Consider the following 51671-nt stretch of genomic DNA (forward strand, 5'->3'; position numbering starts at 1 on the left):
TGAGGCAGGAGCACGTATATATAGTACTGAGCCAGTTTCTTAGTCCTACCCTAATTCTAATTGATTTCCAAATCGTAAACGGATTCATTTTTCTTGCTGGAGATATATAACAAAATTATAATTTGGCTCTTGGCGGTTTCCAAATTTTTTTTGGTTTTTTGGGCCAAATTATAATGTCAATGCCCGAAATTCCTTCAAGTTCATCATTAATCACATGGAATCCAAATATGATAACAACCAAGTAGGTCATATTTTTCCAAGCAGCAATACGGATTAGACAACTTGTATGTAACGGATACACCGTCATTATGGTGTTCTGAGTGAATAACACAAGACTATGTAAAAAGATACTTACACACAATTATGCATTATTGGATACTTTAAGGTACAATATCCAATTTCCTAAAACTCGTTACATCAACATGTTATTACACTTAAATAAGTAATGCAACGGAGATGATTTTTTATACCACATATGACATGATAGATGATGCTCCCAATTGACATTCAATAAAATAAATTCATTAACTTATACGATATGTACAAAATATAAATTCAACTAGTAATACACCGCAGAGTTGCCATAGTCAAAATTTTAGACTACTCACAAATGCCAGACATCAAAGAAACGTGGAAAATTCTTCAACTTGATGGATTTAAGATTGGATTTTATATTGAAAGAACAAACGTGGAAGTCAATAAAAGTGGGCCTATAGGCCCTTTTGTTTTGCAGGCCGAATTTATGATATGGGCAAAGATTAGGCCCAGTCCAGCTGTCCAAAGGAGAGTATAACTAAACGACACCGTGTCGGTCGTTGTTTCACCGCCTTCGATTGGCGTCCACAGCGAAACCAACATACAGCCCCAACCTCCACCTCCACCTCCACCTCCACCTCCACCTCCGCAAAACATCAAAATCTCCTCCTTCAGTTTCGGAGTTGCGGGCAATTTAGGGTTAGGGTTTTTTGAAAGGGGTTTTCTGCTTCAGGATTTTCTGCTGTTTCTGAGGTCCAAAGGAGGAGTCTTTATCCGGTAAGGAGATATTGGGTTCTGATAAACTTCACTTGAAAAGTAATTAAATATCGAAAATTTGGAATTATAGTTCATATTTTGAGCCTGAATTCATGAAAACAAACATAATCCGTTATTCATTAGCGATTAATGATCTGATTAATTTAGTTTTTAATCTTAATCAATTGCATGTAGCTTTAGAAGAAGTGGGGTTTGGCAAACGGTAGTGCTCAATTTTTACTTGTCATACACTACTCTCAATTTCCCGTCATTGGATCAAATAAATTGAGAAAATCAAAGGACAAAATTAACAAGGGTTTTGTGGGAGGTAAAAAGGGATGTGAATCAGAATAATTTTGAAGCTCCTGTGTTAGTAAACACGCGGAAAGTCAAGAATCATCGCTAATCATTTCAGTATGTATTCTACGTTGCAGACAGCACCGAACTTCAAGTATCGGCTCGGGCCCCAACCGTGTAGGGGGCTCCGTTGGCTCCAACCTCTCGGAGCTCGCGAACCGAAAACTACAGTCTAGTCGCCTTAATGACTCAGTCTCTGCTCAGTAACTCATGGAAATATGTTGAGTTGAGTGAATATTTAGCATGCATGCATGTAGCTTCTTCAGCATAAGAATAATACTATAAACAGAAAAACTAAGATCCTGATGGATTTTGGGTATCTGAAATTTTGATTGAACTTTTGAGGTTGTAGTACTATTTATTGATTAGTAACATATTAAGGAGCTTCATTCAAATTGCTTTTGTTAAATTACGACACAGCACATGTATTGTTTCCTTTTTTTTCTTTTTTTGGTAATAACAATGTTGACAGATGAGAATTGGGACTCTGAAACTTCGAATTCGGGGGTAAATGCTCTTACTTAGCTACGTACTGAAGTTGTAAGCCATGTTATTTTCACTGTCTGTACTCTTGATCTTCTAATAACCACTAAATAACCAGCATCAACAAAATCTTTAATCTATGATGGATCTAACATTCAGCCACAACAATTTTTGGGAAGGAGAAAAGAACTTAAACATATTTGTGATTGAAAATTCATTCTCCGGTTAAGGTGAAGCTATTTTAGTCATCTATATAAATCACAGTTTAGTACTATTTATTGTTAATTGAACGTTACTTTATGATTTATCTTTGATTAAAATTTTGTAATGGATTCTATTAGTGCATATATTTCTTCATTTTTTTATAGCTCTATTCAATAACCTTTATACGACAAAATAAAGAAAACCATCCAATTAAAAGAAGAAAGAAAGAACCAGTGGAATATACAAAAGATTAATCAAGTTCAAACATAGTTATTTAATCAGTTAATGATATGACCAAGAACCCCATAATACAAAGGAGAGTACTGAAAATCATCGGTCTTCGAAGGCTTAGCACAAAAGAAAAATACGAGAACGAGCACAAAATTGGAAGCAGCAGCCACACCTAGCACAAGAAACCAATTGTCTGCCGCCTCCTTGAGCCAAGAAACTCCACCGGAACTAACAACATCTTTCGCAATCACGTTGTACTGTGGATACCTGAGGATTTGGAAAGCCGGATCAAAGAAGTCCTCAACCCCGTGAACAATCAGCCGTCCATTGTTATAGAGATCCCACTCAGTAACTTTGACTAGGTTAAGAGAAGCATATCCATGTGTGCCGGCCGGTAGGGAAGTAACAACGAGAGGATGACCCGGCAGAAGAGTATCAACCTTGGAACCGTGACGAAAAGAGGCATCCATGGAATCTTTGTCCATCTTGAATGGCAAAGCATGGTACTTGAGGAGCGTCAGTGGAGGCTGCGGGTACTTGGATTTAAAGAACGCTTTGTCTTGTGGGCAAAGCAGGGTAAGAGTAGCGTTAGGGTTTATAGCATCAAGAACCATGTCTAGGGTAAGTGACATGGCATGATACCCTTTGTTGGAGAGCACGGCTGACACCAAACCGAAGTTGATCATCCCCGATGGTTCGTGTTTCTTTGTTTCTTCGTACGGTTTGACAGCTTCAGCTTGCATGTTGCCGGTAACAAAGAGATGTGAGTTGAGAAGAAGAACAAGAACAAAACGGAGTGCAAAATTGGGATCCATGGGAGAAGAGAGAGCGAGGTTGCTTTCAACAAGAGAGAGTTTGGTGAAACAAAATATGATGTAGGAGCACGTATATATAGTACTAAGCCAGTTTCTTAATCCTACCCTAATTCTAATTGATTTCCAAATCGTAAACGGATTCATTTTTCTTTCTGGAGACATATAACAAAATAACAGTTGGTTTCCTAATTTTTTTTGGTTTTTTGGGCAAAATTATAAGGCTTATTTTATTAACACCCTACAAATTGTTGAATAAACCCTACATACTTAATACACTCCACATTTGCTTTTTCAATTAAAAATTATTTTAATACACCCCACTTCATTTCCCATAATACTCTCACACCCACATTCTCAATATACACTATACATTTTCTACATACACCCCACATTTTTTATACACCCCATATTTCTCAAATCTTATAACACTCATTTTTAATTTTGCCGAATGATTTCAAACCATTTGAATGTTAGTTTGCCAAATAATTTCAAATTGAATGATTTGAAAAATGTTAAGGTTCATTTGAACGTCTTTCAATAACAATAATAATGACCGTGATTCCACATTGCTCAACTTTTCTTTCGAGAAATTGTGCGACTATGTGGAGTGCCTCAGTCTATTACTTCTGATCGTGATTCAACATTTCTTAGTCATTTTTGGATTACCTTGTGGAAATTATTTGGTACAGATTTGCGGCGTAGTACTATGGCTCACCCACATATGGATGGTCAAACCGAGGTTACAAACCGCACCATGAGTAACATGGTTCGTAGTGTTTGTGGGACCTTGCTCTTCCTCAAATTGAACTTGCCTACAACATTGTTGTTCATAGCGTAACTGGCAAGTCTCCTTTCTCCCTAGTGTATACTACTTTCCCCAAGCATGTAGTCGACCTCATCAAGCTTCCTAAGGGTCCAAGTGTGAGTGTTGCTGCTGAAAAGATGGCAGAAAGCATCCAAGCTATTAAGGCAAAGGTTTGTGAACGTCTAGCACAGACAAATGCAAAATACAAAGTGGCGGTTGACCAACATAGGCGTTCCCATGTGTTTCAGGTCGGTGACGCTGTGATGGTGTTTTTGAGGAAAGAAAGATTTCCAGTCGGGACTTACAGCAAGGTCAAGCCTCGCAAGTATGGACCCTATAAGATTCTACAGAAGATTAATGATAATGCTTATGTTGTGGATCTTCCTTCTTCTATGGGCATTTCTCCTACCTTCAATGTTGCTGATCTTTTTGAGTTCTAAAATTAAATAATTATGGATGTCGTCGAAATCACTAAAACAATGAAAAATATGAAGTCTTACCTCATGTGAAAATTTCGAAATACCGATTTCGTGTTCCATTCGTCAAAAATAATTTTTCTCAGTCAACATATTTGTAGTTTCATTGGCTAGGGTTTTATTCAACAATGGAGGGTGGGTGGGGTTTTGATTGTTGAAGAAGATAAATAATACGTTAAAAGTGATTTAAGGTCTATTTAGAATTTTTTTTTTTTAAAACCTAAAAAGGTCAAAATTGTCATTGCATAGTAAGGTAAATAAGTCATTAATATTAAATTTTAGGGCAAAAGACTGTTTACTACCCTTGTGTTTCGTGGTTTTCAACATTTAGTACATCAAGTTTTTTTCGTCCCAGAGTCATTGAAGGAATATTTTGTTAAAACAAGTTCATTTAAGCAACATCAATAAGCATGCAATTAACAATTAAAGGCGGAATCATGCTTGCATGCACTTAAAAACAAAACTTTAACCATGAAATTCAAAGCCTAGTAGATTGGTGAACCATGAATCAACTCAAAACAAAGTGAGTTGAAATTTATACCTTTGTAGATTCCTCTTTGCATAAGCAAAGGCTAATCACCCAAAGAGAGGGCCTTCATTCCTTGCATCTTAAATCTATGGATTTGGATGGAAGAATAGGTTTCTCCAAGTTCCCAAAATTAAGAACCTCTAAGTCTCTTCACCAAGGAGAGATTGGAGAAGAAATGAGTGACCTTGGAGTAGTGGGATTGCAAGATGCACCCCCCAAGGTGGCCGGCCTCTTTAGAGAGAAATGGAGAGACAAGTTCTCACCAATTTTCTCCAAAAGAAAAACCTAATGAATTTTGGCTATAAAGTCATATTTATAACTTTATTCATTTGAGTGGCAAACTTGTAAATAAGTCCAAGTTCACTACCCTAAACAATATGGCCGGCCATTAGGATATTTTGGACTAATTGGGCCTTTGTGAATCATTATTCATTAAGTTGTCATACAACTTAAGTTAATGGGCTTGACGTTCGAAGCCCATTGGGCCTTAAGGTCCAAAACTATCCCGAGGTCTTTAACGAACTTATTCGTTTGATTAATTAACATATTAATTAATCCTTGCCATAAATAAATGATTAAACCATTTAATCATTCTTACTCATCTCCATTGTTTCTTCAATCTCCACCTTACACGGTGTGCGATCCATTAGGTTCCTTTTAGCGAGGCAGTGGGCGATTAAAACCATTTTACATCGATTGTGAATTGAAACTTACTTTCAATTCTCCCCTTAGTGATTACACACGTTTAGGGCTTCCACAAACCATGAGTGACACCTTGCAGCATATCATGGTTACCCAAGCTAATCAGAAGAGGTAGAGAAAACCTATTCAGTTTGGGATTACAAATGCAATACGGCCTTTCTCTAATACAATACTCTTGACCACATTGTTTGGTTTGATAGTTTATTTATTCATGTCTACTATCCAATGTGATTCGTGTGCTTATATGATTACCTTGAATGTGATTTGGAACGCATTCCTAAATCTCATTCATACTCTGGCCAGAGATTCTAAATCATATCATAGAGTATTCTCCCCCAACGGTTTGAAGGTTAGAGATCCCTTGTTGCGCATTCATTTGCCTCCATGGCTAAGTGGCTTAACTCCAACGATGTCGTGGACACTCCAATGGAATGACGTTTGACATAATCAAAGATCAAGGACTTAACCACAAGACAACTGTGATGCCTCAGGTCAGATGACTACTTTGCATTATCCCAACCATGAGTTCTCATGTGACATGAGTATGAGAACTCTTCGTTGATCGCGTTCAGTGAACTCATTCTCTACTGAGCACCTACGTACTTGTCTTGATGTCACACACACCAATGACTCGAGACTAGTCACTCTCCCTGAGAGAAGACATAGCACGTACCGATCTTGACGGACTGTCAATGCCCAATTGACAATCCTATGATCAGGAACATTTAGGATTTGTCTACGAAAGAATGGTCTCATGAATCTAACTTCATTAGATTGCATTCTCCCAATCACATATTCCTTGGACTTTATCGGTTAAGCATATAACATTTATATGAGACGGCTCAAACAATAATATTTGCCCTTTATATTTAAACTAGATTAGTTTAACATGTGAAATGTCCGTAAAGTATCATCATATGATTGGCTTTAGGGCACATTTCCAACAGTCATACCTAAAGTGTAAATTTTGGGACAGTCTCATACATCCGTTAGTCAAACTGTTAAGTCTGCCGTTAACAGTGACGTGGCGCCCATGTGGACAATGACTGGATGCCACATGTCATCCACGTGAAATTTAAAAAAAAATATATAAAATATATATTATAAAATAATAAATAAATAAATTTAAAAAAAAAACGTTTTTTTTTTCTTCTTCTTCCTCCTTCATTTTCCTTCTTCTTCTTCTTCTTCCTTCTTCTTCCTCTGAATCTGGGTAGTAGATTCGTTTTTTTTTTCTTTCTTTCTTCTTCCTCCTTCCTTCTCCTTCTTCTTCTTCCTTCTTCCTTCTCCTTCTTCCGAATTTGCCCTTTTTTTTTTCTTCTTCCTTCTTCTTCCTCTTCGAATCTACCAATTTTTTTTTCTTCTTCCTCCTTCCTTCTTCTTCTTCTTCTTCTTCTTCTTCTTCTTCTTCTTCCTTCTCCTTTGAATCTGCCCAGTTTTTTTTTTTTTCTTCTTCCTCCTTCCTTCTCCTTCTTCTTCTTCCTTCTTCTTTCTCTTCGAATCTGCCCAGTTTTTTTTTTCTTCTTCTTCCTCCTTCCTTCTTCTTCTTCTTCGAATCTGCCCAGTTTTTTTTTTTCTTCTTCTTCTTCTTCGAATCTACCCAGTTTTTTTTTTTCCTTCTTCCTCCTTCTTCCTCCTTCTTCCTTCTCCTTCTTCTTCTTCTTCTTCTTCCGAATCTACTCAGATTCGGTTTTTTTTTATTTTTATTTTTATAATATATATATATATATATATTTTTTTATATATTTTTTTAAATTTCCACGTGGATGACACGTGGCGCCCAATCATTGGCCACATGGGCACTACGTCACAGTTAACGGCAGACTTAATAGTTTGATTAACGGATATATGAAACTGTCCCAAAATTTACACTTTAGGTATGATTTTGGGACGAAAAAAAATTGATGTACTAAATGTTGAAAACCACGAAACATGAGGGTAGTAAACAGTCTTTTGCCCTAAATTTTAATGTGAGGTGCATTCAACATTTTGTGGGGTGTTAATATAAAAAGCCAATTATAATGTCAACACACCCGAACAAACCGTTTCAAATGATAAAATCAATTAAGTTCAACTCAGCAATTCCGGTATTACTTGGAATCCAAATACAATAACAAGTAGGCCATACTTCTCCAAGTAGCAGGTAGACTAGATCAAGAGCTGGTTTGAAAGTGTTTTAAAATGATTAAAAATGCAGTTGGTGAAATTATTTTTGGGTTTCAAGAGAACTTGAGTTCTTCCTGCAATAAGCACATAATTTTTAAGATAACCAGTGTTTCTTGCAAAAAGCAATCAAAGTGTTTTTTTTTCAAGATTCACTTTGCATTTTTAGTAAGGATTAGTTCCTAAAAACACTTTATCAAAAGTACTTTTAGTCACTTTAAAATCACTTCTAAACGAGCCCTTACATGTAAGCGATACACTGCAAACATCCAAGTGAATAACAGATTCCTATGTAAAGAGAGACTCACACATAATTATGCGTTATTAGATACTTTAAGGTATAGTATCAAAATTCCAAAAAATCGTAACCTCAACACGTTATTACACTTGAATGAGTAAGCTTGGAAGATATATGGAAAATGACGCTTACAATCAATATTCAATAAAATATAATCATTAAACATGTACAAAAATGTAATTTCACTAACATTTCCGCACTTTAAAATAGTAATAGACCGCAGAGTGGCCTTGGTCAAAATTTTAAACTACTCACAAATGTCTATGACATCAAGGAAACTTTGGAAAGTTCCCCCTACTTGGTGGATTTAGATTGGATTTTTCAGGATAATTGAAAAAACAAATTTGGAAGTCAGTTGAAGTGGGCCTATAGGCCCTTTTGCTTTATAGGCCGAATTGAGGATATGAGAAAACATTGGGCCTAGTCCAAGGAAGAGTATAAACAAGACGACAACGTTCAGTATTTCGGTTATTTCACCGCCTTCCGTTGGCGTCCATATAAAATTTAACACACAACCCCAACGTCCACCTCCGCAAAACATCAGAACCTCCTTCAATTTCGGAGTTGCGGGCAATTTAGGGTTAGGGTTTTTGAGGGGCTTTATGCTTCTGGATTTTCGGCTGTTTCTAAGGTTCAAAAGAGGAGTCTCCATCGAGCAAGAGATATTGTGTTTTGATAAACTTTACCTGAAAAGTAATCAAGTTCCGAAAATTTGGATTTACAGTTCATATTTTTAGTTGAATTCATGTAAACAAAAATAACCCATTATTAGTAATGATCCAATTGATATAGTTTTTAATCTTAATCAATAGCCTGTAGCTTTAGCAGAAGTGGGGTTTGGCAAAGGGTAGTGTTATCCATACACTTCTTTTTACTTCTCATCACACATCCTGAATGACATGATCTTTCAGTCGCTTTATATATCTCATCTATTACATTGTTCAATGAATGACACTAGGGGGAAAGTCATGAAATGAAATAATTTTGACGCTTTTGTGTTAGTAAACACGTGGAAAGTCAAAAATCATCGCTACTTCTACTATCCTTAATAACCTTAATCGTTGACCGAATTTTAAATCTCGAGTACAGAATGAATACATGATACTCGGGATAGATTAGCCAGCATGACACGCTTATAATAACGGTTGTTATTTTTCTTTTTGGTTGAAGTTTGACAGAAAAATATGGCTGAAAAGGTGGAGAAAAATCCCCGAATCACAAGGATCAAGTGCAAGGGTCAAGGCATAACCATACGAGCTTAACCTAAAGAAGCATACTCACATGCTTGCTTAACTACGCACTGAAGTTGTAACACTAAATAACCATCAGCCACGACAATTTTTGTGAAGGAGAAAAGAACTTCAACATATTTGTGATTGAAAATTCATTCTCCGATTAAACTGAAATTATATTAATCGTGTATATATAAAAGGAATTGTTATTAGTACTCCAAAAATCTCATTCTACATTCCAAACTTTCTATATTAGAAAGAAAAATACATAGAATAAGATATTTGGAGTGTCATAACACTTCCCTATATAAATTATGGTTTAGTACTATTTATTGTCAATTGAATGTCACTCTACTATTTATCTTCGATGGTTCTACTAGTGCATATTTCTTTATTTTTTTATAGCTCTAATCAATAACCTTTATAGGCCAAAATAAAGAAAACCATCCAACTACTGTCTGCTCTTCCATCACCTTTCACAAAATACACAAAAGATTAATCAAGTTCAAACATAGTTCAACCTGATACAGAATTCACTAATACAAAAGAAAGTATGAGAATTTTTTTATTGTGACGGAAATACGGATAGTACACCTCCATGTTTTTACGTAAGTGGTGAGAAATTTTATTTTTTAAGTATTAACTTTTTAACACATATATCTCACAATTTGTATAGTGATATGTCCTCCTGTGGCAATGTCACAGAAAAATCTCCCACTGGAAAATTTCCCGGAGAATAGTGAACATCATCGGTCTTCGAATGGCCACGATAAACGACATAAAGTACAAGCACAAGAAACAAAATGAGAACAGCATACAGACCTAGCGCAAGAAGCATACCCAACGTTTCCTCCTTGAGCCAAGAAACTCCACCAGAACTAACGACATCTTTCGCAACCACGTCGTACTGTGGATACCTTAGGGTTTGGAAAGCCGGATCAAATAAGTCCTCAACCCCGTGAACAATCAGCCGTCCACTGTTATAGAGATCCCACGCACTCAGTTACTTTGACTAGGTTGAGAGAAGCATATCCATGCGTGCCGGCCGGTAGGGAAGTAAAAACGAGAGGATGACCCAGTAGAAGAGTATCAACCTTGGAACCGTGACGAAAAGAGGCCTCCACGGAATCTTTGTCCATCTTGAATGGTACAGCATGGTACTTGAGGAGCGTCAATGGAGGCTGCGGGTACTTGGAGTCAAAGAAAGCTTTGTCTTGTGGGCAAAAGAGGGTAAGAGTGGCGTTAGGGTTTATATCATCAAGAACCATGTCTAGGGTAAGTGACATGGCATGATACCCTTTGTCGGCGAGTACGGCTGACACCAAACCGACGTTGATCATCCCCGATGGCTCGTGTTTCTTTGTTTCTTCGTAGGGTTGGACAGCTTCAGCTTGCATGGTGTAGGTAATAAAGAGAGGGGAGGTGAGAAGAAGAAGAAGAACAAAACGGAGTGCAAACTTGGGATCCATGGGAGATTAGAGAGCTTTCAACAAGAGAGAGTTTGGTGAAGCAAAATATGAGGCAGGAGCATGTATATATGGTACTGAGGCAGTCTCTTAATCCTACCCTATTTCTAATTGATTTCCGAAACGTAAAGGGATTCATTTTTCTTTCTGGGTATATATAACAAACTTTATCTTGGCGGTGTCTATATTTTTTCGGTTTCTTGGGCCAAATTATAATGTCAACACCCTAACAAACGGTTTCAAATGATAAAATCCATCAAATTCAACTCAGCCATTCCGCAATCACTTGGAATCCAAATACAATAACAACTAAGTAGGTCATATTTCTCCGAGTACCAACACGGATAAAACAACTTATATGTAATTGGTGCACCATTACTATGGTGTTCCAAGTGAATATCACAATATTATGTAAAGAGACTTTATACATCATTATGACTTATTGGATACTTTAAGGTATAGTTTCCAATTTCCTAAAATCGTAATATCAACACGTTATATACACTTGAATGAGTAATGCTAGAGATATCCTTTTTTATACCATATTAGTGTAACACATAATATGGCAAATGACGCACACAACCAACATCTAATAAAATAAATTCTTAACTGATACGTCCACCTCCGCAAAATATCAAAAACTCCTCCTTCAATTTCGGAGTTGCAGGCAATTTAGGGTTATGGTTTTTGAAATGGGTTTTCGGCTTCGGGATTTTCGGTTGTCCTGAGGTCCAAAGGAGGAGTCTGTATCGAGCAAGAGATATTTGATAAACTTTACCTGAAAAGTAATAAAGTTTAAAAAATTTGGATTTACAGTTCATATTTTGAGTTGAATTCATGAACCAGCATATAACTCATTATTATCAGCTAGTAATGATCCAATTAATTTAGTTTTAAATCTTAATCAATTGCATGTATGTAGCTTTAGAAGAAGTGGGGTTTGGCAAAGGGTAGTGCTCAATTTTTACTTCTCATACACTCCTCTCAATTTCCAGTCATCGGATCAAATGAATTGAAGAAAATCAATGGACAAAATTAACAAGAGTGTGTGATAGGTAAATAGGGATGTGCGAATGACAGTATCCAATCACTTTATATATCTCATTCATCACATTGTTCGATGAATGACACTAGGGGAAGTTATGAATCAGAATAATTTTGATGCTCGTGTGTTAGTAAACACGTAGAAAGTCACGAATCATATCTAATCATTTCAATATGTATTCTACGTAAATAAACAAGCTAGAAATTTACAAATATCATTGGAAATCTAATATCCTTATGAAAACTACAAGTATCAATTGAAATCTAATATCCTTAACTTGAGAACCATTTCTCTTTAAACAATTGTCGTCGGACTCAAAACCTCAAGTGCAGGGGTGAATACATGATATTAGAGATAGATTAGCCACCATGACACTATATAATAACGGTTGTTATGTTTCTTTTTGGTTGAAGTTTGACAGAAGAATATGGCTGAAAAGGTGGAGCAAAATCCCGAAACACAGGGATCAAGTGCAAGGGTCAAAGCCTAACCATACCACAGCTTAATTAACCTAGAGGATTTCAAGAAGCATATCACATGCTTGCTTCACCAACATCACAAGATACTCCAAAATCATCAAGGTGGAAAAACTGCCTCTTCTCCCCAACCACTGATGCTGGCTCATTCCGCTGCAGACAGCACCGAACTTCAAGTATCGGCTCTGGCCTCAACCGTGTAGGGGGCTCCGTCGGCTCCAACCTCTCGGAGCTCGCGAAAGTTACAGTCTAGTCGCCTTCAACTCTCAGTCTCTGCTCAGTAACTTATGGAAAAATGTTGAGTTGAGTGAATATATGTGGCATACATGCATGTAGCTTCTTCAGCATAAGTATTATTTATTGATTATTAACATATTAAGAAGCTTCATTCAAATTGTTTTTGTTTAGTTACGACACAGCACATGCATGTATTGTTTCGTTTTTTTCCTAATAACAATGTTGAGAGATGAGGATTGGGACTCTGAAACTTTGGATTCGAGGATAAATGCTCTTACTTAACTACGTACCGAAGTTGTAAGCCATGTTATTTTCACTGTCTTGACTCTTGATCTTCTAATTAACCACCAAATGACCAGCATCAACAAAATCTTTAATCTATGATAGGCCTAACGTTCAGCCACAACAATTTTTGGGAAGGAGAAAGGAACTTAAACATATATGTGATTGAAAATTTATTCTCCATTAAGGTGAAACTATTTTAGTCGTGTATATATATATCACGGTTTAGTACCAATTTTTGTCAATTGAATAGAACTCTACGAATTTATCTTCCATTAAAATTTTGTAATCATTTAGTAGGCCCAAATAAAGAAAACCATCCAATTACTGTCTGCCCTTCCATCACCTTTCACAAAAAAAATAAAAAAATAAAAAAAAATAAATCGAAAGCAAGAACCAGGGGAATATACAAAAGATTAATCAAGTTCAAACATAGTTCAACAAAATTTAATCACTTAATGATACATGACCAAGAACCCCATAATACAAAGGAGAATACTGAAAATCATCGTTCTTCGAAGGCTTCGCACAAAAGAAAAATACGAGAACGAGCACAATAGAGGAAGCAGCAGCCAGACCTAGCACAAGAAACCAATTCTCCATTGCCGCCTTGAGCCGAGAAACTCCACCAGAATTAACATCCTTCGCAACCACGTCGTACTGTGGATACCTTAGAGTTTGGAAAGCCGGATCGAAGAAGTCCTCGACCCCGTGAACAATCAGTCGTCCATTGTTATAGAGATCCCACTCAGTAACTTTGACTAGGTTAAGAGAAGCATATCCATGCGTGCTGGCCGGCAGGGAAGTAACAACGAGAGGATGACCCAGCAGAAGAGTATCAACCTTGGAACCGTGACGAAAAGAGGCCTCCATAGAATCTTTGTCCATCTTGAATGGCACAGCATGGTACTTGAGGAGCGTCAACGGAGGCTGCGGGTACTTGGATTTAAAGAAAGCTTTGTCTTGTGGGCAAAATAGGATAAGAGTGGCGTTAGGGTTTGTAGCATCAAGAACCATGTCTAGGGTAAGTGACATGGCATGATACCCTTTGTCGGAGAGTACGGCTGACACCAAACCGACGTTGATCACCCCCGATGGTTCATGTTTCTTTGTTTCTTCGTAGGGTTGGACAGCTTCAGCTTGCATGATGTTGGTATTAAAGAGAAGGGAGGTGAGAAGAAGAAAAATAAGAAAACGGAGTGCAAACTTGGGATCCATGGGAGAAGAGAGCTAGGTTTATTTAGCTATAAAATTACTTTAAACAAGAGAGAGTTGGATGAAACAAAACATGAGGCAGGAGCACGTATATATAGTACTTAGCCAGTTTCTTAATCCTACCCTAATTCTAATTGATTTCCAAATCGTAAACGGATTCAATTTTCTTGCTGGAGATATATAACAAAATTATAATTTGGCTCTTGGCGGTTTCTAAAATTTTTTTGGTTTTTTGGGCCAAATTATAATGTTAACACCCGAATTAACCGTTTCAATTTGATAAAATCCTTCAAGTTCATCCGTAATCACATGGAATCCAAATATGATAACAACCAAGTAGGTCATATTTTTCCAAGCAGCAATACGGATTAGACAACTTATATGTAATGGATACACCGTCACTGTGGTGTTCTGAGTGAATAACACAAGACTATGTAAAGAGATACTTACACACAATTATGCATTATTAGATACTTTAAGGTACAATATCCAATTTCCTAAAACTCATTACGTCAACATGTTATTACACTTAAATAAGTAATGCAACGAAGATGATTTTTTATACCACATGATAGATGATGCTCGCAATTGGCATTCAATAAAATAAATTCATTAACTTATACGATATATACAAAATATAAATTCAACTAGTAATACACCGCATAGTTGCCATAGTCAAAATTTTAGACTACTCACAAATGCCAGACATCAAAGAAACGTGGAAAATTCTTCAACTTGATGGATTTAAGATTGGATTTTATATTGAAAGAACAAACGTGGAAGTCAATAAAAGTGGGCCTATAGGCCCTTTTGTTTTGCAGGCCGAATTTAAGATATGGGCAAAGATTAGGCCCAGTCCAGCTGTCCAAAGCAGAGTATAACTAAACGACACCGTGTCGGTCGTTATTTCACCGCCTTCGATTGGCGTCCACAGCGAAACCAACATACAGCCCCAACCTCCACCTCCACCTCCACCTCCACCTCCGCAAAACATCAAAATCTCCTCCTTCAGTTTCGGAGTTGCGGGCAATTTAGGGTTAGGGTTTTTGGAACGGGGTTTTCTGCTTCAGGATTTTCTGCAGTTTCTGAGGTCCAAAGGAGGAGTCTTTATCCGGTAAGGAGATATTGGGTTCTGATAAACATCACTTGAAAAGTAATTAAATATTGAAAATTTGGGATTATAGTTCATATTTTGAGCCTGAATTCATGAAAACAAACATAACCCGTTATTCATTAGCGATTAATGATCTGATTAATTTAGTTTTTAATCTTAATAAATAGCATGTAGCTTTAGCAGAAGTGGGGTTTGGCAAATTGGGCAGCACCCAAGTTCTAAAGCCCGTTTTCTGTAAATTAGAGTAGTTTAGAATATCGTCTTGTCAAACTAAAATAGTATAATACTTATATGTATGCATTTCTCTAGTAACATGTGCTGCTATGTATGTATGTATGTATGTATTTGTGTAGTGTGTATATTCGTAATGTGAAAAGAGTTGGTTTTTGTTTTCTCAGGTAATCTTCATCACTAATTAAGATGCCAATGTTGACTAGTGCAAGTGCAATCGTGAACTCGCCTCCATTGCCAGCAGGTACTTATGAGTATCCACTCCCAAGTTTCTGTGGTTTTGAAGGTTCACAGATTCCGTTATTTGATTTTCCCATCGATTTTGATTACCCTTTATGACTTCGGATTTTGCAAGAAAAGATTCCTGTCGAAGAACTTCCATAACTGTGTTTGTTGCAATTTTGTTTTACTGAAATTTTCAGTTTGATGATATGGATTGGGTTTCTAAGAATGGCGTGTGATTCTTATGATGTTTGGTTGTATATGGTGAAAACTCTAGGTCAGTGCCGTGGACAATTTAAGCTTTCTAGCTGTGGACCGAAAAAAGTACATGTTGATGGAAAAATGGTGCATCTTAAGATAGGGGCGGTGGGGCTTGGTGCACAGTTTCCACTCGAGAGAAGAAATCCAGTCACGGTTTCAAATCGAAGGCAGTCTGCTTCTGTGATATGTGCTAGTGCCTTGGTTAGTTTGTTATTTCGTATAAAGTTTCAGTTTTTACCTTGCCTTTACATGGTGATAAAATTTTGAATTGTTGCATGCATGCCGGATCACTATTTTATACTCTTCCCTAGCAATTCGAGATAATTGAAGCATTTATATCCTGTGAATTCATTGATTTGAACCCTGAGAATGGTGACTTTGTAGCATTAACTGATGCATTTCGTACCTTTTCGTAAAAGTTGGTGAGGCAAGATACCGGCATGGGTTTTTAAAATTCTTTCACTTGAGTTATTGAGTTCAAATATCTGGAATTAATCAATTGGGATCCTGGTTCAGTTATTTGTCCAGTTTTGCGGCTTCTAAATTTTGCATTTTTGGTGTGCATGACCCTTAGATAAGCACCTTGAAATTGTTTTTACGTAGATGTTTGAAGCGTTATTCAAATGATGGAGTCTACGTTTTGTTCTAGCTTCTTTTTTATAGTTGTTCGTTTCTTCCTTCGGAATTGATCCCTGTCTTCCTCTTTCAAGGAACAAAAAGGGAAAGAAATCTTGATTTTGCTATTTTATTTTGCAGAATGCCAGATGTGGTGCAGAGCAAACGCAGACTGTTACACGTGAGGCTCCAACAATTACACATCTCCCTGGTAAGAGCCATTATTTTGTATTAATCTCTTGTTAGTGCCGAGGGAAAAAATCGTTTTGAAACATTAGAGATGAGTGTTTGCAGGACGCAAATGTAATCTCTCGCAGCCTTTGATTCGATAGTCATTTAGAATTCACGTAGAAATGTGACTGTTTCTCTGCCTGAAATTCTGGAATAATGTCAGAAATCATCTAACAGTTGAGTGAAACTGTAGGCAAGGAGAAGTCCCCACTGCTTGATGATGGTGGGAGTGGCTTCCCTCCTCGTGACGATGGTGATGGCGGTGGCGGTGGAGGTGGCGGTGGAGGCAACTTTTCCGGAGGCTTTGCCTTTTTCGGCTTTCTTCTTTTCCTAAGCTTCTTAAAGGATAAAGAAAGTGAGGGTTCCTATCGAGAGAATAGGAGAAGGTGATGGAATTTGAGAGGATGTATTATGGAGATTTTGCATTGTATTTTTCTGTGCCAATGAATAATAATTGACTTTTATTCTTGATAAACCAAATGGTTTTCAAATGAATGCTAATTCGAGTATTTTTGCAGTTTTTCTCTAGAATTATTTTTTTGACAAACGATAGTGTTAGCGAGGTAAATGGTTAAATGTTAGTGGAGAAGGGAATTGATGAGAATTGAACATGCACGAAAGTGCGTAGGCTTTTTTTTCCGCTACTACAGTAAAATGCTATTTGTGTACCTTCACCTTACATTAAGCGATGAAAATAAGATATTACAACCGCATGCAACTTTTTTTAAACAGGAATTTAGATATAATATGGATCAAATATAGTTGAAGGAAAATTAGCTATTTATTCTGAGGGAAAATGACCAGAACAAAAGTTTAAGGTGCAAATTAACAATGGACTACAAGGTCAATCAGAAAAAGAGTGACTCCAAGCCAACAAAGCTTCTTACTTTGCGAGAATCGTATGAAATGTTTGTCAGCCTTACTCTTTTGGTTCGATTCATAATAAAAACCTATTTGCAAAGCAAGAGTAAAATTATGTATGATAGACGACATATCAACCTTTACAAAGCAGAAAATCTTGTTGGCTTGGAAAATTAATGAAATCTTGAAAATTAATAAATTTTTGGCCCGATCGGTTCGCCTAGCCAAATTTGGAGAATAAATTGGCAAGACGTAATTTCAAAATTGTTATTGTACGGCAGAACGTAAGAGTTACAGTTACCTAATCCAACCCTCCTCCTAGAGGACAAAATGCAATAACAAGTCGCTACAATTAATCCTATCTACTTAAAAATCTCTCAAAATTTTGAGGACTCATTTTGTTGGTTTCGTCCATGTAGTTTCCGATGTCACGGTATTTCCATAGTAAACCTTCTTTGAGGATTCGTCCCAGTAGGCCTGAACAAGTCGAAAAGATAAAAAATATCAGATTTTGAACAAGTAACTCCGCTCCGTCTAAGCCAGAGAAAATTATTTGCTTCGCATTTAACGGATTAAACAACAAGCACATAATCTAGAAAGCGAGTAAAGAATCGATGTTTAGGTTCCTTGTTAATGGGTTTCAATGCGACCAGGATCAACTTAAACAGAAATGTCAGTGAGACATACCTGCCATCCGGGTGGGAGACCGTTTGATTGTTCGGTCATATCAGGCTGCTGGTTCCCATCAGTAGGAGCCGCAGATGTAGATGCTGCTGCGGTTTTTGCAGCTTCACGGTCTAATTGAGCTTTTCTTCGCTTCACTTTCTCACGCCTGCAGGAAACAGAACCATCAAATCAGAAAAAAAGTTGATGTAACATGGAAGTTGTGTCTAGAGACATGGTGAAAGTGACCAAGTCACCCTGAAAAAATAATGAATATATAAGCAAACTTTGGAGTTACAGTAATGCGTAAACATAAGATTTTGGGTTACCCTACCAATCGCCACCCAGAGGCTGAAAATTGGCATTATCTTTGGCCTCTCCACTAGTAATTTGTTGTGCGTACCATTCCTGCAACAATGGAACGTAAGAAACCAGAAGATGCCAAAGCACAGTAAAACTGTACAAATAAAGTTCAGCAAACCTCTATTCCCCTTTGTCGCTTCCTCTCTAACAACTCGTATGCATTTTCAGGTTCCTCCTCGTCTTCAAGCAACTCCTCTTTTGCTGCTTTCCACTGGTTAAATTGACAACAAAATTAGGGGATCCATAATTATATGATGCAAGGATATAAAAAAATTAGACAAAAACATACCTTGTCTACCAAACTGGAGACTTTCTTATTAGACCTCAAAGAGGAAGCAACTGCACTTGTTCGCTTTTTCGTTCGTGGAACTGATAAGAGAAAAGGAAAGTAATGAGTATGCTTATAATCATATGCAAGTTACTAAGACCTGTCATAGATTAATTCCACCACACACGTGAAGTAGGTTGCCATAGAAGAATGTCATTCAAAAAAATTACCCAATTTAGTTAGGTTACAAAAGCTTTACCTTTAGATTGAACCTTGGTAGCCACTAATGTGGCAGAAATAGATGCGGCAATAGGAACAGAATTAGTTGATGGCAAAGAAACAGTTGCAGGTGCTTGAACTGTGGCTGTGGTAGAAGGAACCTCGATAGATCCCCCATCATTCCCACTATCAACAGAAAAACGCTCAGTATTCACATTTGAAGTGCTGCTGCCTGCTCCTGAATAGGAGTTGATGGATCCAGTCTGATCAGATGCCGGGTTTTCATAGCTTAGAGGAGCAGATTCGCCGTGAAACTGCAAGGGCTCTACACTACTGACTACAGGAGCAGCAGGTCCTGTGCCATCTTGAAGCCCATAATATGTGACAGACTCGACAGGGTTAACTGCAACCTGAGCAGTTTCCATGTAGGTGCTAGGAACTGCACCATAGTAAAGTGGTGCCTGGGGTATAACTACTTGGGATCCTTCAGGATGTCCATAAAAATTAGTGTTAGGAGCTTCAGTGGCGGTATGCCCGTAATACCCAAAACTGGAAGCTGGATATGAATAATTGTATTGCTCTGCATAAGGAGGTTGCGTTGTCTCAGGGTAAGACGGATGAGAAGAATATGGGGGCTCAGGTGGGGGCTCATCAGGTGGGGGCGGAGGAATTTCTTCATTATCAGGTGGTGGTGGGGGAATCCATTCCTCATCTGGGGGAGGTGGAATGGTGAACGTATCCTCTGACACTAAAGATGTGTATATTGAAGGTGGACTTGGATGAATTGGCTGCTCCGGTAGAGCAAACTCCTTGGAATTCAATGCATATTCAATAGTTGTATCTCCTGCATAGTTTGACTCTTCAACTTCCATGTCCACATCCATGTCAACCTCTTCCCCACCACAAAACTCATTTTTGGTAGTCGACTCATAGGGAACTACCACCTCATTGACTTGTTCACTTGCGCCACTATCCATATGTCTAGTAGGAGAGCCAGACGGAGACACATGCTCAGCATTTGCACCAGAATTTTTAACATCTTGAACTTTAGAAACTATCGCTGATGTATCAATAATAGGAGTAACATGACGATCATCCAGATTACCAACTTGATCTACTTCAGTTTTATACCCCTCTTTTTCCTGAAAATTGTTTTTAGCCTGGGAGAAAGATGGATGAGTTGCCTCAGTATCATTCAACTGTAGAGATTTAACAATCTTGGACGTTTCATCGTTAAGAGCACTCTCTAGTTGTTTAAGCTGTCTTTCAGAGTGCATCCAAAATGGAAGCAGAGATGAACCATGAGATAAAAGAGACTTAATATCAAATAGCCTTATCTCAACTTCCATAGTGTACTTTGTGATCCAGTTGAGACCTGGCAGCGGGTCCTTCGACCTGAAACGTATAGACTAATTTATTAAACATCTCGAAGAAAAGAACAAAAACAAAGGGAAACATACAAATAAATCTAAATGAATGAGCAAATAAATAAATTTAAGAAAGCAGGATGCTTGTGTTGTGGGAGGGTTGGGGAAAGAATGGCAAAACATGTCGTACCCTTGCAGTGACTTCAATCTTCCTAATAATGCCTCACAATGTTTGATAAGACCAGAGGAGAGAGCAATCGCTGATTCATAATCTTCATTAGCTATTGTATCGTGAGTGGCTCCTTTATTGAATTCTAGATTCCACTTGTCAATTTGTGACCCATGCCCGTGCGATTCTATTCCATGAGGGACCATATTGGCATCCCCTTCAATTGTGACAGAATTAGAGAAACCATTTAACTTCACATCAGAAGCTAAGTTAGACTCTTCTGCACCACCAGTAGCATTATCTGTTGTTCCAACAGTAGTAGGCATTTCCTGGTCACTTAACTTCGTTTCCTGGGCCAAAACATCAGGGACGTCCCATGAAGTTTCCCCAGTTTCAGTATTCCAGTAATAATAGCTATTACTCTCTTCATGCATCACAATCTTCCAACCTGAACTAACATCTCCAATGACTTGTACGCTTGAGGTTTCAGGAACAGAGATCTGTTGCTTCAAATCCGATTCTGTACGTAAATCACTAGAGACGATATTATCATTCTCTCTTTTATCACTGTGGTCCATGTTCTGCTCACAATCTTGCTGGGCAGAATCTGCATTACCTCCCTGTTTCTCAACCTTCTGAGAAGCAATGTCTTCACTAGCTTTGGCATCCAAATGCTGACAAGATTCACCAAGCGAACTCTTAACCTGAAAGAGACAAAGCATTTAGCATGTGAAGTAAATACAAAAAAGAAAGGCATGCAAGGTGAACAGAATTTACTTTTAATACCTAGCTTGAGCATTACTGCTTAAGGAAAAACCCAACTTAGCACGTCTTGACATCTAAACCCTAGAATAGCATAAGGAAATTTATTTAATTACCTCATCGCTTTTGTCAGGCGAGGAATTTTCTGCAGAAACATCGCTATGATTTGAATCATCATCCAAATCATCATCACTATATTGCCCAAGTAACAGCAGTGGATTTTGTAAATTCTGACCTGCAGACATAATAATACTAGCATGTCAAACACTATCCAATCCATCATATTATCTACTTACTAATCTTTTAATGGGATATGTTATCTACATGGTAATCACGAACATATCAGCACCTAAACAAACAAATGGGCGGGAGTATTAATGTAGAACGGAAGTAAGAGCAACTAAAATTGAGGAGACAACAGTTGTCTAAGTATATAGATTTGAATTGAGAAGATTAGTATCTCTTCATTGCAGCCACCTGTTCACAAGGAAGAAAAATGTCAGCGAGTACAATGCAAAATAAAGCCAGGACATACGAACCGATAGAAAAAAATCCCAGCCGAACTCTCGAAAATGCTTTGCGGCTGCCAAAAAGGGCATAACGAATGGGAGTGACTCATAATTGCACTGTGGCAGGGCCCGACATGATCTGACAACGAATGTTCTGAACGTGACAACAGCCACCCTACAGTCTGAAAACAAAATCTCGAGGGGGGAGGAAAATAACATAACATGTCTTGCACATATAGTATCCAAATTCCACCGAACAACATAATGTTGAGCACACATGTCCTCTCTACAAAGTCCTTTTTGAAGAAAACTGACGGAACCCACCTGAAGATGATGGTGAATTGGGTACCCCAGCATGGTCCTTGGATTTAGTATCTTCTCCATGTTCATCGTGTTCTGCAGAGCCACCCACATCTCCTATAAAAGCAAAACAAAGGTCCTCAACATAACACCCCAAAATCCATATAAACTACGCACCAACCATCTATATTAGCCAATCCGTAACACAAGATGCCACCTTTACAAAAAAATAATGTCTTAACGATACTAAGAAAGAACCTTTTGGGACTGCTAGATGCTATTCCAGTAAGCACTTGACTTTTGAATCAAAACTTCGACATGCTTATAAGAAAAGCACTTCTACTCACTACACAAGCAGAATATCTAAATTGTACAGTAAGAGACCTTAATCCACCATTACTCTAAAAGAAACCTCTTTCCTGTCAAAATTGCATAAAATTTCACTTCAACAATTCAGCTCAATTTTCTGACAACCTAATCAATATATAACGAGATGAACAGAAAGCCATTAAAAACGAAACACATACAATTAACCAGGAAAAACAAATACATAAAAAAAAAATCCTAAACAGGGTAATGGGTAATCTCAATAATTCAAGTTATCTCATTCACAAATGCATGCATGTAAGCACACAAGCACAAATATATAAATATATAAATATACATACATATATATATATATATAGAGAGAGAGAGAGAGAGAGAGAGAGAGAGAGAGAGAGAGAGAGAGTACCGGAGGGTTCCGCGAAGAGATCGAGCTTGACTCTGCGACCAGCGTTGGTCTTAGCTGCAAGACGACGCTCTTTTCTCTTCCCCATCGATTACAACAGATTAACAGCTCGAGCTTCCTTCAGATTTTGCCCAAATTCCCAAAAGTTTTGAACTTTAGCTTGATTTTTCGGAGGATTTGATTGCGTTGCGAGGGAGACCGACCGTCGAGTGTGGAGGCTTTTTTATTGCGTTTCTGTCTAAGATACTCATATCCTACCATTTCATCGTATACGGTGAAAAATTATTTTAAATTTATTTTTTTATATAAAATTGTTAATAAAAATTAACCGTATAATAAAAGTACCGATAGAATGTGAGCATCCTAATAAGATGATTCGAAGAACATATCCTCATCCGTTTAAGTCGATCCACAAAGCCCTCATTGAAAGGCCCAATTGACTAAAAATTAAAGTGCTAATCTGCTAAGGCCCAATTAACTGAAAATTTTAAAAAAATAATGACGTGTAACTTAAATAAGTTGAAATCAAATCCTAAAAAGTAAACGTGTTTAGTCTAAAAATATAAAAGATAGGTGTGGAATCTAATTTCCTCTTATATTATATTACTAGACTTTGCATGCTTTTTCAGTTTAGAAAACTACTGAAGAAAGAATGGAGTATAATTTTTTTCCTTCTTAATCTCTATCTTCTTATTTCCCCTCTATTTAAATGATTATGATTACGCAATGTTTACATCTTATTTTGAATTTTTTATATAGAGAATAAGACAAAAAGAAGAATGTGAGATGAGGGGATGGAAGGAGATGGTAATAGGAGAGAAGATAATCCTACTACATAAAGAAAAATAGAATTCATGACCTCAAAAGTTGGAGTGAATATTCTTAATCATTTGAGTTTCAAATTTTTGACTTTTTTTTTAGGAAAACTAATGAAAATGACTTGAAAACTTTGAGTTTTAATGATAAGAACAAAATAAAGGGTAAAGTGAATAGTACCATGATTGACTTTTTAGTGTAAAAAAGTGGTTTTTCGTTAAAGTGAACAGCACTAGGTGCTTTTCGTTAAAGTTCTTTTTTTTTTCATATTTTTTAGTCATGTTAGACAAGGGAAGATTTTATTTTAATTAAGTATGAGTTTTTGAGTATTTAGGTTTTGCAAAGGAGTGCAGAGCCATAAAATACTATTTGCTCGCCCAACCATATTTCATCAGGTCAAGTAAGTTTACTTGACGAAAATATACGTTTGTCGGGCAAAGTTGGTTACTATTTAAGGTTTTATCAAAGGCTTTGCATGATGAAAAAATTTTGCAGGACAAGATAATATTCGTTGGGCAGAGTTTTGGTGTTGAGAAAAAAATGGCGCTTATTGTGTAAAGGTTTGCTCAAAGAAAATTTAGCTCGTCAACTTAACTACCTTTGTCCGATGATATATTTCGTTGGATCCCGTTAGTGCTGAAACGTACTCTAATTGTCACGTGAACGGAGCTAAATTCTCAACAGCTGAACGAGACGGTAAATTGTGCACTCAAAACAGTGGAGTTTTTTTCCTCGGGGGTAAATGTGAATAGGTTGTTTTTGGCAACTTTTAAGTGTGATTCATTGTTATACACAAACCGCAAGGAAGTTATGATGTTCAAGTGTCATTAGTATGATACAAACTCAGACAATCGAGATATGTACTTGTTATCTGTCAACACAAACACCCGGTGGTTTGAGGATGATCCCTACATCCTCGTCAACACGGCAAAACAAGTATTCTACATTGATGATCCAAAGGCGATGAGTGGTTGGAAAGTAGTCCGATTCATAAAACATACAAATATTTGGGACTTGCCATACCCACAACAAAATGAGGATGAGTATACCGATTATGACCAAAATGTTCACCAAAAGGATTCATCTAAACACACGTAAAAATTCCAAAACAAAAGAAAAAGGAGTTCTTTTGGAATGACTAGTGAATAATAATTTTGTTGTTGCCAATTGCCATGGCTAATGCAGAAAGAATCCTTTGCTTTAAACTAATTAAACCCTAATTCTACCCCTTTCATGTAACTATAATCGAGTCGACTTCAATTGCTCCCTTCAAATTGACCGTCGGCATATCCTCATGATAAAAGCCTGCCCCTTTCCTATATGCCTCCTCAAAACTACAGCCTATCAAACTTGCCCCACGTAAATTTGCACCTTGAAGACCAGCACCCACAAAAGAAGCTCCAGCAAGATCTGCATCACACATACATGATCCTTTCAACTCCGCATTGTCGAAGATGGCACCCTCAGCATATGCCCCCGTAAACTTTGCATCCGATAAATTTGCATCGGAGAATATTGTGTTTCTCACATATGCATAGGTGAAGTCCATACCTGACAGGTCCAGGCAAGAAAGATCAAGGCCAGAAAGATCAAGACCTTGAAGGTTTTTCAAGTACTTGTCGATAACACCGGCACGAGTTAAATCTGGACAAGGCTTGCCCACTTCACCTTTGTTCTTATTTAGAACATCTTGTACTCCATCCATTAACCCAACTAGCGGATAGTATTCTGCTTCTCTCAGAAGTTCTTCATATACAGAATCTTCTAATAAGGTAGGGACTTTGCCGTCTCTTAACCAGTTAAGAATGTGCCTAAATTGTTTTCCATCCCTGTCGATAAAAACAGCTCCATTCTCGTCTTGCTGCAAGTTGTGACGACCGCTAAACATTGCAGCTAGCCTCGAATGAGGCTCGCAATTAGTGAAAGTACCAATGGTGGTCCGGAATATTTTTCCTCCGACGTCCAAGCGAACTACAGAGGAGGTATTAGGGTTTTCTTCGGTCGACATTGCTTCAAAAAATTGGGAAACAAATTGAGGAACAAGTTTGTAATATTGTAGTGCAACGCTCAAGCCTAGCTAATGAGGAGAATAACGAATACTAGGGTTTGTATATATAGCCAACAAAACGCTAGCTGTATAGGAAAAGGAAATAGAATTCCTAATTTAGGTATAAATGGTGGATCCCTTGGGGAGTACGATTTTCTCGGCCCAAATCTCTTTCCCTTTTCTCCCTATCCTTTCACTGTCTTCTTTGTCTTTTTCTCTTTATAAAGAAGTCAATACAAGATATTAGCATGGCTTAAAAGTCTCCCCCTAGAACAGATGTGACCCAATAAGACTAAGCTACATGTGCCAATGTATTTGATGCTAAATCTCCACTATGTGTTAACATCAAAAATTAGAAAATATTAAGTTTAGAGAAGAAATTAAGAATTTGAATTTTTTGGGTTGCTATGATTGAGTTGCAGAGATGAAAAGAACAAGAAAAAAACTAATTAGCCTAGTACCCAAAACAAACCCACATAATGGGGTTAATAGAATTAACAAAACGTGGAGTGAACTTTGAGTTATGGGGTAGAGAGAGGGGAATCAAAATTGAATTCGAGGTAGCAAAGTTGAGTGAATTTTGAGTTTCAGGAGTAAAATGATAATTTTGTATTTACATAGGATAAAGTAAGATTAAAATCAGTTTTGGAAAGCATGGCTAAAAATAAAAATAGAAAAAGTTTGAGTTTTATAGGGTAGAGAAGAATTAATATCGAATTCCAGTTAGCAAAGTTGAGCGAATTTTGAGTTCAAGAGTAAAATGACGATTTTTTATTTACATAGGATAAAGTAAGATTAAAATCAGTTCCGGAAAGCAATGCAAAAAATAAAACTAGAAAGAGTTTTGTTTTAAAAAAAAAAAGATCAAAAACGCCCACCGTGGGGCTCGAACCCACGACCACAAGGTTAAGAGCCTTGCGCTCTACCAACTGAGCTAGACGGGCAATTGTTAATCACCGTAGCGTTTTCCAATTTAAAAAGTTGTTCAAAATCTGCGATGCGAAATTTAACAAAAAGAAAATAAAACCGCTTCAAATACCCAAATCAAAACTGACTTTTCTGTTGCTCGCGGCCTCTGCTTGGAGAAATTTTTTATTGTGACGGAAATATGGGTAAATTTTTTATTGTGACGGGAATATAGGTGTATACGTATTTTTATATGTAAGTGAAATTTTAGTTTTTAAGTTATCAACTTTTTAACACATATATCTCACAATTTGTATAATGACATATTGTGTACCACTGGTGCCGATCACATTGAAAAATCTCTCGTCTGCCTGCTCGCTCGCTTTCTGCTTCTCAGTCGGTCAGTTCTCTCACTTTCTCTCTAAAATTCAGTTTTCTAATTTTTGAAAGAAAGCAAATACCCAGATTAATCAAATATTGATTCAGTCCTTTGATTTTTTATATTGTCCTTTGCCTGTTTTTGTGCTTTTTTTCTTTTCCCTTTTTCCAATTGGGAATATTTTGTATCTTTGAGGATTGTCATAGAAGTTTTTATCTTTTTCTGTTTGATTCCTGAGAATACGAACGAAAACAATTGTTTGTTAATGCTTATGGTAATTTTCAGTCTTTAGTTTGATTTTTCATGATACAATGTCTTCTACTCTATTAGTATTTTCATATTCTTTGTACCGTCGCCAAGTTAGGTTATTGTTCGCTTGATTCGTTCAGTGGGTTGTGTGCCGAAGATTTTACAAACTACATTAGGAATGAACGGAAAAATGAAGTCGTGTAAAACCGCACTTTGTTTTTTCTTATTTTATGTAGTACTGTCCTTGTTAGTGCTTACCCAATTTTTAAGCTTCTTTAATATATTTGCTACTTATATTGTATCATTAGGTGCTTTAATATAAAGGAAACTAACGAAAAGTTCAAAAAAAAAACTTTAGTTTTAATGAAAAAAGACAAATAAAAGTGTAGTGAATAGTAGGGAAAGGTAAAATATGGTTTTTCGTTAAAAATGAACAGTACCGGAAGTGTGTTAATGAATGATGGGTATGACAATGATCCATGAGATTCATATATGCACCTTCACAACAATTCATGCCCAATTTCGGTTTCTGTTTGAATATTTTGGGCTCACTTTCTTCCTTATAAAAATACCTGCAAGTATTCGATTTTGACATTGTATGATAGTTATTTACAAATATTTATTTACAGAGACACAGTTATGGCCTTGAGAACAGTGACGAGGAAGTCAGGGAGTAAACTATTACCCAGGTTTTCTCCTGCTGCTCTATTGCATTCACATGCTACAAGCTTTGGTTAGTCCCTCTCTCCGCTTACGCTCACTTTGTGTGTGCATGAACGTGTGTAGATTTCAATGTGTATTGATTTTATTGTTAAATAGGACGTAGTGGTTAGTGTGTTGTGTACAGAATATGAATGCTGAACCCGTTAGAAACGCCTAATATTTTGGTGTATCACGAATAGTTTTATACAAATCATTAGCTTGGTTCATTTGGCTGATAAATTATAGTCGTTAAGATTTTCTTGTGCAGGATTTAAAGAAGTAAGGGAAGAGGAAAAAAGTCGAAAGGTTGGTAATGTCTTCAGCAATGTTGCTTCGAACTATGATCTAATGAATGATGTGATGAGTGCAGGATTACACAGATTATGGAAGGATAGGTAAACCTATTGAATATTTACTTTAATGCGTTATTCTTTTCCCTCTGTTTATTTTCTTTTATAGACGAGCGTATTGTTAGCACCTTGACTTTTTCCGCTGCTCTATACAATGCCCGATCTCTTTTCAGATTAGTTTCCAAACTGAATCCTTTCCCCGGAATGAAGCATCTTGATGTGGCTGGTGGGACAGGTAAAGCTCGTGACATGCAATCCAGTTTGAATTTTTGTACGTCCAACTTTTGCATACTGTTGGTTACCTGGGCTCAGCTTTGGGCATTTTAATAGAAAGTTACATGCCTATCATAATGTTAGATCCCACATCGTTGGGTGAGGATCCTTTATGCCTTATATGTACATGCTCATCTCCTTTAGCACGAGGCTTTTTGGGAACTCACTAGCTTCGGGTTCCATCGGAACTCCGAATTTAAGCGAGTTCGGACGAGAGCATTTCCAGAATGGATGACCCCCTGGGAAGTTCTCGTGTGAGTTCCCAGAAACAAAACCGTAAGGGCGTGGTCGGGGCCCAAAGCTGACAATATCTTGCTACGGCGGAGACGGGGCCGGGATGTGACACATAAAGTATGAGATCCAGTTTGGGTTGGGACACCATCCCATGATTCCCATCATATATTATGGAGTGGAAGGTGATCTTGCAGGTGTGTTACCTGCTTATGCTGGAGTGCATCTGCCAGATGGAAAAATAAATAACATAATTTCATAGGACAGTTTGTTTCCTTGTCTGAAACAGTACAGAAATCAATTCTTCTCGTTGTGTATGTCAATCTTACTGGTAATTTTATTTTGTCAGGTGATGTTGCCTTCAGAATACTAGACTCAGTAAACAGCATCAGACGTAGAGCTATGCAAGATGTTCTCGAAGATGATATACAAGAAGAAACTAAGATTTATGTATGTGACATAAACCCTAACATGTTGAATGTTGGTAAAAAGCGGGCGTTGGAGAGAGGTCAGATAATGCTGTGAGTTTGACTTGGGTTGCATTAGGCATTCTCCTAAGATATTGGACAAACAAATTCTACTTTTGTTTATAAATGTACAATCGTGTATTGAAACTTACAGGTATTGGAGAAGACAAATCCCTTCTATGGGTGGAGGGAGACGCAGAAGCCTTGTCTTTTGGAGATAATACAATGGATGGTTACACAATTGCATTTGGAATTAGGAATGTTACACACATAGAGAAAGTGTTGTCTGAGGCCTATCGGTAAGGTGGTCAAACCTCTGCACTGGTTAACAAATACTAACAATTAATAATAATGCAAGGCAAGTTATCATGATGGAAAATTGGTAAATGATCTCTCTAAATAGGCTATCACTCCTTACGTATGAAGAATTCAATGGTTTTTACTCATTCTATCAACTGTTGAATAAGTAACTTATTTCAATTAGTTTTAAGCACGTCACCTGTAGTATTTTCATTTTTGTTTTTGCGTTGATAGCGCTAGAATACAGCTTGAGTAGTTAAATTGTCCATCCTTGTGACTGCTATTTTGGTTTTCTCAAATTAGTTATTCTCATGCGGAAGCTTTTAAGGTGGAGGAGAGGATTGTGAGACATACCAATTTCCTCCTTAATGTCTCTGTCAGATGTTATAGGCAACAAGGCACACTTACAAACATTTTTCCGATTCTATTCCCTGCTTTTCCATAAAGAATAATAGAAATATGTAAATTGTTTCCATTACCTTTGGTATATGGATGTGTTCCCTTCTAAACAATTATGCAGATGCGCTAAAACTGACACACACGATGAACCAATATCTAGAGCTACAGTAGGTAGAAAGAACCAGGTGAAAACCTGAATAATTTTTTAGTATGATGTGCACATGCAGTTCTAAAGAACCAACTTTGAAGCTAAAAAGGTGATATATGCCTTAGGGGATTAACAGTAAGATGAAACAACCAGTATATAACTTGACCAAAATGAAACTAGAGGTATATAACTGACTTGTACTGATACCACTGATACATATAGGAAAACCTGTGAAACAATCTTCTTCGAGGGTGTTTCTACAGCTCAATCCATCTAAAAACTTCTCGGCCTTCATGATATAAGCTTTTGTGCCAATGTTAAGTTATGCTGGTCATTTTGATTATTAATAGGCTGTTGTGTATTTTTGCGGGAAGAGGCATTAAAGTAGTTTGTCAAATTGGTACACTCATCATGTTTGCTCTTTATGATTTTGTTAATAGAGTGCTAAAGCGCGGAGGAAGGTTCCTGTGCCTTGAACTGAGCCATGTAGACATTCCTGTATTCAAAGAATTGTAAGTGCCAAAATAGAGTTAATTTCTTGATATATTAGATGATTATTTCTCATTACAAGATGAACATATATATAGGGAAAGAAATAAGACATAGGACCTAATTTTGCCTAACTTGCCTAACTTGCCTAACTTACCTAACTTGCCTAATTTACATAAAGAAAGTTGACTAGCCTAACTTAACTAGTCATCCAATACTCATGGCTGCTTTTAGTTGACACTCCCCCTCAAGTTGGTGCGTAAATATCTCGAATGCCCAACTTGCTGAGTGAAAGATGGAAAATCCTACTTGACACTGCCTTTGTTAAAATATCTGCTAGCTGGTCATCACTCTTCACATAAGGCAAGTTAATGGTACCATCAACCAACCTTTCCTTGATAAAGTGCCTATCCACTTCAACATGTTTAGTACGATCATGTTGAACTGGATTATGAGCAATGCTAATGGCAGCTTTGTTATCACAATAAAGTTTTGATGGCTTTGCAGAATTAAAACCTAATTCTCTCAACAAAGTCCTGAGCCATAACAATTCTTGCACACCATGTGCCATACCTCTAAATTCAGCTTCGGCACTGGATCTAGCCACTACATGTTGCTTCTTACTGCGCCAAGTAACTAGATTTCCTCCAACAAATGTAAAGTATCCAGAAGTCGATCTGCGATCAGTTACTGACCCAGCCCAATCTGCATCAGTGTACCCTTCAACTTCTTGATGTCCGTGATTGGAAAACATCAAGCCTTTTCCAGGGGCAGACTTCAAATACCTGAGAATGCGTTGTACAGCATCCATGTGGGCTTCACTTGGCCTGTGCATAAATTGACTCACTACACTTACAGCATAGGCTATGTCAGGTCGTGTATGAGACAAATAAATCAACCTCCCAACTAATCTTTGGTACCTTTCCTTGTTAGCCGGAACTTGATCATGATAGTCTCCCAATCTATGATTTTGCTCAATTGGTGTGTCTGCAGGTTTACAAGCTAACATCCCAGTCTCAGTTAATAAGTCTATAACATATTTCTTTTGAGAAAGAAAAATGCCATGCTCTGATCTTGCAACTTCAATACCCAAGAAATATTTCAGAGTACCCAAGTCCTTCATTTCAAATTCCTTGGCTAGATACTTTTGAAGTTTTTGAATTTCCTCGACATCATTACCTGTAACCACCATATCATCCACATAAACAATTAAGGCTGTAAGTTTACCTCTATCATGCTTAAGAAATAAGGTATGGTCAGCTTGAGTTTGCTTGAACCCATAACTTCTCATTGATTGAGTGAACCTGCCAAACCATGCCCTTGGTGATTGTTTCAATCCATACAAGGACTTTCTTAACCTGCATACTTTGCCAATATCGCAAGTGGTAGTGAATCCTGGAGGAAGATCCATGTATACCTCTTCATCCAAGTCTCCATGTAAAAATGCATTTTTTACATCAAACTGTCGTAGAGGCCACCCTAGATTTGCTGCCAATGACATAAGAACCCTGATAGTGTTGATCTTTGCTACCGGAGCAAATGTCTCCTGATAATCAATGCCATAGGTTTGAGTATAACCTTTGGCTACCAGTCTAGCCTTGTACCTCTCCACTGAACCATCAGCTTTATGCTTCACTGTGAACACCCATCTACACCCAACAGGTTTCTTGCCTTCAGGAAGTGCAACCAGTTCCCAAGTGGAGTTTTTTCGAAGTGCTTCCATCTCTTCAATCATAGCCTTTTTCCATTTTGGATCTTTAAGAGCATCCTGTAACTTATTAGGAACTGAGACTGATGACAATTGATTTGCAAAAGATATATAAGAGTCTGACAAGCGATGAGATGAAACAAAATTAGATATAGGATATTGAATACCCTTTGCAGAAGACTGACCATAACGAACAGGGGGTATCCCTCGATTTTCTCGAATAGGATAACGAGAACCCTGAGACTCACGATGTGGTTCATTTGAATCATTTGGATCATCACTTAATGAAATCTCATGATTAGACTCGTCAAATATAGTAGGCTGAAGAGAGGGAGAATGAGTGGTTACCTCAGGATAATTCGTACGAGTAGCAGCTGATTGGTCAGAGAGTTGGTCAATGTGGGGAGGGTGGTCTATCTCATCATCCCTTTTTTCTTTATCTCCCTTTTTTCTTGTCCTCTCATACACCTTCAATATTTTTTCACCTTGTGCCTCATCATTAGGCAAATTTGCACCATCACCGACATCAGACAAGTGTTCATCACCAATGTCAAGCGGCAACTTCTCTTCCTCCTTACTCCATATCTCCCCCTGAAGAGAAGTGGCCAAATCTTCTTTTGAAAAAAATGCCTCATGTTCCCGAAAGGTAACATCCATAGAGACAAAAAATTTCCCAGTTAGAGGATAGTAACATCGATACCCTTTCTGAGTAGCAGAATAGCCAATAAACACACATTTGATGGCTCTAGGATCCAACTTATCCCGATTTTGCATGGGGACGTGAACGTAGCAGACACAACCAAACACTTTTGGAGGAATATGAAGGAGTGAAGGAAGAGAATGATATTGGGAAAGGGTTTGGATAGGTGTTTGAAATTGGAGAACACGTGATGGCATGCGATTGATAAGAAAAACAGCTGTGTGAATGGCATCGCCCCAAAAACGTTTAGGAACGTGCATAGCAGAACATAAAGAGCGAGCCACATCCAAGAGATGACGATTTTTACGTTCTGCTATACCGTTCTGTTGAGGAGTATGTGGACAAGATGTTTGATGAATGATACCGTGTTGTTGAAAAAATGTTCCAAGTCCATAATTCAAATATTCTTTCCCATTATCAGATCGAACGACTTGAATTTTAGCATGAAATTGGGTTTGAATCATTTGATGAAAGATTGGAAAAATAGACATAACCTCACTCTTATTTTTTAGTAAGTATACCCAAGAAACTCGAGTGCAGTCATCAATGAAAGAAACAAAGTATTTAGCACCAGTATAAGTAGGAATATGAAATGGTCCCCAAACATCAGAATGAATAAGAGAGAAAGGAACATTACTTTTATGGGAACTTAAAGGAAATGAGACACGATGATTTTTAGAAAGAATGCAAGTTTCACAATGGAAATCAGAAACCTTGACTTTAGAAAATAAAGAAGGGAATAGATATTGCAGGTACTGAAAGGAAGGGTGTCCCAATCTTTTGTGCCATAACCAAATTTTTTCAGAAGCTTCAAATTGTTTGGCCTCCACTTGACAACTGTAACTTGTCTTCTCACAATCTGGTGGTAAGTCCAAGTAGTATAGACCTCTCCTCTCTCTACCATGACCAATCAATGCTTTCGTTCGAATATCCTGAAACCAACAATGGGTAGGAGAAAAGATGGCAAGACAGTTTAGTTGATTTGTAAGTTTACCAATGGAAAGCAAATTGTGAGAAAGTTTAGGAACATGTAAAACAGATGAGAGAGATAAGCCTGGTGTTAATGAGATGGAGCCTGCTCCAAGCACTGGAGTAGAAATACCATTAGCAACTTTAACGGTATTTAAAGGTGGAGTAGTGTGAGAAACAAACCATGTAGAGTTATTGGTCATGTGGTCAGAAGCCCCTGAATCAATGATCCAAGGTTTATTGGGAGGAACAATTGTAGTGTTCAAGGCAAAACCAAAGTTACCTGCATCGACTAAGGAAGTAGAAGCAGTAGTTGGAGAAACTAAGTGAGCAGATTGATCCACCCGAGGTATGGAAGGCGTTGGTGTCAGGTGTGCTTGTGATCCACCAATGCCTTTCTTTTGATTTTCCTTCTTTTGAACCCACCAATCAGGATATCCATGCAGCTTGAAGCAAGTGTCTCTAGTATGCTTATCCTTGTCACAATAAGTACACTTCCTTGTATCAGTAGTTTTGGATCCACCTAATCGAGAATTGGAGACTCCACGGGGAAATCGAGACGGAACAGCTACCATGGCGGATCCTTCCACTTGTGGGCCAACCAACATAATGGTTTGCCTACTTGCTTCAGCATTCACAAGAGCATAAGCAGCACGAACAGAAGGCAGAGTTGTTTGAGTCAAAACTTGACTGCGAACATGATCTAAATGAGGATCAAGACCAGCCAGAAAATCATACAATCTTTCTTCCGAAATTTCTGTCTCTCGGGTAGCAATATCATCAGCGCACTTCAATTTTCCAGGACGCAAGAAATCAATTTCTTGCCATATTTGCTGAAGTTTACCATAATATGCAGATAAAGGTTCTCCATTCTGGCGAGTCGCCAGTGCTTGACGGCGAAGTTCGTATAACTTTGATGCATCTTTTTCAATTGAGTAAGTTTGGGTAACAGCATCCCAAACATCTTTTGCAGTAGAGAGTCGGAGAAAAATGGCCCGTACATCTCTGGTCATGGAGTTGAGTAACCAAGATTGAACCATGGCATTCTCTTCCTCCCATATAGCATACAATGCATCAGCTTTTGCTGGTGCCATTTTTGTTCCACTGACATAAGACCATTTACCTCTGCCAGTGATGTAGATGCGGACACTTTGGGACCATGAGGAATAGTTGGACCCATCCAACTTGTCTGGGGTGATATGTAGAGACATATCACTTTGAGTAACAGTAGCTGAAACAGTGGTCTTGGAGTCACCCATTATTACTGCCTCAGAGGTTATGGGTAAATTTGTTGGGTGATTCCAACAGGTATGGCTTATGGGGTATTGGGTAGTATATTTTTCCAACGGGTATGGCTTATGGGGTATTGGGTAGTATATTTTTTTTGTGGAAAGATTTCTGGGTTTTGCAGAGATACTGCAAATGGGAAGAATATGGGAAAAGATGCAGCGGAATATGTATGGTTAACAAGCTGGATATGGGTAATAATGTTGGTAGATATGGCCAAATGAAAAAAGAGTAAGATTGGGTTGGTATGAAAGTAGAAGACCTGCAGAATAGCAGGTCTTATTGGGTAGATGGCAGTAGTGCCAGTAAGTGAATCAGAATAGAAACTCTATTTGGATCAGAATGGCTCTGATACCATGCCAAAATAGAGTTAATTTCTTGATATATTAGATGATTATTTCTCATTACAAGATGAACATATATATAGGGAAAGAAATAAGACATAGGACCTAATTTTGCCTAACTTGCCTAACTTGCCTAACTTACCTAACTTGCCTAATTTACATAAAGAAAGTTGACTAGCCTAACTTAACTAGCCATCCAATACTCATGGCTGCTTTTAGTTGACAGTAAGTATTTGACACTTTTAGTTGGTTAAATTTGCAATTTCTAACCTACGAGGGAATCTCTTTTGAGTTATCACTGACATCATCATGTCTGTATCTGTACGGGAAATATTATAGATTCATGGTCTGCTGCATAGATATTTTTTGTTACGAAAGTTTAACGTTAATCCAGCTGCTTGAATTCAATAGCTAAAAAATAAGTGGAGTTCGCCCTTTGCTCCAAATGTTATGTTGAAGTTCCTTATCCCAGGAAAAAAAACAAGGAAAGACAAATGCTCCATTGAATTTGACTTTAATTGGATTTTTCTGTTGTCATAAGCACCATACGCTTCTAGCTGCACACTGGCATGAGCGTGTAGTGTCAATTGATATGCACACAAGTGTTACTGTGCACTCCAGCTTAGAGGAAAATCTTTTACTACAGAGATTTGAGTCATTGGCAAAGATTGTTATGGCGGGCAACGGTGCACACCATTTGATGGACCCTTGCTTTCTTTCTTGTGTATTTCTTTTAGTCGTGTAATTAAGGTTTCCTCGTTTCCTCGTGCAGCTATGATTTTTACTCATTCTCAGTCATTCCAGCCCTGGGAGAGCTCGTTGCAGGGGATAGAAAATCATACCAGTACTTGGTAGAGAGTATTCGTCGTTTCCCCCCACAGGTTTTGTTTTCAGATTCCATACTTGAATACTCTATTTTAGTATTATCCGCATTTTGATTGGTCCTGCTCGTACTTCTTTCTTGTAAATTTTCTTATATTCCCTTACATTTCATCTTATGTACTGATTGCAGGGGAAGTTTGCTTCGATGATTGCGGATGCAGGATTCCAGCAGGTTGAATACGAGAACCTTGTTGGAGGTGTAGTTGCTATTCATTCGGGGTTGAAAGTTTAGTAGCGTTTTTAAGTATTTGGATCCCGAAAATTCTCAAAAGCATCTGTTTGAACAATTTTGGCATTGAGCTTTTTGTTTTACCTCTCTGTAATCACCTTTAAGAAATTAAATAAGTGAAATAAGTAATGTTTTGTATGTAAGTCTCAGATCAACTCATGCTCAAAACAATCAACGAGACTTGTGTAACCCTCAAACTGACAAACGAATGCCGCGGCACAAGGGGCAGCAACTACTGCCACGACAAAGGAACGCCGGTTGCCATTGAAACCAATGATCTCTACCATCCCCAGTTTAGTATTTTGCAGAATTTCTTTCGTTTCTTTCTCTGTAGATATGAAGTTTGTGATTTGTAAGAATTTTTTACTGATTGAAAAGAACATTTATGTAAAGAGAGAAACCTCGAGTACAACTATTTTCAGTACAATCAAAGAGTAAAACATTTCTAGCAATAGCGGGTAAGGACCTATCCCATATATAAGTATCATGAATGGAGTGCCATACACGAGTAATGACATTAGTTGGGAATTTGCCTCTCTAGAAATATGAGTCCAAGAATATAGAAGAAAAGGATCGTGCAAGTAATCTAATGTCCTCAAGAATAGTCTTCAATCGCCAAGGCGTTATGCACTTGTTGAAAACAGATTCAATAATGAGTTTGGAGTCACCTTCGACACAGACATCCTTGAAACCTTTGACTTTTGCAGACTTTAGGGTATCACATAAGACAAGTGATGGTGCTTCAGCAGCAGCAGATGTAGGATTCTCTCCAAGGTTGCGCGCCCCGGCCAAATCATAGGCAGCATCACGCTCACCAATTCCTCTTCCAGTTGTGTTGAATCTGCATCTTTCACAAATATTGACTTGTATGATTGTACCAAGAGTCGAACGAAGAAAATGTTTCAAGTCATATTATTATTGCAAGCTGTCAAGACCCGACTTGTCCTTAAGGTTGCATTGCATGGAAATTAGTCCAATATCAATGCTGGACCGGTTATTTTATTAGAAAAAATTAGACAGGACATTTTAATAGTTGAATCTATTATAAATAGGTGAAAGAGAGAGGGGGAACCTTTGCTAAAGGTTGAAGTGGAACGAGATCAGAGTATCACATTGTCTTGTTATCTTTACTTGTTTTGGATATGGGAGATGGATGAGAGAGAGAGAGAGAGAGAGAGAGAGAGAGAGAGAGAGAGAGAGAGATAACCTTTTTTTGCTATAGGTTGAAGTGGAACGAGATCAGAGTATCGCACTGTCTTGTTATCTTTACTTGTTTTGGATATGGAAGATGAATATGAAAGAAAAAGGGTGAAAGAGACTCGTATAATGTCTTTCACTATTGTTTGCGCTTTTGTTGTTCACAAGAGGGAACTGAGGCTGAGTTTTCAATCGGCGTCTGTGGTCTCAAAGTTACACCTTTATATAGGAAATTTCACCGAGAAAACATATACAACCTTACCAAGTCATGAGCAAAAATACTGTAGTCAAATAGTAAGAACTATTTACCCTATGCAACAATCTTCAACGAATAGTGAAGACTCGCATGGCAATCATTATTACAACAATCCTCCTTGGATGCCCATGCATCATTAATGTTGAAAAGTAAATTGATTACTAATTTCATGTTAGTAAATGATTTACTTATCTATTTTATCTTTGTTCTATTGAGTTGCTGTGTTATGTTGTGATAACTTGTGCTCATATGCCAAGTTTATGATCTTAGATCACGTCTCTTGTCAAATGCTCATATGCTTTGTTCTGCCATGTGTCAAAATCACATTGGCTCATGTAATTGAACGGTTGTGATGACTGATGTAAAAGGAAGGAATGAATATGAATGAAATGTGCTCTCTGTGTAGTTGCAGGGTTGCAGTTGTGAAAAGAACTTGGTCTCTCATTCTCTCTGTTTTTCAACTTCCTCTAAAATCCAATACATATATATCAGATTACTAGGAAAACTCAACAATTAATTAGTTGTCTCGTTAAAACTTTGTTAGGAAAAACCCTAGTTGAAGAAAAAAGAGTACACCTTTGTTTGGATTATTAGTACAGTGTTAGGTGCGCTTTTGTTACCTCATTAAAACCTTGTTAGGAAAAACCTAATGGGAAAAATCCTAGTTGAAGGAAAAAGAGTAAAACACGCATGTGTTCTAGATGCCCACCTAGTGGGTATCTCGCCCTAATTTTGCACTTCAATCTTACTGGTTAATAAGTCAGTGTAATCCGATACCATGCACTAGCTTCTCGAATGTAGACTTTGGCAAGGATTTGGTGAACAGGTCTGCCAAATTATTGTTGGATCAAATTTGTTTGACTTCAATAACTTTAGCCTTTTGAAGATCAAGTGTATTGAAAAACTTTGGAGATATATGTTTAGTCTTGTCACTTTTGATGAATCATTCCTTCATCTGAGCAACACATGCTGCATTATCTTCATGAATGATAGTTGGAGCACTTGTATTTTAAGATAAACCACATGAATCTCAAATATGATGGATCATTAATCTTAACAAAAAACATTCACGGTTGGCTTCATGGAGAGCAAGTATTTCCAAGTGATCAGATGACGTAGCATCTAGTGTTTGTTTCGTTGAGGGCCATGAGATCAATGTATCTCGATAAGTGAACACATATTTGGTTTGTAAGTGTGCTTTATGCGGATCACAGAGAAAACCAACATCTGCACATATATCCAACAAGATTCTGGTCATGTGCGGGTTTCTCAGAGTAGAGTAGGCTCATGTATGTTGTCCCACGAAGTATCGCAAAACATCGTTGACTCCCTTCCAATGTCGAATTGTTGGAGCTGAGCTATATCTTGCTAACAAGTTGACTGAAAAAACTATATTTGGTCTAGTACATTGTGCTAAATATAATAAAGCACATATTGCACTCAAATATGGTACTTCTGGACCAAGGACCATTTCATCATCTTTTTGGGGGCGTAATGGATCTTTCTTAATGTCAAGAGACCGAATGACCATTGGCGTGCTGAGTGGATAAGTTTTATCCATGCCAAATTGCTTTAAGACTTTTTCAATGTAAGTTGATTGATGGACCAAAATCCCCACTAGCACAGTGTAAGTTTTATCCAAGCCAAGACAATATTTTGTTTTTCCAAGGTCTTTCATTTTGAATTCGCTTTTCAGATATTTAGCAATTTTGTTGTACTCTTCGGCAGTTCCAACTAGGTTCATGTCATCGACATATACTGCCTTCAATTGCGTGCCCAACTTGTGTGAAACAGTGAGCAATTATGACGGGTCAACATCACTAGTTAGAATGCATAAGAAATTTAAATGTGAAATGCATATGCATGTACAAGCCTTACTTGTGATGAAGCAACACCATATGAACTTTGATCTTGAATAACTCAGACTTCAATACCAAGTATCTAAAGTCTAACCTAAGGAACAAAGATCTAAAGAGCATGTGAGATATTACAAGATTGACAAGGAAAGTCAAAACATGTAAGTCTAGACTTCACAAAGAGGCTATTTAAAAAGAAGGAATCAAGTGATCTCACCGTTGAACATGTAAGTCTATGCTTTATACAGCTGACATCACCTAGTGAGGTTATGCTTGGTGGTGGTTGATTATTGGATATTTCGGACCTTTAAACGGATCCAATTGCTTTTAATTATATACGGATCCATCTACCATTGAGCCTGACTTGTTGAATCACATACAATACAACAACAACAAAGCCTTTTCCCACTAAGTGGGGTCGGCTATATGAATCCTAGAACGCCATTGCGCTTGGTTTTGTGTCATGTCCTCCGTTAGATCCAAGTACTGTCTTTTCTTAGAGTCTCTTCCAAAGTTTTCCTAGGTCTTCCTCTACCCCTTCGGCCCTGAACCTCTGTCCCGTAGTCACATCTTCGAACCGGAGCGTCATTCGGCCTTCTTTGCACATGTCCAAATCACCGGAGCCGATTTTCTCTCATCTTTCCTACAATTTCGGCTACTCCTACTTTACCTCGGATATCCTCATTCCCAATCTTATCCTTTCTCGTGTGCCCACACATCCCACGAAGCATCCTCATCTCCGCTACACCCATTTTGTGTACGTGTTGATGCTTCACCGCCCAACATTCTGTGTCATACAACATCGCTGGCCTTATTGCCGTCCTATAAAATTTTCCCTTGAGCTTCAGTGGCCTACGACGGTCACACAACACGCCGGATGCATTCTTACACTTCATCCATCCAGCTCGTATTCTATGGTTGAGATCTCCATGTAATTCTCCGTTCTCTTGCAAGATAGATCCTAGGTAGCGAAAACGGTCGCTTTTTGTGATCTTCGCTAGATTGCTCCGGTCATTAGCGTGGATAAGTATATAAATGGATAGAGATAGGAAAGCAAACACAAGATGTACGTGGTTCACCCAGATTGGCTACGTCCACGGAATAGAAGAGTTCTCATTAATTGTGAAGGGTTTACACAAGTACATAGGTTCAAGCTCTCCTTTAGTGAGTACAAGTGAATGATTTAGTACAAATGACATTAGGAAATATTGTGGGAGAATGATCTCGTAATCACGAAACTTCTAAGTATCGGAGTGTGGTGTCGTCTTGACTTGCCTTATCTGTCTCATAGGTAGATGTGGCATCTTCTCTGGAAGTACTCTTCCTCCATCCAGGGGTGGTATCTTTAACTGGTGGTTGAATCACATACAATAAGCATTAAATATTATATTTATCAGTTTTTAATTAGATTTTTTTTATGTTGTACAAGTGTATTTGAATACATATAGAATTTAGAGAAATGATAAGGAGACTTCCAAAGTAGGACTCTCTATGAACTATATGTCACCCCACATTTTAACGTTATCTGATAATCCTATCCGACTTGGGAATAAGATAATTTGGGAACCCCATTTGAATTCTTCTACTATAGGAGCAGACTCTACTGGTCTTAAATATGGAGATTGAAAGTGATTCCCAAGTTTTTATTTTCGACTTCCGCAATCAATCAACCACCTTTGTGTCGCGTTTCATCTCTCTGTTTGGATATCAAACGAATGTTAAAGCATCTCGATGTCAAAATGGTCACATCAGCAATAACAATAATAAAAGATAACGCAAGTGTTTTCTGACATGCACCGATCCCGATATCCTCCAAACACCAGAATGGGTACGTGTTGGCCAACACTCGAAAGTGACGAAGCCATTGTAAATATGCATACAAATAAAATATGTAATTAGAAAGAAATATGCCAATGCGGAAACATATTCAAAGCATACAACTAATCAAGAGTAATGTAAATGAATTATTCTAAAAATGTACGAACAAAGGAATGGGTACTACACTGAGAAGACTCAAAGATACTAAAGTTTATAATAATAATATGAAGTAAAACCATTTTTCTTTTGCACATACTAACCCTTTATTTTGAAAACTCATATGGTACTACATAGTAGGTTTTTTTTTTTATATATATATATATTTTTTTTTAACTCTAGCATGCCATGAAAGCGTTCATAAAACATGTACATATACCCGAAGGCAAATCCATAAAACCTTCTTAAATCACATCAATGATGTACTCAACTAGGGGTAACAAAGTCGCCTGAAGGCATAACCATCACCCGAAGGTGAAGCTGTACGACACTGGGTTACGCTAGTGAAGAAATATGGTAGGTCCCATCACCCAAAGGTGAAGCTGTACGACACTGGGTCACGCCAATGAAGAAATACAATAGGTCCCATCACTCGAAGGTGAAGTTGTACGACTCTGGGTTACTCTAGAGAAGAAATACACACACATACACACACATAACACACTGACACTAGTCATGGCTGATGAAGCTGTCTGACACTGGTTTCGCCAGTGAAGCTGAGAGTATGTCATAAATATCCTCAACTGTATCTTATGGCCATAGATGTCTACATACTCGTGTTGTGGGTATGTGCTGTATGATAATCCACTAGATAAGCACAAAAAACGTCTCTAAAAAACTCATGCCAAGCTTAGAATTCCAAAATCTCATCATCCAAAATTATAAGAATTTCCATAAATGTGATTTCTATAAACTTGCCATTTTATAAACCAAAAGTAGATAAATCCAAAACTATTTCATAAAAACAAATAAATCATGATATCTCCAAAACCATAAATATAGAAATATGTAAAGCATATCATAAAACGTAATTAATTCATGAAATGTATAATGAATGCAAGCTTAATATTTTATAAAAACATGCAATTTGAGAAGGGTCCACTCACAAATATTTCACTACCGGGGAGCCGCTCGAACTAGGGAGGATGGGGTCACTTCCAACCGACACACCTAACCACAAATAGAGACTAATTAATAAAACTCTAATAAACGATAAAAATTGGGAAAACAGATAGCGGATTTGGATTCGGCACGTCAAAAAACCTAAAGAGAAGCCTTGGTTTCCCCCATGCGCCGCCATGGGACCGTGCTCGGATCATCATGCGCCACCCAACGTGCCGCCACGCACTGAGATGGGTCGCCAGAAAATTTGCTGGTGCCATCGTCACAGTGCCTCCGATGGAGGCGCGTGCACTCCACGCGTCGGCCCATGTCAACCCTACGCGCCGTGAGTACACTTATACTCGCCTTCTTCGAATTGCTGGAATTTTTCTAGATTTTTCCACCAACTTCAAGAGCTCATTTCGAGCTCGATACAAACCCAAATCGACTCACTCAAAAGCCAAAATGTAGTTAGGAATGTGGAGAAGAGGTTTTAGGAGACCTGACAGAGATCAAAGATAGCTGAAAAATGGCTGAAGGGTGGCCAAACGATCACGGATTTGGAAATTTCCATAAATGAACAGTGATTTTTCTTCTGTTTTTCAAGTTCCTACACCACCAAATCCACCTAAAAACTTACTAATCGTGAACCTAGATATGGTCTACAATGATAGGGACCAATTTCGCAGCTTACCTTCACCGGAAATGGCGAGAATTCGCTGGAGAAGTTCCTTGTATGGTGCAACTCGGGAAAGGGTTTTCCAACAGGTTTTTCTCCTAAATTTTTGGTTCAAGACCTTACCATAGAGGCTAGGAAGGGTGGAGGGTTGGTGTTGTTGTTTGTTGTTAATGTATAGGTTGTGTGTGTGCGTGTGTTCTTCGGCTAAGAAAGGAAGAAAAGAGTGAGAGATATAAGAGAGAGAGAGAGAGGGAGTGATGAAGAGAAAGAAAATGAAGAATAATAAGAGGGAGAGAAGGTTCACGGGACTAAAAGAACACCCTAGAAATGGGGAAAAAAATCTGCCACGTGTCAGCCAAGGGAAAGTCCAAAGCGGAGAAATATCTCCTAATCCTCCCCCATGACCTCTTCTCCCATTTGTTCTTTACGCCGGCAACCTCCATTGCAGCAATCAGTGTTCTTGTTCGGAACCCTTTTGATGTGTATTTTGATATCAGTGAGCGAGAGCCTTGTGAAGTACAATTGGGTCCTCATCATGTCAGGTGCATCAACCAGAGCCCTGTTTTGGTTGATTCATCGACGATGACGACGAGCCTGCCGTAGTTGACGAGAGTAACTTGTCCGATCTGCACATATCTCTTGAACGACATTTTTTCAGACGATCTGAAAAAATCGACGCAGAGGAATCGGATAAGATGAGTGAGAGGCAAGAGACTCGCCGCCATCTCCAATTGCTTGGATCTGGAGATTATGTACCTGGTCAAGACCCCTAAGTGCACCAATGTAGACTCGCCGCCATACCCAATTGCTTCAGTGAGCGTCGTGGTCCTCACGACACAGCTGCAGACCCACCGCCTCCGCCTCGCTGTTCCTGTTCACGAGAATTTAAATTTGAAATGAAATTATCGTGATTCCCAGGCCGGAACTCATTGGAAGTGGAAAAATCGTTGATATTCAAATTGAGATTTATATCGAAGCCATTGCTGAGCTTCGAAACCTCCGAGGAAGTGCTGGCATTTACTGAACCATTGAAGATCATGGTGCTGTTTTAGCTGGGCAAGGTTTTGTAGGGGATTATTGTTGGGAGAATTGGTTTCCAGCGAACCGGGAAAGGAATTCGGTGGGGAGGAAGATGGAGAAGGGTTCTATGTTTATTAATTTTATTTTATTAAAGTTAATTCTTAATTTATTAATATTTAATTAATTTATTAATCTAATTGGAGAGGGGGTGGGTCCCACGTCTGCCACGTCAGCAGTTAACGAACATGTTGACAGATTTTTTTAACAGAGGCTTGACATTACAACGAATTCGTAAGATGAGGTATGATATTACAATATTTAAAATATAAAATATAAAATTGTGGTTCGACCCATAATTAAGATAGTTTTGTTTAATTTATCCTAGTTTCTTTCTTTCTGAAGTAGACGATAAATATAGTCTGCTGAAAGTGCACCACTTGTCCGCTACCAGTCTACCACTATGAGTTTTGCACTTTTTGCTCATCTTTCCTAGATGTGGATTGTCTGCCCTCCCATTTTCATATTCTTCTTATCCCCTCTGTTTGTGTGGTCACGTTAAGACACGTTAATATTTTATATTGATTTTTTTATAAAAATAATAAAACAAAAAGTAATAGGAATATAAAATGTTGACGTGGTTTAACCGTGACCACACAAAACAAGAGGAGATGGGAAGAGTATGGAAATGGGAGGGGACAATCCACCTCCATCTTTCCTTTGATCACTCTGTGTTTTTTCTGTGTGGGTCTAATTGAATTGACTACAACAGGTTATGAATGCCATTATAAATAAGCCCTAGAAGTGGATTATAATATGTACACAAAAATTTCGACAAAAAAAAATATATATGTACACGAAATTAAACTAAAACTATTGGAAGAGAAAAGTTATTTTTGAGTTAAAATCTAAATTTTTTTATATAATACAATCGTGGATGTGGACTTAACCATAATTAAATTTTCAAAATTATTAATGCTCATAAAAATTGAACATAATACCTTTTAATTAGGCTTAAATGTCAAAATGGCCATTGTGTTTTACTCTATCGACCAATTTAGTCCCTGTGTTTTCAATTTGGTCAAATTGGTCCATGTGTTTACATTCGTTAGCCAATTCAAGACAATCAGGTAAAAGACACTTAAAATTGACATGTCCTAAATCGCATTGTACTCAAGTGAATTGAACGAAACGTCAATTTCGAAAGATAGGCATCGTATCTGTTTAGTGAGTGTACATAAAATTAAGTTTTTGTCCTCTCATGTGCCTGACACATGTCAATTCTAACGGTCTTTTAATGGATTGTCTTGAATTGGCTAATGGATGTAAACACAGAGACCAATTTGGCCATATTGAAAACACAGAGACTAAATTGGCCGATAGAGTAAAACACGAAGACCATTTTGACATTTAAACCTTTTAATTATAAATAAAAAGATGCCTACACTGTACGTGCCTCCACTAGCATTTCCCAAATTTTCTTTTATTTGATACGTTTGAACTTATAACACCAAACGGATAACTTTAATGGGAAGAAAAAAAAATAGAAATAAATGAGATATGAACAAGAGAGCAGGGTTGAGAGTGTGATATTTGAGAAGTGCAAATATTGACAATTAGAGACATTTAGGACAAAGTGGTGTACTAGCTGGCGACAAAGACTTTGACTTGGAGTAAGCAAATTTATGGAAGACTTTGAGCCATGAGGAAGTCATTTTCCTGTGGAAAATAATACACTCTGCAAGTCCTGTATCTTTGTTCTTCTCTCCCACCCTTTTTTTTCTGTGCGGTTCGAGTGAATACGGTATCCCCCTCCAAAAAAAAAATGAGCCAAGGATAGTGGTGGCCCCAGCTCCTACGCGTGAACGTGACTACAAAGTGCCCAGCTGCAGCCGAGCAACGCGCCAGAAGCATCTCATTCTCATGCTACAAGTTATCAACTCCTGGGTCCTAACGTCGATGCCTTTGTCGGCCACTCACTAGCTACAAGTCTAACTGCTCTTTTTGTGATCCAACAAATGGAAATGATGGGCTTTGGTTGGTTCAACGGCCGAACGGATGAAATCGAATATGAAAAAAGTTCTAACGTCTCAAAATCAAATTCAACGGTTAAAACATTTTAAAAAAATTATTTAAATCAAAATTCAAGCAAAAACTTCACAAATACCTATGTATTTGTTCTAATATCCATGCAAAATTCACTTTTCTCATACTATTCTTCCATTTTTTTTCTACTCACTTCCAAAATTTTCAATATGGCAAAATATCATATTAGAGGGAGGACCCTTACAAGATGGCATTCGATTTTGAGCTCTAATATGCAGAGGAGAGGTGGTAGATTTCTTGGAGGCCCTAAATTTTAGAGGCAGAGGGATTTTGGTGGTTCAGGTGGTTCAGGTGCCCCTTTATGCCGCAGATGTAATAATAGGCATTTTGGGGAGTATAGGAGAGGCAGCAGCGCATGTTATACTTGTGGACAGATGGGGCATAGAGTTGTACATTGCCCTTAGAATCAGCAGAGGTGCCAACAGCCTCTCTTACCACCGTCTGCACCGATCCAGCAAACTTCAGGACCTAGTGGTTATGCCCAAACTTGACGAGGAGGTGCTTATCACTATCAGGGCGACGCCGCTCCTTATGCTTCAGGGCAGTATCAGTACTCGCAAGATCCTCATTATCAGGGTGGTTACCCTCAATATCAGGGAAGTTCTATGCCATATCAGCCACATTCAACAGTTGGATCCCAGTGGTACCAAGGGGGACAACCCCAGCATGTAGATGTTGCTGCTAGCAGTGCAGGATCGTCGAGGCAGTCTGGTCAGCCAAGACAAGGACGAGGTATTCATGCTAACAGAGGTCGTGGTGGACGACAACAGACTTAGGGACGTATCCACAATATGACACTGCAAGATGCTCAGAACAATCCTCATTTAATCATGGGTACGTTAAATATTCTTGGTCATTTTGCTAAAGTATTGATTGATTGTGGTGCTACACATTCTGTTGTTTCTCATACATTTACTCAAGTGACGCAACCTCATCCTACACCTCTAGGATATGATTTAGAGTTTTCTATGCCTAGAGGGGAGAGATGTTATGTTGATCGGGTATATCCAGGATGCCCAGTGATGGTAGAGGATGTAGTTTTGCCAGCTAACCTTATTCGGTTAGACATTGTGGATTTTGATGTGATTTTGGGCACTGATTGGTTACACTACAATCGTGCCAAGATAGATAGCTACAGAAAAATGGTTACTTTTCATCGCCCTGAATTATCTGAAGTCACATTTGTGGGAGAGCCTAGTGGGGTGAGGCATTATGTTATTTCTGCCATGAAAGCCAAAAGATTGTTGTCGAAAGGTTGTCAGGGATATTTGGCTCATGTGGTGTTGAATGATAATGCTCCTATTAGTGTGGAAGATGTACGTGTGGTCAGTCATTTTCCGGATGTGTTCCCTGATGATTTGCCTGGATTGCCGCCAGACAAAGATGTGGAGTTTGCTATTGATTTACTTCCAAGTACGAATCATATATCTTTGACTCCATATAGAATGGCTCCTATCGAATTAAGGGAATTGAAAGTTCAGTTGCAAGAATTAGTGGATGAAGGTTTTATTCAACCTAGTACTTCACCCTGGGGAGCTCCAGTTTTGTTTGTGAGGAAGAAAGACGGAACTTTGAGGCTATGCATTGATTACAGGCAATTGAATCGGGTAACAATTAAGAACCGTTATCTGTTGCCTCGTATATATGATTTGTTTGATCAACTCCGAGGTGCCTGTGTGTTCTCTAAGATTGACTTGAGGTCTGGTTACTACCAGTTGAAGATTAGAATTAAAGATGTCCCGAAAACAGCATTCAGGACTCGATATGGTCATTATGAGTTTCTAGTAATGCCATTCGGATTAACTAATGTTCCAGCAGCTTTCATGGATTTAATGAATCGAGTATTCCAGCCGTATTTGGACAGGTTTGTCATTGTCTTCATTGATGACATTTTGGTATACTCTAAGTCTAGAGCAGAGCATGCTAGACATCTTAAATTGGTGTTGAAAAGTTTGAGGGAACACCAGATATATGCTAAGTTTAGCAAATGCCAATTCTGGTTAGATCAAGTGGCATTTTTGGGACATGTTATATCAGCTTAAGGCATTCGAGTGGATTCTCAAAAAGTGGCAGTTGTGGAGAATTGGGAACAACCTCGAACCGTCACTGAGGTACAGAGTTTTCTTGGCTTAGCAGGCTATTATAGATGGTTTGTTAAGCATTTTCAGTCATTGTTTTTCCATTGACGAGGTTGACTAGAAAAGAAGTTGAGGTTGACTAGAAAAGAAATTAAGTTTGAGTGAGATGATAATTGTGAGCAAAGTTTTCAGCAGTTGAAGTATTATCTCACTCATGCACATGTTTTAGCACTCCCAGATGATAATGGTAATTTCGAGGTCTTCAGTGATGATTCTTTGAACAGTCTGGGTTATGTATTGATGCAACATGGTAGGGTGATTGCTTATGCTTCGAGACAGTTGAAACCTCATGAGAAGAATTACCCTGCTCATGATCTGGAGTTAGCGGCTATCATCTTTGCTTTGAACATTTGGAGACATTATCTTTATGGTGAGAAATGTAAGATCTTCACAAATTATCAAAGCCTTCAGTATCTTTTTACTCAGAGAGATCTAAATCTTAGGCAGCCGAGGTGGATTGAGCTACTTAGCGATTATGATTGCACGATTGAGTATCACCCTGGTCGTGCAAATGCAGTGGCGGATGCACTTACTAGGAAGACTCCAGCTAGACTTAATGTCATATATGATTGTCATGTTCCTCTTCTTGCAGATTTGAGGTCCACTGGAGTGGAGTTATGAGTGGAAGATCGAGAGGAAGCCTTACTTGCTAATTTTCAAGTTAGGCCAATTTTAATTGATCGAGTGCTTGAAGTCCAGATGAATGATGAAGAGATCCAGGAAATAATTCAAGCAAGGAATCAGGGAAAGTAGAAAGACTTCAGAATTCGAGAATCTGATGGTATGCTTATGCAAGAGAACATAATGTATGTGCCGAATAATATGGAATTAAAGAAGGCAATTCTTGATGAAGCACATATTTCGGCATATGCAATGCATCTAGGAGGTACCAAGATGTATCATACCATTCGACCATTTTATTATTGGCCGAGTATGAAAAGAGAAATTGCTGAATATGTGAGTAGGTGTGCCATTTGTCAGCAGGTTAAGGCGGAAAGGAAGAAGCCATTTGGGTTGATGCAGCCACTTCCCGTTCCGTAGTGGAAATGGGAAAATATTACTATGGATTTCATGTACAAACTTCCTTGTACACATAATGGTTATGACGGCATTTGGGTGATAGTTGATCGGCTTACTAAGTCAGCACATTTTATTCCAATAAGGGAAAAAAATTCGTTAAGCCGATTAGCTAAGTTGTTCATATCAAAGATTGTGAAGTACCATGTTGTTCCAGTTGATATTATCTCGGACCGGGATCCTCGATTTACTTCTAAGTTTTGGATAGCGTTCCAGGAAGCTTTTGGTACGAGATTACTTTATAGTACGGCATATCATCCTTATACTGATGGGAAATCTGATAGGACTATTCAAACGTTAGAAGATATGATGAGATCTTCGGTGCTGCAGTTTGGCGATGGTTGGCATGATTGGTTGAATTTGATGGAATTCGCCTACAACAATAGTTACCATTCGAGTATTGGTATGGCAACATTTGAGGCATTCTATGGCAAATCTTGTCGCACACCCTTATGTTGGTCAGAGGTGGGTGAAAGAGTTTTAGTGGGTCCTGAGAGAGTGGAAGAGACTACTCAGAATATTCAAGTAATTAAGTCTAACCTGAAAGCGGCCCAGGGTCGTCAGAAAAGTCTGGCAGACAAGCATGCTACTGATAGAGTGTATAAAGTTGACGATTGGGTATTCTTGAAGTTGTCACCATATAGAGGTGTAGTACGGTTTGGGAAAAAGGGTAAGCTAAGCCCTAGGTACATTGGACCATATATGGTCACCGAGCGAGTTGGTGAGGTTGCTTACAGGCTTGAGTTGCCTCCAGAGTTGTCCAAAGTTCATGATGAGTTTCATGTTTCGATGCTTCGACATTATGTCTCAGATCCTTCGCATGTGATTCTTCCTCAACCTTTAGAAATTAATTCGGACTTGTTTTACAATGAGGAGCCAATGACTATTTTGGATTGGAAAGATAAGGAGCTAAGGAATAAGACAGTGCGTTTGGTGAAAGTATTATGGAGAAATCATGCAGTGGAAGAAACTACTTGGAGACAAATGAGCGGATGAAAGAGATGTATCCACACCTATTTTATGATTATTAGTGGATTGTATGATTGTATAAATTTCGAGGACGAAATTTTATAAGGTGGGTAGATTGTCACAGCCCATCCTGGGAAAATTTTATCGAAGGTGTGAAATGACGGTTTTACCCTTAAACGTGGGTAACGGTGTGCGTACTTGACTTAGGTTTAGGTCCAAGTTATTTTCCTAAGTATGTGGAACTAATTGGAATTAAGTTGTTTTGTTGTTTTGGTTGGTTGGAATGGACAATTTTGGACCACACACACTCCAACTCCCTTTCTCTCTCCTTCCTGCGCACTCTCTCTCTCCTCCTTCTCGATTTTCTTCTGTTTCCGTCAACTTCGTACGGACGAACGCCAAACTCACATTTCACAATATGCTTATAAAGTTTACCTTAATGCATAAGAAAAATATTTTGTCCAAGTAAAAAATTAGACTTTTTTCCAAAAAAAAAAACATGTGCTTTTTTATGGTATTTAGTCAGTTTTACAAATTTGTACAAACTTCATCATATAATCCATTTGCTTTCACCTATGCCTCACCGTAGAATTTGAGAATTTATGTAAAACTTTCTGCTAATATTCTTGAGGGTGGAACCCTATATTAGCAATATTTTGGGCCTCACAACTAT

The 51671-nt window shown here is 38.1% G+C and overlaps 4 protein-coding genes, 1 long non-coding RNA gene and 1 other non-coding gene across 11 annotated transcripts; 2 read left to right on the top strand and 4 right to left on the bottom strand.

Annotated features, from left to right (window-relative positions):
- The first annotated feature begins 844 nt into the window (after positions 1–844).
- Positions 845–17218, top strand: LOC126615375 (protein YELLOW LEAF 1, choloroplastic-like). Of its 2 annotated transcripts, none has more exons than XM_050283200.1 (5): positions 845–1032; positions 15540–15616; positions 15872–16056; positions 16612–16681; positions 16895–17218. In XM_050283200.1, exons 2-5 carry the CDS (start codon positions 15562–15564, stop codon positions 17089–17091), a joined length of 507 nt encoding a protein of 168 aa, XP_050139157.1. In that variant the 5' UTR covers positions 845–1032; positions 15540–15561; the 3' UTR covers positions 17092–17218. The 2 variants fall into 2 exon arrangements, with proteins under 2 accessions (XP_050139157.1, XP_050139156.1); XM_050283199.1 differs by lacking the exon at positions 845–1032 and adding an exon at positions 14935–15141.
- Positions 17219–17804: 586 nt separating this feature from the next.
- Positions 17805–23164, bottom strand: LOC126615374 (uncharacterized). Of its 4 annotated transcripts, none has more exons than XM_050283194.1 (10): positions 22916–23164; positions 22207–22299; positions 21490–21608; positions 20633–21315; positions 19116–20470; positions 18878–18957; positions 18707–18799; positions 18560–18633; positions 18250–18394; positions 17805–18039 (listed from the first exon to the last, which is right to left on the bottom strand). In XM_050283194.1, the coding sequence occupies exons 1-10, from the start codon at positions 22998–23000 to the stop codon at positions 17956–17958; spliced, it is 2811 nt and encodes a 936-aa protein (XP_050139151.1). In that variant the 5' UTR covers positions 23001–23164; the 3' UTR covers positions 17805–17955. The 4 variants fall into 4 exon arrangements, with proteins under 4 accessions (XP_050139151.1, XP_050139154.1, XP_050139153.1 ...); XM_050283197.1 differs by having other exon boundaries at positions 21913–22299; positions 22916–22973; XM_050283196.1 differs by having other exon boundaries at positions 21723–22299; positions 22916–22973.
- A 1528-nt stretch (positions 23165–24692) lies between these two features.
- LOC126616397 (FH protein interacting protein FIP2-like) lies at positions 24693–25823 on the bottom strand. Its single transcript, XM_050284452.1, has 2 exons — positions 25280–25823; positions 24693–25138 (listed from the first exon to the last, which is right to left on the bottom strand). Exons 1-2 carry the CDS (start codon positions 25734–25736, stop codon positions 24960–24962), a joined length of 636 nt encoding a protein of 211 aa, XP_050140409.1. The 5' UTR covers positions 25737–25823; the 3' UTR covers positions 24693–24959.
- An 823-nt stretch (positions 25824–26646) lies between these two features.
- On the bottom strand, positions 26647–26719 carry TRNAK-CUU (transfer RNA lysine (anticodon CUU)). Its single transcript has one exon. It is a non-coding gene; the product is annotated as a tRNA-Lys (tRNA).
- Positions 26720–27924: 1205 nt separating this feature from the next.
- Positions 27925–36930, top strand: LOC126616395 (2-methoxy-6-polyprenyl-1,4-benzoquinol methylase, mitochondrial-like). Its single transcript, XM_050284451.1, has 8 exons — positions 27925–28042; positions 28280–28406; positions 28535–28596; positions 29215–29373; positions 29487–29631; positions 30620–30691; positions 36449–36557; positions 36689–36930. Exons 1-8 carry the CDS (start codon positions 27949–27951, stop codon positions 36788–36790), a joined length of 870 nt encoding a protein of 289 aa, XP_050140408.1. The 5' UTR covers positions 27925–27948; the 3' UTR covers positions 36791–36930.
- A 199-nt stretch (positions 36931–37129) lies between these two features.
- Positions 37130–38163, bottom strand: LOC126616402 (uncharacterized). 2 transcript variants are annotated; one of them, XR_007621146.1, is made up of 2 exons: positions 37995–38163; positions 37130–37628 (listed from the first exon to the last, which is right to left on the bottom strand). It is a non-coding gene; the product is annotated as an uncharacterized LOC126616402 (long non-coding RNA). The 2 variants fall into 2 exon arrangements; XR_007621147.1 differs by lacking the exon at positions 37995–38163 and adding an exon at positions 37860–37966.
- Between the last annotated feature and the right edge of the window lie 13508 nt (positions 38164–51671).

This window comes from Malus sylvestris, chromosome 3, assembly GCF_916048215.2.
Source record: "Malus sylvestris chromosome 3, drMalSylv7.2, whole genome shotgun sequence".
NCBI classification, from domain to species: domain Eukaryota; kingdom Viridiplantae; phylum Streptophyta; class Magnoliopsida; order Rosales; family Rosaceae; genus Malus; species Malus sylvestris.

Excerpts from the sequence above, each read along its gene's own strand:
- LOC126616395 (XM_050284451.1), top strand. The coding sequence starts at position 27,949 with ATGGCCTTGAGAACAGTGACGAGGAAGTCAGGGAGTAAACTATTACCC. Across the intron at positions 28,597-29,214 it reads TGATGTGGCTGGTGGGACAG|GTGATGTTGCCTTCAGAATA; the intron begins GTAAAGCTCGTG and ends TTATTTTGTCAG. Across the intron at positions 29,374-29,486 it reads AAAGCGGGCGTTGGAGAGAG|GTATTGGAGAAGACAAATCC; the intron begins GTCAGATAATGC and ends TGAAACTTACAG.
- LOC126616397 (XM_050284452.1), bottom strand. The coding sequence starts at position 25,736 with ATGTCGACCGAAGAAAACCCTAATACCTCCTCTGTAGTTCGCTTGGAC. Across the intron at positions 25,139-25,279 it reads TTCTTGCCTGGACCTGTCAG|ATCTTGCTGGAGCTTCTTTT; the intron begins GTATGGACTTCA and ends TGTGTGATGCAG.
- LOC126615375 (XM_050283200.1), top strand. The coding sequence starts at position 15,562 with ATGCCAATGTTGACTAGTGCAAGTGCAATCGTGAACTCGCCTCCATTG. Across the intron at positions 15,617-15,871 it reads CTCGCCTCCATTGCCAGCAG|GTCAGTGCCGTGGACAATTT; the intron begins GTACTTATGAGT and ends TGAAAACTCTAG. Across the intron at positions 16,057-16,611 it reads TGATATGTGCTAGTGCCTTG|AATGCCAGATGTGGTGCAGA; the intron begins GTTAGTTTGTTA and ends TTTATTTTGCAG.
- LOC126615374 (XM_050283194.1), bottom strand. The coding sequence starts at position 23,000 with ATGGGGAAGAGAAAAGAGCGTCGTCTTGCAGCTAAGACCAACGCTGGT. Across the intron at positions 18,800-18,877 it reads TCTCCAGTTTGGTAGACAAG|TGGAAAGCAGCAAAAGAGGA; the intron begins GTATGTTTTTGT and ends CAATTTAACCAG. Across the intron at positions 18,395-18,559 it reads CAGCCTCTGGGTGGCGATTG|GCGTGAGAAAGTGAAGCGAA; the intron begins GTAGGGTAACCC and ends TGTTTCCTGCAG.